The sequence below is a fragment of the Empidonax traillii genome, unplaced genomic scaffold (genome assembly GCF_003031625.1).
Source record: "Empidonax traillii isolate 1590-97213 ecotype Southwest subspecies unplaced genomic scaffold, ASM303162v1 scaffold107:size1083646, whole genome shotgun sequence".
In the NCBI taxonomy this organism is placed as follows: Eukaryota; Metazoa; Chordata; class Aves; order Passeriformes; family Tyrannidae; genus Empidonax; species Empidonax traillii.
This window is the reverse complement of record NW_020955300.1, coordinates 462707-534795: the sequence shown is the minus strand read 5'-3', so window position 1 is coordinate 534795 and position 72089 is coordinate 462707. Positions and strand designations below refer to the sequence as shown.

The 72089-nt window shown below is 38.0% G+C and overlaps 1 protein-coding gene across 3 annotated transcripts; it reads right to left on the bottom strand.

The window, feature by feature from the left end:
* Window positions 1-15603: 15603 nt before the first annotated feature.
* VRK1 (VRK serine/threonine kinase 1) lies at window positions 15604-51073 on the bottom strand. Of its 3 annotated transcripts, XR_003571102.1 has the most exons (14): window positions 50972-51073; window positions 43631-43792; window positions 42072-42127; window positions 37710-37779; window positions 37237-37324; window positions 35705-35813; window positions 35473-35565; window positions 34374-34506; window positions 32997-33117; window positions 32044-32102; window positions 31046-31224; window positions 26721-26814; window positions 25473-25589; window positions 16990-17089 (listed from the first exon to the last, which is right to left on the bottom strand). XR_003571102.1 is itself a non-coding variant. In XM_027882591.1 (13 exons), exons 2-13 carry the CDS (start codon window positions 43785-43787, stop codon window positions 17007-17009), a joined length of 1242 nt encoding a protein of 413 aa, XP_027738392.1. In that variant the 5' UTR covers window positions 43788-43792; window positions 50972-51073; the 3' UTR covers window positions 15604-17006. The 3 variants fall into 3 exon arrangements, 2 of the variants coding, with proteins under 2 accessions (XP_027738392.1, XP_027738393.1); XM_027882591.1 differs by lacking the exon at window positions 25473-25589 and having other exon boundaries at window positions 15604-17089; XM_027882592.1 differs by lacking the exon at window positions 25473-25589 and having other exon boundaries at window positions 15604-17089; window positions 50968-51072.
* Window positions 51074-72089: the final 21016 nt, after the last annotated feature.

Sequence of the window (72089 nt, the reverse complement as noted above, 5' to 3'; positions counted from 1 at the left end):
CTTGCATCATGGTAAAATAAAGGCATTTAAGGCTGCCATGGGGGAATGTAGAGAAGAAATCAGCTATCAATGGTAGAACAAAACAATGCAGCATTGGAGTGCACTGTAAGCTCTCAAAGAAGTACGGATGCTTCATCAGCTGAAAATAAACATTTTTGTCAGCCAATTTATGTGTCACGTTGTAAAGCAGCAAACCACAAGACTAAATTCACAGGAATAACTTTCTGGTTACTGTTCCTCCTGAGACCTCACCACAGGAAAACCTTCTTTTGGGAGTTCAGAGACTGTGCTTTACTCTCACTACAAAATTAACTGTTTGTCTCTTTTCTATATGATCTCATAATTATAATCAAGAGTTCAAAAGGGTTTTTTGGGAAACACTCTAACACTTTAATATAGCAATGGTAACTTCTTAACTCACAGTAGTAGATTTAGCTGACATTCTTTAAAATCTGAGCCACTATCTGTTTAACATAGGGCAAAGGATTGAACACAGTAATTTCTAAAGAGAATGTATTTTTCTTACTATGAAAATGTAGCAGAGTACAGCATGATTACAAATACCCTCGCAATGACTGCTGACTCCTTCATCTGCAAATGCTTTGCAGAGACAACCAAGGATGAGGTCTTCTCTTTTCACAACTCTGAAATACCTAACATATCAGCAGTGCTATAAAATAATAAATAGCAAATGGGTTTATTTTTTGTGGTTATTCAGAATTTACACTGGTCATTTACATATGCGGACTTCAAAGTTCCACTGAATTGCAGAACAGTGAAGCAAAACCTTATCAGTGGTGGGACATTTTCATGTCAAGTGATGTCCTTGTTCCTAGAAGCAAGAGCTTCAATCCTCAGTTACCTCTAACCTAATATTTTTGAGCTAGCGTGTCCTGACACTAGGAAATTTGTGGGAAGAAATGAGTATGGCAGAATAGCACAAAGGCAAATTATCAACAAGTGTTGGGAATTTATCTCTATCCCTTCCTGGTGCCTGTATCCCTCTGTAGATATGAAAAACCAATATAAATCCCTTTCCTCCTAGCAAAGGATGTTGGGTTGCTCACCACATACAAAATTTTGTCACAACATTGTCTTGTTAATCAAAATTTTGACATATGCCAAGCCCAGTGACCAAAGCATTGCAAAATTATGGACAGGTTTCTGTTCAAAATAAAAGAAGATAAAAAATTGATCCAGCCCAAATATATTTTTTTGTTGTCTGTGACAGTAATAAAAACCTTGTATTTTGTTCGAATTGAAAAGAATTATTGGGATAGCTTCTGGTTTGGTTGTTTTCTTTAAAAAAAAACCAACCAACCAACCAAACAAACAAAAAACACACTAAAACAAAACAAAACAACAAAAAAAAGAAAATTAAAATCTAAATCCTTACAAAATTGCTGATGCTAACTTTCCTTTTCACCTCTGACTTTTATTCACAAATTGCAATGCTTAGGTAGATCACTTGGAACAGAACAGCCCTATTTTTAGTCTCTCACGATAGCACCCCAGCCCTGAAGCAATAAAGCTATTTGAGGTATGAATATCTCCTATTGACCCTGTTCCACTCTAGGAAATAAGCATTTCTTAGATCAAAGACAGAATCTTGAATGGATATCTTAAACACAAAACTGTGCAATTACTTTATATAAAATATATCAATCTTGAAAGCTCCAATGTCATCTCAGTTTCAAAATGCACTCTGGCTGGAGAGAGTACTCTTTGGACATACAGGAAGGGCTTGTTTTAAATCCCTGTTATCAGTTCCTCTGTTAGGGACTATAGGATAGTGCTTCCATGGAGAACAGCTCCAAGGAGGTAATTTTTTAGAAAATAATAAATGAACATGCATCTGCGTATATGCTGCAGCTTCAGTGCAGTCAAGAACTGGGAAGGGAGGAACTGAGAGAGAAAATGTCTGTCCTCTACGAGCACCTTGTACACTCAGCATGAGGTAGACCAGCCAGCGCCTAAACACTCAAATCTCCAATCCCCTGCCTGAACTATGTGGGACTGGCACCTGCCAGCATTCTTCAGAAATTGTTTTGTTCATTGGTACAGGGTGTTTATACTGCATTTCCTCTACTGGATGTTCCTTTCATTCACCAGCAAGACTGTCTGCTTTGAGATAAAACTCACAATGATGCTTGGACCTGCAGGGGGAAAGGAAGCATTTTAAAGCCCTTTACCGAAGACCTCGGTAGGTTTCAGAGACTCAGTCTGCATCTCCTCCAAAGGAGTCAGGCTGGGGGATGTGTTTGAAAGTTCCAATAAGGTAGCGATCCTGTTTTCTTAATGATCTGTCCTTTCTCATCTACAGAGGAAAAGCAAGTCAAGTGTGTCCTTAAACACTACTTTAGTAAAATGGATGTGCAGTACACACTTCATTACAACCACCATGGGAATTAAAAGTAACTTGAGCAAACGGCCCCAGCTCCATGTAATTATCTTTCGAAGACACTCGAAGACAAAAGGGAAAAAAACCACCAAACTAGCTCAAGAACAGCAGAGTTTGCAGAGGTACAGGTGAGCAGCTAAGACTGACCACAGGCCCAGCGGTTCCCCCGCGAGCCTCCCTCCCTGCAGTGTCCCAGGCCGATGAGTGGGACAGTGGGCCCCATGAGACAGGGAGTCTGCAGGTGTCCTCAGAGGAGTAAAAGCCCTTCCGTGGGTGTGTGCAGGACAAGGCTGGAAGGTGTAGGGCTGTGTGTCTGGGCAATACTGCCCTCCCATGGCACATTGCTCAGCCCACTCACTTCTGAATCAACACCCCTCAAATACTTAAGAGACTCCTTCCTAACCCTGCCGAAAGGCCAAAAGCAGGGGTGCAATGAGCCAGCGGTTACTCCTTCAGGCTCGACACCTCTGAAACTGTGTTCCCAGATGGTTGATCCAGTTGGCAGCGCCCATACTCAGCCCAGCCCTCATCACGGGCCACAGTCCTTCCCAGCTTTCACGTCCCTTTTCGTCATCAGTCTCCTGGCTCCGTAGCTCATTCCCCTGTAACTATTTCAGAGGTAATGCAGTGAAGAACTAAGAAGCTAAGAAGTGTGAGAGTGCAAATATTCTTTTTAAAACAAACTTCCAAAAATGACAAGTGAGCTGTGAGAGGCTCCTGGTGACATCCAGGGGGACTGCCAGGCCTTGGGCCAACCTTTCTGATGGAACAGTGAGAGCTCCCTTACTTAAAGGTTGGCTTTGTTTTGAAAACAGTTTTTAGCTCCTTTCTTACCCACTTAGTAGCAAAGTTCCTCTTCTTTGTTGTAAAAAAGTGGCTGAAAATGGCTGTAGTTGTAAGAGGCTGTAAACCCTGGCTGTAGGGCCTGAATATGTGTGAAGATTTTTTAAATAAACACACCACTTGTCTGAAATGGGGCACAGAAGGCTTAAAGGCCGGCAAGTAGTTCAGCAACAACAGAGGCACCCACGGCTGAGATGTCTATATGTGGGCAAAACCCCACAGCTACATTTCTGTGAATGCTCTTTGTGGAGAAGGAGGCTTGAACTGGGTACAGCTCGTAGGTTTACAAGCAGCTGCAGAACATGAAGGTATAAGGAAAAAGAAATTATAAATTGAAGAAATTTAGCATGTCAGGAGAAAACGGCAATCTATTGACTATGCTCAGATTCAGTTGCGCCCTGGCTGAAAACTGCATGTTTTCTGCACTTAGTGTAGTTGGCTCCATAAGGCAATCAGAGACACAGAGACACTTTTAGCTAAAGGGGAATACTGCTTCTCATTCAAATCCCTGAAATCCCTGTGAAATCACTTCTCCAGCACAGAAATAGGTCTGCCTTAAGCCACGCCAGCCAGCTTTCCAAATCCACTGTGGTCAAATCTCTGCAGTTCTGAGACAAACCAGTAGCTTTTATGTTATATAAAAGTTACCGACTTTGTGTTTACCACATGTCCTCCCAGATGCTTCTTGAATCTGGATTGTTTCCAGTGTACGTATATAGTTTATATAACGTTTATAACTTTATAAAGTTTTAAAAGCTTTGGCAGTCTCTCAGCCAGAGCTGTGGTGTAGGTCTAATGGGTGTTTATGGGGCCTAAGCTGGGAAGTTTAAAGTGCCTTTGTAGACTTGTAGGTGGAGCTAAGTGGAAGTTGTATCACACATGAAGAGGATTTCTTCTATGTATTAAAAAAAATTTCCCTTGAACAACAAATTCCTGACTATTTTGCTGTAATCATTCAGATCGCTCCTCCTGGGACCTGCAGAGCCTCACAGCTGTCTGAATGAGCACACAGTCTGTCATCTCCCAGTGCCACCCCAGGCCTCACAACCTCCTGACCTTCCTGCAGCCCACACTGCTTTGCACATGATGTGCCCTGGCAGCCAGGAGGGACAACCATGTCCTGGCACAGCATCGCCCAGCTGGTCGAGGGAGGTGATTGTCCCTCTGCTCTACCCTGATGTGGCCTCACCTTGAACACTGTGTGTAGTTTGGGAAAGGAAAGTTATTAAGCTATTAGAGAGTGTCCACAGGAGGGCACCAGGGATGGTGAAGGGCCATGTGAGGGGTGGCTGAGGGCACTTGGTCTCTTCATCCTGGAGAAGAGGAGATTGAGGGGAGACATCGCAGTCTGCAACTTCCTTGTGAGGGGAAGAGGAGTGGAAGGCACTGATCTCTTCTCTGTGGTGACCAGTGACAGGACTCCAGGGAATGGACTGAAATTGTGTCAGGGTAGGGTTAGGTTGGATATTACAAACAGGTTCCTCCCCCAGGGGGTGGTTGGGCACCAGAACAGGTTCCCCATGGAGGTGGTCACTGCACCAAGCCTGACAGAGTTCAAGAAGCCTTTGGATGATACTCTCAGGCACATGGTGTGATAACTGAGGATTCTCCTGTGTATGGCCAGGAGTGAAATGTGTGAAATTCTGGCCTCCATAATATCTACATGATACTAGCATTATAATTAAGTTGATGACATAACCTATTCAGTCAACCATCTCGTGCCCACACAGGTAATTATACTTTAACTGTTAAAGGGTTTGGGAAATTGGCAGCCATGTGAATGCTTGTTGGTGAAGCACATACATTTTCCATCTTAAGGTGATTAGTGTAATTCCCAGCCCAGGAGAGGCCAGAAGATAAGTTCAGTGCAACCTCTCATATTTAAAAGCAACTGGCCAAAAGAACCCAGAATATACTCTCACTGCTCTTCATTTGTGTAATATAAGAGAGTTTAGAGAAGAACCTGTATAGTTTCTGCTGCAGATAGATAGCTCCTTAGATTTGACTGAAAGGACTGAGGCTGCTTTACTTCATGAGGCCTAAACATTGTACCTAAATAACTTAGCAGAGAAATTAATCAAGAATAAACACTTTTCAGGATTTGTATGAAGGATCAGGAGATGAAATGATATGAGCTGGCTGGGGATTTTATATGCAGCTTAGTACCTGACTTAGCATATCGTCCTGGGCTAGCTGAACAGTGTTTCTGGTCACCTGTTTCTCTTTCTTTAAAGGGAAAAGGGTACCTAGTTCCTAAATATGAGCTTCTCCTACTGATGCGCAATGCCTGTAGAATAGATTCGGATCTTCAGAAGAAAGATGTAAAAAAACATTATTGATCCCAAATGTTTTGTATACTCTGTTGCTGCACTGAATGAAACAATCAAATATAGAACATGTTTCTGCAAAGCCAGTACATAGAAAATTCTCTATTGCCTCTTTCTACTTTATCAAGCAGCCCATGGAATTCTTTAGAGGCCCTAGTCAATACTGTTTAAAACATCAAGACTTATTTTACACTCCACATTCTTTGTAATTTCTCTTTCTCTCAAACAGGTAACATACTACTGGGAAGAATACCTTCCTTTCATAATTACAACACACAAAGCTTTCGACAAGCACATTTCAGGTCAGTGCCTAAAATTTTGAAGGCTCTCATTATCCTTCCAACACAAAGAGACTTGCCTAGGGACCACTGCTTTTACACGGAAGGATGTGTATTTTGTTTCTGTTTAATGTTACAGTGAAAGATAATGTCATAACCACCTCATAGACCTACTGGTAACCCATTTCATGAAAAATCAAATCCATCTGTTGTTTATGCGTAGCTTTATGACAGTACAATGACCCATACAGGGTGGCCTAGGAGCAAACTGGTTCCAGCTTGTCCCTGCCAATCATTCAACTTCCAGTGCGTATCTCCTGGAGTCACAGGGCTAGCATGTGCATCTTGATAGCCCTGAAAATTGTTCTAAATCAGTTCATCATATTCCAACCCAACACTTCTTCTGATTATGAAGTTAATAGCTTGAAATGGACATTCTAGAGTTAACCCTGTTGCCTGCTAAATTGGTGACAAGAAGAGCAGCAGAATGTGGCACAGAACCCAGGCTGAGAGACAGCACCTTGTAATGCCTGAGGCTCTACTACCAGAAGCAATGTTGGAGACAATTGTAGTTTTTTTATTTCTTCTTTTGGCCTGCAAAAGTTTGTTTTCCATACCTGACTTTCATATTCCACTTAATATGTGTATTTCTAAATTGGAAAACATCAGTGGTAAATCACAGTGATGCAGCTTGATCAGGTACTTGGCTAATTCTCCACTTTAAAGGCAGAAGGGAATTTCTGAGAAAGGTGGGTGGAACTCTTGGAACAGGACAGGTATTCAGATCTACCCAACAGCTACTTTTGGCCAGTATCTGAATCATTTACATCCAGCCCAGTAACAGATTATATTAAAGTATTAAATTATAGAGTTACTTCTTAGTTAAAAAAGGGCTTTAAAATTTACTTCAGGAAACAAGTGCTGTTTTAACAAAGGGTTGTACACTCAGCAGGTTTAACTAGCTCACTGCAGGCTGGCACAGCAAAGGGGGCAGGAACACATAACCAGGGAGCAGCAAAAGAAAATGGAACTGTGCTACTGACCTCATGTGCCCATTGGATTGGCTTAGTTGTAATGGGAATCTACTCTCTGACTGATATCTTGCCTGTCTGTAGAAACATGTGAGACAGGAATCAACAGAATGAGTCTCATTCTCCAAGTGTAGGCCTTGACAGATCTGAATGTGGGTTTTAAATGTCTGAGCAAGGAAGGAAAGAGATTCTGGTGATGAAAACTTTCTGCAGAACAAAAATATTCCAACCTGAATCCACATATTGTAAAGCATTAAGGACGTCTTTTTATCTTTGGAAATTATTTTACAGTTAACTGACTAACAACTCTGAAAATATAGCCTTTTTTAATTCTCTCTCCTTGGATTTGCAATGGGAAGGATTTAAAGAACTATATTTGATCCATTAGGCTGAGGTACTCACAGTACTGCACATTGTTTTAGTGTACTAAATTTAGTTGACTTCTGTCTCTTTCAATTACCCTTCTAAAAAGGATAGGTGAAAAATAATGTCTCTCTTTATATAATTTGGTTTGCTGTTGATTAATTCCCTTCTAGTGCTTGCTAATGCTTTGTAGGGTAGGGAGGACAAACAGCTTAAGGGAGGGAAGAAGCTCTTTTTCTGAGTTTGAGCTTGTAGAGTCTTTCATATCTATATGTCATCAATATAATGTCAGGATTGTTGATAAGGACAAAAAAAGTCAGAGAAAGGGCTGAGTCTTAAGTTTGGTAAAATAGGCCAACTGGAAGAAATCCCGAAGGTAAAAATAAATGTCTACACATGCTGTCCTCATCATTAATAAGAAGCAAAACTCAATACAAGTTTTACATAATTAATCCACTGACTTGTCCTTTTTTACCACAGCAAAGAACTGTAGAGGAATAGCATGCCCTAATTCTTAAAAGAACTGTGCTCTGCACCAGAGGTGCAACTATGGACACCACTCAGCCTCTCAAAATGAGGTAGAAACTAGGCATGGATTCTGGGGCAGGTCTTGAACTCAGCTACTGCTTTGCAAAGGATGCAGCAGTGAGAGGCAAAGGGTTTCTCACTGTGATGTCCTCCAACCATCAAATGGTAATCAAATACTTTGATGAGGAGGAAGCAAAAAAAGATTAATGTATTTTAGTGATCCGTTTAAATTTCCAAAATAGTAATTGCTGAACTTGACTGCTCTCAAAAACCTTGTTCTGAAAACAGAACTAAGCAGCAGTGACTTACCCTGAATTTCTGCAGAGTCTGAATGATCAAAGATCTGTTGAAGTTTTATTCACCCACTTTGTTTCAGTGTTTAGACTGGGTTGATACTCCACAAAGACAAAAAAAACCCCAGGCCTACAGAAAGGAAGCAATTCCTTCATTGAGAGAGACACTAATTCTTCCCAACCTTCTTTTCTAACCTTTCCAACCTTCTTGTTGGAAAGGTTATAAAAGTTCGCTATTTTTGACAGTGCTTCATTAATTATCAGAATTAATCTACCACTAAAATTTAATGCAGAAAATCAGAATTCATCATGTAATTTCATTGATTCTTTCTGAGAAACATGAAGAAAGAAATTCAGATCCTGTAGTAAGACTAGGAAGAACTCAGGATAGGATTGAAAAACTTTCTAGTGCATCCTGTGACAGTGCTGGTGACAGTGAATTGGGTAATACACTAGTATCAAAGGCAGAGGTGATGATTAGCAAGTGTAAATGGAACTGGGACTTTCTGGAGACAAGTGTTTGGGGAGCAGATATTCTAAAATCCCTCTTTCCCATCCACCCACCAAAAAATGTCTCCTTTAGACATTGGGATGTCACCAGGAACAGAGGAGAGATCACACCTGCACCATAGCTGGTACAAACATAGTTAACTGGAACTTGCCAGCAGATCATATACTAGGAATGTGTCACTGCTTGTGATACAACAGCGGGTGTGTTCCATTACTGGAATGCACCTACTAGGGCAGAGTATGAAATTTACCCATTCGGACAAAGATATCCTCTTCAGGTTGTAACAAGGGAGGCAAAAGAATGGAAATGTCTTAGTAGATGTTCATTGTCTTTATTTATGAACAATCTATTTAATGAATGTTGTTCCACAGTGAAAGCTTTGCTTTTTGAACAGGCAGCCATTCCTAAAACAGAAAATGGCATTATTCTCTTTGCCACCAGAGGTTCAGATCCATATTTGACTGGTGTTCTACCAAAATGATCAGCTGTTGGGCACGTACTATCACCTGACACTTCTCTAAAGAAGTCTTGGAGGTAGAAATAAAACATGCAATTTTAAGCTAGACACGCCAGTGCTTGCTGCTGACCTATATTGGCTATCCATGCATTCAGGCAGGTTTTCTTGGAAAAAAAAAGCTCCCAGTGGAATGTGATATGATATACAAAATGCTTTGTCCATCTTTCAGTCTAGATACTTAAGAATTCAAGAGATAATTAGGGGCATATAATCTACGCTGTGTCTCCCTTGGGGACTATTAATACATTAAGAAACTCGAGCACTCCTGAGAAACCATACCAAGATTATACATATACAGAGAAAACTATCATGCCTATGAAGTAAAGGAATACTCTGGTGGCTAAACATCATAGAACTGGATAAAACTGTTTTCCAGAAGAAATCGTTTCCTTGGTACATTTCATTCCCAGTTTGATGGTCTTTCAGAAAAACTAATGGGATTGTTGAAGGCAACATGATAATGTGGAAACACAGTGAACTGTAGGCTTCTCTGATGAGTTGTCAGATGTTTCTGTAGAAGTAGAGGGAAAATTATTAGGAGAACAATGTCTGTAGAAGCTATAAATATCTGAGGAGATGTTATAGTGGAAAAAAAAGAATCAAAGGTGAGAGTTTAGGGGAGAGTGGAAAGGAAATCCTTGTCTACTATTTGTGTCCCCTTGAAAGTTCCGTGTAATATAACAGCCCCTGCCAAGCTGTGAAACTCAGCTGACCTACAATGATTTAGTGGGTCCCTCAGTACCTGTGCAGGGCTCATACTTCTGGTTCCAGGCCTTTGAACGTTGCAAGTGTGACTCCTATTAGAAGAGTGTAGCAAATAGCAGTCTGTGCTGGAAGGGGGAAGACATCAGAAGAACAGGACTGAAAGAGACAGATGAAGGAAAGACCCAAGGCAGATGGTTCTGTTTTGCTTTTGCCAAGCAGATATGGTGAAGAGGAGGTAGCAAGGCAATGACTGTTGTAGGAAAGGACCACACTTTGAATCATCAGCCTTGGGCAAGAGGTAGAGAGCCTGTCCAGAACAGCAATCCCTTTTCCTCAGCTATAAGCACAGTGGTCTGCTGTGCTCTGGCCTACCTCAGTGCCTGCCAATGCCCCAGGTCTGCTATGGCTCCCCTCATTTTCAGTGTTCTTTAGGGCAGCAGGAATTTCAAGGCTAATAATTAGTCTAATGAGGCTAAATACTGTCAAATAATAAAAAAATTCCTCTGAAGTATAGAAAGAAGATGCATTTTGCCGTGAAGTAAGCAAAATAACTAATACAAGGAAATTAATTTTGCCACAGGTACTCAACTTCCAACGTTCTAGTACACCAGGTATTACACAGACGGGTAAGAAGACAACCACCTCTTGAAAGAGCTTATAACAAAGACAATATTCAAAAAACTGTGAAGCACACATCAAAAACACAGATGTATTTCCACATACTTATTTCTCACTCCTGCAGTCCCCCATTCCCTTGGTCACCATACCCTTGGTTAATCAAGGAACGTCAAGCTCAAGCCCAAGTTCTGTGGTTTAGCTTAACAGTTACTGTGTTGTAGCATGCAATTAATTCCAATTATGAATTACTCATTCCTTGTTAGGGCCTCTCTTGCAATTTTACTTCTAACTCAAATCTTTAAGGATAATTCAACAGTGTGCTTAACAGCCAAAAATATCATTATCCTGCTTGCAGGCAAAGGGTACATTTTTAGAAAATATAAATTTCATTTTCAGAGATACTGGTCACCTGCAGTTCTTACTGGCTTCCAACAATATTTTGGGAACTACTACCTCTGAAAGGTCAGGCTTTCCATATAAACAACTGGAATCCATCTCCAAAACAGAATAGTTTCTATGCAGAGAAACAAAGTACTCTGGAAAGATTTAGATAAATCCTCGGGCTGTACTTTTACTAGAAATGGATGACAAATTTCAAAATTTTTTTTAGGAGAGCTTTCACATGAGGAAATAAAACAAGCATTTTGTGAGACAACTCACTGCCACACATGAACCAGCTCATGTATAAAAATAATAAAGGCAAAAATTGTTGCCAGTCTCCAAAGAGGTATATCAGGTGATACCTGGTCTGGATAAGAGATGAATTTCAAATTCTGCCTCCTTCCACATTTGCTCACACTGATTAAAAAAACTGCAGACTAGAAATTACTGATGATCCGCTGTCAGTGATAGAAGGAACCAGTTGTTAGACCACATCCAGATATTTTCAGCATCGCCTTGTCTTCTAAATATGGTGCTGTTTACTATATACCTTCTGCTATGGCTATTGCCAAGCATTATTAGAGGTGAGTTAGGGACTGCACATTTGCACATTCCAAAGGAAACAGCTCCACAATGAGAGATTAGAGAGAATGTAAGAATAAAGGCATTACTTTTTTATAGATATATCTGTTTTCAGATAGGAATTCCTTTTCAAAGGAATTCAGTTTATTACTTATACTATTTTTGTTCAGGTTTAGCAGCAGATAGACAAAATTAGCTCGAGGGTTACTTACATTCAAGCAGATCCAGTGTTCCAGTCCTCTCCTGGTAAAAGGAGAAAGGAAAGTACCTTCAGGTTTTCAAGACACAGATCATGTATTTCTTGTGGTATGAAGTAATTTCTTTTAACATTAAGCTGTGCTATTCACCAATTCCCAGAACTACATGTTAGAGTTTGCATTCTGAACAAAGCTAAATACCTTCCCTTCCAGGGCTCTTTTGTCTTTTAAATGCATCCTCCTTGGTTGTATTTCATGTTATTGTGTTCTCACTGCTTCTGTATAAATGAACATATTAATCCTTAATTTTCTGTGTTTCTTGCTTCATTTGCCAAGGAAGTATTTTTCTTCTCTCAGAAGCTTCAGATGCAGATTACCACTGTGCCAGCTTCTTCCTGTCTAGAGTGGTCTGGCAAAAGGAATTAGTTCAGGAAAGTTCATAAAAATGTATGTTTTCTTTTCACTTCTACTGTACTTTACAGCTGTCTCATTGTGTTCTCATCACTTCTCTTTTGAGTATACTTATGAAAGCCCATCACAGCAGCTAAGGTCTGCAGGGTTGGAAAGCTGACCTTCCAAGACAAGGGGTAAAAATACAGGAGGCAATCGTTCTCCCATCAAATGACAGTTCCTCCACAACTCTTTTACCCTTTGGGGTACCCCTGAGAAAATGCAAAACCTCAATTTTGACTTGTTGCAGTATTCACAATGGTAAAGAAAAAGCTGTCAGGATTCACTTGTCAACAGCTTAGGCAGCTGTGGAATTTGAGTTCCATTTGACAACACTTCAGGTGTTTGTAAGCAGTAGAACTAATGCAAGGGCATTAAAACCTGGCATGGAGGACTACATGAGCAGGGTATATGCTCCAGTCTGGAAGAAGACAGGTTTTGGTTGGATTAAGATGAAACACAGACAACTAGAAAGAAGTACAAGTGAAATACTGCTTGTGACTTCATATTTAAAAACATGGGACATCCACACAGAGAAAACTGGTCCATTTGTAGCATCCAGTTAAGAGCTGTCACATTTTTCTAAACCCCAGAATGGTGCTATAGAGTTATCATCCACGGAGATAAAGGCCTAAAATGAAGGAAAGAATTCATGGAATCACCCTTCTAAATCTTCAGCTGCTGAATCTTGAAAATGCCACTGAAGAAAACCAAAATGCATGTGAGTTAGCATGCAGTTGCATGAAGCTGTCCATGAGATTCCCAAATAGGACTCTAGGACTTTCCAAACAAATTGATAACACCACATACGCTTTCTCTCAGCCTATGAGATAGGACGTCATGAAAATCAGTCCTGAGGCAGATAGAACAGATTCCTTCTCCCTCTGAGCACCACAATGCAAAGAGCCCAGCACCCCCAAAACATCATGGGAGGAGAAGGAACTGGCACTTACTGCCACAGAGATTTTACAGTTTGATGTTACAGCGCAGCTATCAGCAACTCATGTTCGATGAGCATCAGCTCTATGTCTTGGTTTACAATGGAATTGATACACTCTGTAAACTCTAATTCAGATGTCCCACTATATATGCTACTGACAGAATATATATACTGGTTACTCAGACACATTCTGGGGTTTGCCTCACACCTCCAACAATGACGCTACTGATACTCACCTATCATCACCTATACAGGGCACTGCAAACCATCCTTGAAACACCTCATCAGCAACTGGTAGACTGTCTATTAAAGCTGTAGCAGTATTAATATCTGATGTCTTCACAACAGTAAAGATTTTTTTTAAAGCAGGAAAGTCAGAAAAAGCCATTATTAGTCACACTATGAACCAAAGGCTGTTAATCTCCTGTCTACACCTTAAGAAAGAAAAGAGGCAAAAAATCTAATTTAAACAAATGCTACTAGTGATAAAAAATTCAGACTGATGCTACATTAAATTACTCGGGAGGCTGAGGTATCCAGCCATGGTCTTCAGGAAAAAAAGAAAATTATAGGGTCTATCAATTAGAGAAGCAGTGCTGTGAGCCTATGTGCTGGCATGCTTACAGTTTTTTTTAATGTCTGGCAGGATGTTTTACAAACTAAACTCAGCAAGATGACAATTCCACCAGAAGGTGCTTCAGATGGTTTTGCTAATAATTTTGATCAGCTGAAATGGAGAAAAACATCACTTTGTTTATTTGGCTTTTCCAGAACCTGTCAAATCTGAGCAGAACCATTAATTGCCCCCTTCTGCATCTCCCCCTGCCATCTCTCCCACCTTCTTCCAGAAAAGACACACTTCAATTTATTAATTTTTTCCACAAGAATTCTGCATAATCAGCCTTTGTTCCCAAAACAACCCTTGGTCATTCTTTGTGACTTCCTTTGGTAGAAGGAAGTGCCATTTCTTGAGAATATTCATTGGAGGCTGGTACTGCTACTGCTGCGAAGACGTAAGTGCTAACCACCATATATTGGCTTTTGTTTTAATAGGCTTTTAACCAACTTTGTTAATGGACTGAATGCAATTTAGATATGGAACTTGGCTAAAATGTAGCTTCAATTGGCTATTAAAATTTAAGAGCCAACTAAGATAGCTAATTACAAAAAAGCTCCAGTGATAATGCTAAGCAGAATTAGTAATAGCAAATGACAGTCTGTCTAGTCTTATTCCCAAAGGGAAAGAAACTCTTAACTGAGAAGTCAACCAGACAACGTGCAGAAAACCTAATTGCATTACTGGTATTATGGCATCCCAAATCTGGCAGCTCACTGGGACAAAACAGTGAGAAAAGTCTGTCAAACTATTCAGGAAAGAAACTGACCCCTTTCTGAATGCTAACTGCAACAAACACTCGGAATTATGCTATTATTTTATATTAACTTCTTGGAAAATAATCCTATAAAAATTATCAAATCAGCACCACCTAGAAAATATCTTATCCTGAATTTGATTCTCTCACCAGATATTTTAAATTAGGGGAAAAATATAAACAATCTGTCTGCAAAATGTTCAGGCACTAAAAGAAGCATTCTGAGCTTCATTATCAATATCCTCATTACACCATCAGCTGAAGTGCCGACTAGTTCTCCTGTGAAGATTTATCATGTATGGTGGCCACTTTGAAACATAGGTAGCGGAGTCTTTAACATTCCCTACTCAAGTGTCTCCCTGCTGTGCCTGTAAATGTCAGTCCAGTTTTTTCACGGCTGCGCGCACAGATTAGAAACAGCAGGAGAGCTTGGGAGTATGACTACAATACTAGTAAGGACACTTGTCTTCATGGCACTGCTCAAGTGATTCTTGGAATGCAGGACCCTGCTGTTTTCTAATATTTACACACAACTGGAGTCATCAAGAGCAGTAAATGCAGTCTAAAGGCAGCTTTGCTTCTTTTGTGTTAGGGGCTTTACTTTCAAACAGGGATGTCAACAAAATCCTACTACACCCTCCACCTCTCATAAAGTAGTGTATTTCCCCATCAGTGCTCTGCAAAGCAGCAAAAACACGTGTGTGCAAGCACACACTGTATGTGATCCATACGGCAGCCCTGTGGGTGTTATCACAGCCTTCCCCTGGCTCCTCCTGACCGTCCCAAGCATTAAACACCAGTGCAGTTACAGCAGTAACCTGCTTGTGAACACTGTAGTTTTGCAGTGTCTTGTGAGCAGAGACAAGCCCTAAAACATTCACCTAGAATGGAAAGGGCCTTTTTCCTTCACAGAACACTTGCCGGGACATCTTTTTCCAGGACATTTTTGGGGTGGGAGGAAGTAGGGGTGGCTTATGAAATTTGCACCTCAAAACATCCTTTTCAGATATCCTGAAATGTCTGTGTTTGTTGCGCTTGGCTTTGGTAGTGTCAAAATAAAACATGCTCCTTGAAAACTTGGAAAGTAAAGAAAGGAAGTTTACTGGTAAATAAGTTACTAAAAAAATAAAATGTCAAACAACTGAAGTACAAAAGAAGACATTAACTTTGAGTATGCGACAAGCAAGAGAATATAATATGCCTTCCTGACAATAGCTATTCCGAATAGTGTAACATACTTTCTGAACAAAATGATTAAACGAAGTCATTAAAATGATAGTTTGATTCAAGGAGTTTTAAATATGCGAGAGGCTTTAGCAGCCCTACTTTTACATCTGAAACAAAGAGAATGCTTAAAAGTTGTCAGCTACACTTTGCTAATACCCCAGGAAAATGAGTTTGTGTAAGTCAACAGAAATGAGAAAGGACCTTTTAAATATCGTATTCCAGTTTTATTTTAAAAAAATTGATTCCCTTGTTACAAAGCATATTCATTTAACATTTCATACTATAACATATTTCTTCTAGTGAGCAGCTACCCAGACATTATACAATCAAGCAAGCTGGACATCCACACGAATACACTGTTCATTGGCTCATATGGACTCCTTTTGGTTTGCCAAACTTCCATAAAGATATATCTCCCTGATAAGAATGATGGTCACGCCTTAATTATGTGTATTTTGCAGTATCTAAATGAAAAGTAGCTGTATTTCATACTGAAATTCAACACTATTTTTTGACTTACAACTCTGAAGAGAAGACTCAAAGCTAAGCAAGGGAGTATTTCACAAAAGATATGGAAGATTACATGCTCCTCAACTATTAAAAAAGGTAAACCATTATGTTGTTATGAGATGCAGATGTGAGTCAATATTTCATTTGAACTAGACACTGTATAAAGTTCTTCACAGTTACAACTTTTCTAGCCTGTTCACTAATATAAAAAGAAAACCTGAGGAAGCTGTTGAGAATAGGTACTGGTTTTTGGTTGGTTCTTTTCTTTGCCCTGGGCCCTGTGTCTGGTCTCTTTCTTTTCAGAGGGACTCTGAATAACTGAAAAAGTGATACGAACACAAATAGTATGCAAAAAATAGCTAAAATCCACTACCTGTCTTCCAAAGAATTGTTTAAATGCTTTTTATACAAACTAGAATGGAAGGATGTTATTTCTGCTTTATGTTGTTTTTTGTTCAAACACTTGAGAAACATTTAAAAGATATTTCTGCCATTTCAAACTTCATCTCAGTGCACATCTAAGTGACCTCCAATAAGACTTTACTCAAAACTAGGAGAAGTAAGATGCAACACTGCTGTTCCCTAGATAGTACCCGTAATGAAACTATTAAATAAGGCTTTATCTCTACATTATAAAGCAGAAAAAAAGCACTTTCTTTTAGTTTGCCTTTAAGACAAGAATTCATGTATATAAAGAATAATAATGCATCCCCACTTCAAGAGTTGGCAAAATTTTGCATTAGTATTTAAGTATACATAAATTATGCAAATATTTTAATAAAACATTTATTCTTCAAAAACAGGTACAAACAGTAGTCCATGTTTTTACAGGATTCATCATTTAAAAAGGAAAGAAAAAGATTCCAGTGCTACAAAAAAAAAAAACAGAAATGAGCCTCAGAGCAACTTAATTTGTTGCTCCATCTATTATTTACTTCTGGACTCTCCTTCTGGTTGCTGTGCTTTTCTTGGATTTTGGTGAGGTCATCTTCCGGGTTCTGGTAGCTACTGCATCTGCAATTCAAACAAAACAAAAATACAGATCTTTTGTTAAATAAAACAGCAAAAACAGATCACAAGAAAATACGTTTAGTCTTTTAAGTGGACAGATCAATTCATATCATTCATTGAACTCTGAGTGGGGGGATGGGGAACACGACATGGACATAGAAGAATCTATAACTATTATCCTCTAAAAAACATGTTGCACACTTCAACTTCTCTAAGAGTAGCATTACATGGAGTTGATCCATTTTTTTAGCCCACCTTCACCAAAAGAATCAGACCCTTCTCAAAACCTAAACCCCTCCTTCCTTGCCACATGCCAAGTTTCAGTTCTATAATGCCCTCCAGTACTAAGCCATTTTTGGTGCTCTTTGGACCTTTCGCTAAGCTAATCTAGCTGACAACCTGGCATCATGGTTTAACCCCAGACAGCAACTACTTACTATGCAGAGTTCATTCACTCACTCCCCCTCCTCTCCCTCCCAGTGGGATGGGGAGGAGAATCGGAAAAAAGGAAAAAAACCCCATGGATTGAAATAGGAAGAGTTTAATAATTCAAATAAAGTAAAATATAATTATAATGAATGTAAAAAGAGGGGCATTACAACACACACAGAAAAAACCCAACCTACGAATCATACATAACACAGTTGTTCATCACCCACTGACCGATGCCCAGCTCATCCCCCCAGCGGCTATCGGACCTGACAGCCAACTCCCCCAGTTTATACAAGGCATGACGTTCTGTGGTGTGGAATATCTATCCCTTCCCTTGGACCAGTTTGGATCAGTCCTGGCCATACTCCCTCCCAGTTTCTTGTGCAGCTCCTCACTGGCAGAGCATCAGAAACTGAAAAGTCCTTGACTTAGGGTAAGCACTTCTCAGCAACAACTAAAACATCCCTGTTATCAACATTATTCTCATACTGAACCCAAAACACAGCTCTGTAACAGCTACTAGGAAAAAATTAACTTTATCTCAGTTGTAACCAGGGCACATAGCAAATAATTTTTTTTTGGTCTGGTATTTTCATAGTTAGTGAGGTGTGGCATCTTCAAGCATTCTGAATGGAGGTGGAAGGCACACAGGTGAAAAAAGGGAAGATTTTTTTTTGGCAATGTCAAGCTGTTAAATCAGCTCAGCTATTGGTACAACTTTACCTACAGATTCAAGCTATTACTTGACAATATTTTATTAACAAAGGTAATGAATAATGACATCTAAGTAAGATTCCTAGTAAACCTGGCAGGCAGGTTGTTCAAAGAGACCATATCTAAAAGCAATAATAAAAACCTGCCTGCTCTTTGATTCTTTCCTGCCCACTAGCAGGGAGAAGGAAGAAAACAAAACACCACAGCTCATTTTTGTAAATCACATTCAACAGCAGTCACTTTGACAAAAAATATTACACATAATAAAAATTCCTACCTTTTTACAAATACAGTAACAATGAAATGTTTTTCATCTCCTAGTCATGTTTTTGGGGGGTTTTTTAACACTTTTTTTTAATCCTAAATTCTTTCTTGAAGACAGCATGCCTAACTACTTCAGTTCTTGCTTGTAAAACTATATGTAATTCCACAGTTTCTGTCAACTGTACAGGCAAAAGAAAAAGGTAGAATTGAACTTCATGGAAGTCTTTAAAAAAGAAGCTGTTTGCTTAAGACAACAGCCTTTGAGCAGTATGAGTCACTGATCATTCAAGCTCTATGAGTAAACTTGGTGAAAGCAAGGAGGCAGAGAACAGTGCAAACCAAACCAATTTCTATGAAAGAAACCCAGCAGTACTGTGTATAGTTTTGGGCTCTACTCTTCAGGAAAGCTCCGAGAAAACGGGAAAACAAAATGGTTTCCAGCTTTTTAACAAAAACAAAAAAAGCCAGCATGTCCACGGTGTCTAGGACAACTACTAAGCTTAAGAGAAATTCATATTAGGTACTACAAACACATAAAGAAAATAATCTGCCTTATCAAATCCTTTGTAGTACTATGAAGAGTTAAGTACTACAAGTGGTATCGACCAGGGATGTTTTAGAATTTTAATCATAGCGGTTTTAAGATAAAAATCTTGACATAACACCAATATAAATTGATTAGACTGGTGTATAGATGTCCCATCTCATCCTGTCTTCCAATTCTATATACACTGTTTTAGAAACACACATAAGTCTTACGACAAAGAGAAATAAAACTGTGCTCAAGTGGAAAAAAATGAAAGTTTCTATAAAATGACAGATGTTCCTCAGGTAAAACCAGAGTCCTACGTTTCCCACTTAACTGCCTTCTTTAATAAAAAGGAGGACAGTGAGAGATTCTGAACATGAAAACGCAGCTACCAAGCAGATGAAATTGGTATGATTTAGGTGTTAAAGAACAGAGCTAACATCTCAGGCCCTGAAAAAAGCACAAGTGGTTGAGTACCTTGTTCAGACACTACAAGGCTTCCTTTCTCAAAAAAACCCCCAAACCTAATGTCTGTGCACACATGTGCATAACCTTACACACACATTTTGCTATATGTTTAACCCTTTAAGAAAAAAAGCTCTGTAAATGTGGAGTGGTGGGAGATGTGGTGGAGAGTTCTCAAGTGGTTTCTGGAAGAGATGTTCTCAGACTAGTACCTACACACCTAAAGTTTAATTATCATTTCTGTATCAACACCCAGTGTGCCACAGTGGGACAGTGTTATGACAGCACTGATATTTCTTTAATACTGGTAACTTCATGATGAATTGCCACAGTTAACCTAAAAAGAGATGAAGTAGGAATGAGGGGGCCACTGACCTAACACAACTCTCCCTAGTCCACTAGATGTGCTCTTGCATATGTCACTATATCAGATCTCAGTGCAATAAATCAATCCCAAGAATAAATTTTTTACTAATTTAAGTATGTAAATATGGACTTGTGATTTCCAAAGCAGATAAATTTAGGATTGCCAGTTATTCAGAATTCTTCCACTGACCACACTACCCCTTTTCTCTTGCAAAATGTGCTTCAGTTATGTATTTCAGCTGCCTTTGTTTGTACCAAATAACCAAGTCATTTTGCTAGATGGCTCTCTAGATCTTTTCCTTCAACTGCCCCTTAAAAGGCTTCTACAATCATGAAACTGAAAAGGGAAACAAGAGAATGGAATTGCTATTTACATACGGAAGGACTAAGAAAAAAAATATTTCCAGTATTGGAAGCTGAAAGACTACACTCAGCAAGCAGCTGCAAACATCAAATGGGAACTTAAGCCAGGCTGCAGCTTTTAAGGAAACCACCATTCTCAAGTCAGTTTGGGCAGTTTGAATGTGGTGCCAATGAAGAGCTACTTTTCCTTTAAGAAGACGGAATAAGGAAGGAAGTGCAGCCTTCTGACAAGCTTTTTCCCAACTCAGCCAGGGAACTCCTGCATAACTGAGAAAACTTCTAACACTTCTCAAACAAGAATTTTTCAGGACTCTGAACTGGTGTGTTCTTTTTTCTCAGCAGTTCTTTTTCTAAAAAAAATTCAGAAATATGACTCAGAAGAAAAGAACAAAGGGACTGGACGAAAGCAAATATGGACATAAATTCCAAGGAATATATGATTGTAGGGTGGGAATGAGAGAAAAAAAAGTCTGTAAATTTATGGGATCGGGCCTGGCTTTAGGTACTCTGTTCTTTCCTGCAACAAATACATTTCATATTCTCACACGGAAAAACATCAGAACACAAGAGTGTATTATTTGATGACTTTATGCCTGTATAGATAACATCAAATCTATGAGTGTTCTTTTAAAAATTTGAATATAAAATTGTTCTAGATGAAATTAAAACTGGTTTTCTTCTGTTTGAAAAAATTGCTTTACTGAAGACATTCCAAAACACAATTGCACACACACAATATAAATCAGTAGTTCCATGTAGAATGTGTCTATAACTAGTCCTCCTCGTTTGCAGGAGAAAAAAAGTTTATTTCAAATATATTACTTGCAATCTTGAAAAAGGTTAGTTCTCTGTAAAATTCTGAGTCACTGTAGTACAATTTTTCTTTCCTGTAGGAAAATTTCACTTGCAAATTATATATCTGAGTTTGAATTGCAATACTTGTTCAGCATACTGCAATACATCTTCAGGTCACAGGAAAACAACACAAAAAGCAGACATAACTTTTTTTCTTAAATGACTTAGTTCTACATATAAAGTCACTATACAAAACTTTGCTCATGGCAAGTGTTTTGCTTTTTTTTAAATTAATACTTTTTATTAGCAGCAAACACAACAAAGTCTCATGAAGTCTAACAAGGAACTTCAATTATTTACATTTTAAATGTGTTTATGTGCTCTAAATGGTCTGAAGATATTGAACAGAAATAAGTTTAAAATATAAAGGTAGACTAAGTACAAAACTGTGTACCAAGCAGACACAGAAAAACACAAGAACACTCCCATATTTTACATCTCAGACGCTTATTTTGTCTCTTTATTAAGATAAGTGGAACATGTTCAAGGTGCTTCTCACTGAATTTGTCACTTGCAAATGGTCAAGAAAAACTATTATTCAGGAAGAGCCACAAAGATAAGTTAAATCTAAACCAAATATATTTCCTTTCCTAATCATAATATTTAAGAATTTTAATATTTAAAAGCACCTCCTACCATTTTCTAATTTAAATAGCTTTTAAAGATTCTCAAACAATCTTGGGGGGGGGGCATAAAAAGAAAGATCACATATCATGTTTGAATATACTTCATGAAAAATACAGAAGTGAGTTTGTCAGTATTTCAGGCAACCAAGAGCAGTATTTCTCTGATTTAAAACCCAAACGTTCCTGTTAATTTCTAGGTACAACATTACAGCATGTGCTATGAACTTCTAAACCAGATCATGTAACTCCTATACTAGAACATTTAACTTTCAACATTCCTGACACGGGTAAGGGAAGGCTAAGAATGGGACAGAAAGGGACAGATCTTTCAGTGACTAGACACAGAGATGGATACCCAGTTTTAAGACTAATACCTACTTATTCCTGGAGTCTGTTACAGATACCAGTTAATACCAAATCCTTCACAAGAAGGAAAAGATAAATAACACAATTAGAACTATTGTGTAGTACAGATTTTGCAGAAAAAAAGGTTTTGTAGGGTGTAAGATTACAAGGTAAAAAGTCTACCTAGAATGTGGGCACTGGTATGGAGTAGAAAGACAAGTATCAACTGGCATTGTAAACAAGCTCAAAAAGCAGTGATTTGCTTTGTCCTAAAGCTTGACAACAAGGCCAATAATTGTCTAAATATAAAAATGTGCCAAAGTGGAGATTTAATCCAACATTAGGTGATAAATCTTGCTTGAATAAAGAAAAAAAGATTTAAGACAATAACTCAGATACTGATTTATGCAAAGCCATGCAATATAAATAAACATAAAGCTAAGTACCTATTAATTGAGAAATACTATTAAACCTTCATTGGGAATGCCTTCTAAGCAATCCATCAATATGACTGTTTTCATATTGGAACTGTTCACTTAGCTCTTTATTTATACTGCAGGAGTAACCAAAGACCCCAGTTAAGGTCTTAACATGGTAGATACTACCCAGCAATATTGACATGCAGAAGTCCTACCCCTACTAGTATTGACTATTCAAAAGTACATTAAAACACAGTACTTTTATTGCCATTACTTCAGCATTTCTCTTTTTACTGTCCTAATTAATAAACCCCAAAACTGTCCTAAAATTCACAATAGAAAATGAAAAAGGCTATTCTAAAAAAATTTATCTGTATTGCTATAATCCAATCTACACTTACCCCAAGATAAAAAAAAAAAAAAAACTGCCAGGGGTAGATGTTTTATTTCTGTTGTAGCTTTGAAACTAGGATTATTCAAAAATTCTCATAAAACTCTTGTTTTTCCAGCATTTATGTGATTTTTCTCACTGAACATGCATATACTATCTGCCTATTCCAACAAACTAATCAAAAATAAGCATATTAGTCCTATTAATATTATGCACTACACCCCTGCTTGAGTGTTGGTGGATACACAGTGTATGCCAAAATCTGGTGTTCTGCTTTAAAAGTACCATCACTTATAAGCCTGTGTATTTTCTGTGTATTTTACTATCGTACATGAAGGCAGCTAATACTGAAAATGGAGCTGTGTAACAGAGTGGTAAAAAACCTTCTTGTTTAAGTAGAAATCATCTTTTCTGACCGAATTTTTCTTAGTGAAGACTCATTGGCTAATATAATACTTCGACATCATTTACATTACTTTCTAAAGGATAACCTGTAAAACTCCACTTTCAGGAAAGTCCATGGATTCCAGTTATCACAGGAAGAAAAAAAAAATAGAAAAAACTGATAACTTTTTAATATAAATAAAAAACAATTTATGAATTCCACCAAATTTTGTGCAACTTATTTTGGAAGTACAGCACAACTTGTTTCTCAAGGGTTTTCTGAAATTGTGTTTCTCTTAAAAAGAAGAGTCACTTGACAGCTCTAGAAACACTGGTGGCTGACACGAACAGAAGAGAAGGCCTTTAACGATCTCATCTGCTGTGGCCACTTTTTAATGCTGAGAACAACCAGGGGGAGCTGATGGCAGAAGCAAGAATCTGCTTTCTCAGTCCTGTTCTTTCTTCCTCCTCCACCAAGCTTGGTGGCTCCCCAGCCCCAGCAGTAGCAGATTTAATCACTGGCAGAGTTCCTGTAGCCACTGAGCACCCTGGAGTACTCCAAGTGCTGCACAGCTGATCAGGATCTTTTGGGGACAACTATTATTTGGACTGGATTAGACAAACCGCAGAGTCAGATACAGTTAATGCTGATGAGATGAACAGGAAGAGGCTGCACGGCTACTCTTGCCACTCCTTAGTTGTTTGAATATCTGAAGAGTAATCCCTATCCCACCGTATTTATCCCCTTTTAGAAACCAATAAAATAGAATTTCAAGAACATTTTAAATGTTCCTGTATGACTAAACTTTTAAATTCTACAACTAAGAAGTACCAAGAAAATACCCATTTTACTGAACTTCAGGATTTTTTTTTAGTCACAGGACTAATGACATAACAGAGAGACAAGTCCGTGGTAACATAAAACTAGTCAGTTGAAAGTATTTCTATAATGATCAGCTACTTTCAAATTATCAAAAGCATCAGAATCAGAAGATTATGAAACAGTTGCCCTTTCCTTTACCACAAGTTTATGAATCATGCAATAGGTGGTAAAGTTTTTAATTCCAAATTTGGAGAGAACCAAATGAATAAATATATGTATCAAATTTCACCTGAAATCATTTTATATATTCCCCCCACTTGGTATTCATTAAATTGGGTAGTATAAAAAGGTGAAATTAGAACTATTTCACCTCTAGCTCTATTGACTTGCCAAGATAAAGGCTTTTTTAATTTAAGCTTATGTTGAAAATATATACAGCCTCCCCAGTAGCTTTCCTTAGTCTGGAAAAAACTCAGCATTTACAAAAAGCTGATGCTACCACTTGGATTACAATTCCTCGAGTTCTTTTTCATCTCTTTCTATGAGAATTTCAATCTACAATCTCAGGAAAAAAGAATACAATATATTATCTAGAGTGAAAGTATGTTCTGCACATGTGTATTAAATCACAAACACGAAATAGTCAGCTGCATTAAATATTTTGTTAAAAAGTCTTAAATAACATCTAAAATGCTAAAACTATGTCAGCATCACATAATTATATTGCCTTGAAAGAAAATATAATCCAATTAACACTTTTTCAGCCACTGACATACTAAAGAATTCATAAGAAATTAAAATCAACAATTCAAAAAGCATTCAAGTAAGAGAAATAGTCACTGGTTTTAATGATCAGAATTCTATAATATGAACAGCTGAAAACAAACAAAGCAGTGTCACATCCTGAAATAACTTGAGCTTCATTCCTTATACTTTGCACCATACATGTAGAGTAAAATATACTGTGGTAAATCAACACCAAACCAATATTACTATTATGTTTGGAAGGTTACAGTTTCCCATCCTGCCATACTCCTTCACCAAACCCTTTTTAAATAAGCAGATTTGTTTTAGGGTAGATTTCAGCTACTGCTTTATTATTTTTAGACTACCTGACCACAGACAACACCTGCTATTTTAATTGAAAGTACGAATCAAAAATTCTTTAGGAAAAATATCTTTGCAATTACTTGAAACCAGTTCAGATCTACATGAAGGCATTAGAAAGTTAGATTCAGAAACCAGTTTGACTGGACACTCACTACCAGCTTACCCTACACAGATCTACTGAAGATTTCTGATCTTGGATTTTCAATAATCCTGCTTTATCTGTCCATGACTTTTTCCAGACAACACAGACACTATGCCAAATTATGTGGAAATAATAGCTTCAGCATTTTCTATCCTTACAGCTGATCCTTTCCTCGACTTCAAACATGCTTGCTTTTGGAAGCTGCTGCTGCTAGCCCTTGGCTTTAACACGCTGTGAAGAGGAATCCTGAAGAGTCAGCATTTTCTAACAGTGAACTGGACAAGACTGAAGGACAGAAATGAGAACAGAGAAGAGAATAACCAATGGCAAAAGAACATAGTTCAGTCACCAATTCTTATTACCTAGCAATTCTACCAGCTTTAGGCAGCACATAACTGGAGCGTAACCCTTTCTCACACAGACAGTTTAAGTATTTTAACATTATGAGAGTTAATCTAGAAAGAAATTAAAAAAGATCAAAAGCACTTGAACTGCTACAGGTAAATGGTTCTACAGGGTATTTTGTGGCCATGTGGCTGGGTTTTGGTAAGCTGAGGTTGGCTACAGAGGTAGTCTCTGTGGGAAGACGCCAGCTGCTGTCCTGTGTTCAACATAGCCCTTTCCAGCTGGCTCCAAAACAAACACACTGTAGGCCAAAGCTGAGCCAAATTTGTTTGTGGTACCTCTGTGAAAACATTTAAGAAAAGGGAAAAAACCCACTTGACAGGGCAGACAGGGAGTAGCTGTGCAGGCAGGACAGTGAGAAACAGCAGAGGGACCACGCAAGTCAGAGGAGGAGGTGGTACTCCACGGCACCAGAGCAGATATTGCCTGTAGCTCACAAAGGACTCAGGATGGAGCCCCTGCAACCATTGGGAGAGCCCACACTGGAGAAAATGGATACTTCCTGAAGAAACGGGGCCACTTTCCTTTTTTTTCCCCAGAAGAACTGCAGCCCAAAAGAGAGAGCTCACACTGAAGCAGGGGGATAATGTAAGGAGAAAGGAGCAGTAGAGAGAAAATGCTACACAGTGACCACAGCACACTTCCCCTCCATGTCCCCTGCACTGAACAGGGAGAGTGGTAGATGAGTTTAGAGTAAAGTAGTCAAGTTAAGCTTGCAGGAAGGAAAGGTGTTTTCTTAATGTTTGGCTTTGTCAGTACCCAAATTTATTTTAATTTGCGATATATTAAGTTTATTTTCCCCAAGTTGAGTCTGTTTTGCGCACAACAATAAACAGTAACAAATTTTCCCATCTTTGTTCCAATTCATGAGTTTTCTCATTCTATTTTCTCCTTCTGTCCCACTGAGGAGGGGAGTGAGTGGCTATGTGGGAGTCTGGCCCTTAGCCAAGGTATCCTGCCACACCAGTACATGGGACTGTCAGAACGATCTTTTGACTTACTAGAAGAAGTAGCTTTCTTTTTTTCTGGACTTCCTGTATCTTCCATTTCTGCCTCAGTGCTCTCACTGGTTGCAGCTGCTGCCTTTCTTCTTTTCTGAAAAAAAAAAGCAGTTGAACTCAAGAGCAGGAAAGACTATGCCAAGTAGAAAATATCTTATCTTCACAAGATATTCCCAAATTTTAAGCATTGTTTCTTCATATATTATAAAATGTCTCCAGTCATAGAGAAAATTTATTCATATATTAACACAAGAATACTAGCACTAAGTAATACACAATCTAAAAGGACAGTTCCCCTATCTGCAGATCACTTTAGGAGTTGAAATTTTAATGTATGAAAACATGAGTCTTAATGATCAAAACCTGGTTTTTTTTTAATTTATACTGAATCACTGTTACATAGAAGCAAATAAAAAAATTTTAAGGAACACATGAAAACATTTTACATTAGTTCGTATTACCTGCTTCTTTAAAAATCAATTATACCTCATTAAATTCAAGTTTATCTGGATTTGGTTTTTTCAAGACTTTCGTTGCATACCTTAAAAGTAGCTCATACCCACTGAAAGTACATTGGTTTTTTTTTCCTAATAGCAACTGTGCAGTCTGTTCCAAAGAGAGGTACTTGGGAAATCTGAACTCTATTCTAGATACATTATCTTAAAACCTCTAAATGGATAGAACTCTTATTATCTGTGTATTACAATTAATCTTACTGTTGCAAAGTATTTTTAAAGTGGTTATTGAAAATTGTTTTAAAGCCATGATTTTTGCAAAGGATGAGTTGACCTGTATCAGACGCAGATGAAAATGATGAACACAGAAGAGTTTATCTTTTCCCTTTTTTTAATTTTTTTTTTAATTGTGTGAGACTAGAGCTTTACTAATACAGCTTTAAAAGTGGCTACAACTTCACACAGTACACGAGAAAAGGGGAGAGTGCATTACATCTTTCCTTTCCAAAGTGTTGCTTCATGATTACCATCTAAACCCTGCTGGGCTGAACAGATTGGTTCGATAATTACATACAATAACTGCAGTGGGCAGGTAACCCTCAGCTGGCACAGGGCAGCTCCCCTGTGAGAACTTCCATATGCAAACTGCACTGATGGAGTGCATTAGGTACATCTTTCCTGCCGGTGCACAGGCCTGATTACCGCCAGCCAAGACTCCAAGGTTAGCATGTCAGCAGATTTGTGATGCATTAGGCAGGAATAAACACAGACACTTTTGTTCATTCTGACCAAAATTAAGGAGGACTATTTCAGCACTGCACTGCTTTTATATGAGAGATAATGCATTCCTCCCAATTGTACTAGGAAACATTTTAAACGCTCATCAGAAAAACAGATATTCAATACATGCTACACAAAAGCAAAATACATTTATCTTGTTTCCAAGCTTATTTAATAAAAAGTGGTTTCTTAATCTTGATGCAGGTGAATTACATAGCAGTAGAAATCAGGCAGCATTCATCTGACAAAAGCAGCACCTGCACATCTGAACCATTACAAGGAACCAAAAATCACTAAGACCTATATTTTTCCAGGTTACTTTACTCTCAATATTTCCCAGCAACTCTTCAGCGCTGAACAACGGTAAGATGTGGTCCTTGCACTAAATAATTTAGTCAAGAGCTCAAATACTTCCTTCAACTCACAGTACTGCTAGCTTCTTGTTTTGCTAGAACTATTATAGAATACTACACACAAACCAACATGTGTTTACTATACAGGAAAAAAAAAAAAAAAAGAAAAAACCTCGAGTAGAACAGTGGACTGTGTTTCATTTACTTTCCCATCTGGGACAACTTGAGTTAGGATATAGAAAATAAAATGCTGACTTTTAATAAAGCAGACATATGTGGATTTTACCCAGATACAGAGATTCCAGAACAACAATCGTTATATGCAACATATAATGCCCACCATGGCTCAATTATCTATACAAGCTGAAAGCACAGGAGAATCCTACATTCTAAGAATGTATTTACACAGAAGCTAGAAATATTGTCTCCTAGCTATGAAACAGCACAACTTCAGAATACCAAATATAACTAATTTAAGAAAATACGGTAGATTGCACTAAAAGAAGTGAAGAGTGGGTGTGTTAAGACCTGTTGTGACTGAAAGGTCAGTAGAGCCAAAATGTCACAGATATTCGGTGTTAGAGGTCACAATCTTCTCAAAGATAGATGCCAGACTGCATTTTTATTTTCCAAAATAGACATTAAGCATACCTAAAGAAATTCAGCATGTGCTAGAAGATACTGGCTCTCAGAAGCAAGATACTACTGATTAGTGGCAAATTATCTTTACGGAAAGCAGATTTTAACAAAAGGTTGGAATCTGGAGCTTATTTGAAAACCCCAAGTCATCAGGTTGAGCTCCTCATCACAGTTGAAAATATATATAATTTTAATTAACATTTTACGTTCTTCCCTTCTTCATCAGAGTTTTTAAGTGTCCAGTTGTTCTCAGCTTGCACAAACTGTCTTCCTGTTCTATTAGACTCTCATTAACATCTGATATCCTCTGGAAGAAAACTGAGTAGCACGAGTTCCCAAAGATACATTCTGAAAGGGGAGACATCTTGCTGAAGACCCTCTTTTCATTCATTCTTGAAAAAAAGTTTAAAATTCGGCCTAGAAAGGACTGACACAGTCTATTCTCCCACCCTACCCTGCTGTTACAAGGCCTACAAAATCCTACATAGAAGGAAGAGTCATCTGTTTCAGTGTTTGGTCAAAAGCAAGAAGGTATGTCAACCTGATGACCATCAATCTTATTCTGTCTGGTCACTCCAGCAGTAGCTGGCATGAAGTAGCATGAAGTCCACTGAAACAGGAAGCAGACCACTGAAAACACTTTCTCAAATGGGCCAGTAACACTCACTGTTTTAAGCAAGTGCTTGAACTTTTTTGTGACAACTGAGCAAGCTGACCGTGCATATGGTTCCTCAGAGTAAGAAAAAAACCCAACAACAAAAAAAAAAAACCACAATGTAAAAACGAGCTCCTCTTTGATGCCAGTAGGTAAGAACCTATGGAAAAGTATTATCCCACCCTTTGGGAATGGTCTTGACTAATATTGGCTAAAGAAATAAGATTTTTGAAATTTTATTTCATTGGAAATGTGCACCAGACATCTCTGCTGGACAAGGACATTAAGGGTCACAGATGTTGGCTCTGCAGCAGGCCAACTTATTCAGCAAAGAAACCACCCAACCATTAAAAACAGATTATTTTTTTTCCCCAAATACAGGTCTCAAGCCATGTCGAGCCACGGGGGGAACAGAAGAACTTATGCTAATGAACTAATGAACCCTCCTTTGGGACAGACCTTCACACACAGTTCAGTAGAAAGTACTTGTATAGAGACCACAGCTGTACAATTTTACCACAATACTGTTTATGGGCAAAAAGTAAGAAAAGCTGGACATATATCCTCAGACTTTAGAATCCTACAGATTTTTTTCTTTTCTGCGCTTTCCCTATCTTTAACACACTGCTGATTGTGTCAGTTAGCAGGCAACATTCTTGTACTATTACCCTGTATTTTCAATTCCCTGGTTCATGCTAAAGGAACCAGTAAACTACCCACCTGCTATTAACAAACGTAAATACAGAACTAATAAATGCAGTTTGCAGTATGAAATAATATTTACTGTCCCATTATCTGACCAGATTATTGTTAGAAGCCATTTTAACATACAGTTTCCCTAAAGCTTAAAAAGTTCCTAATGCCATATTCAAATGGGAATTCAAATCCACAGTTAAAGGCTTCTTAAATACAAAGAATAAAATACCCCTAGCCTACAAACATAGTTAAGACTCAAAAATAACATATTAGATCATGGCAAATTCAATATGTGAATTCCAAAATCAAATACTTGGCATAAAAAATGTATACTTAAAACTAAGGGTCGAACTAATCATGGAAAGGAAACTAATATGAAACAAAAACTAGAATAATTTTACCTTACATGTACTTTGATCCATCTGGAGTTTTACCAGTTTAAAGAAATAAGTAAATTAGCCAAATGTTCATCTATTCAAATGTCATTATATTTAGATATACAAATGTTGTTGTCCAAGGTACTATCTATTATGAAAGTACACCTACAAACTTCATTCTGCATTAAGTTTTAATATCGATTAGTGAAGCTGAGTTAGAGAAATAACGTGTGCGACTAGAACTTAAACATTTCATTATTTAATTATTTCCTACTCGATGAAGTCATGGCACCTACTTCCAACACCACTCTAACTTTTGCTTAGCTTAACGAAATGCAATAAAAGTTGATAAGAATTTTTGGAGTAAAACCTTTTGTACGGGATTTGCTTGAAAGTCTCCATTCTCTGACAAGCCGAAGTCAAGAACTCCATCATCTTTTTGCCCAATGGCTTTGAGACCTTGCAGAAGTATTTCTCGGAAATGCTGATAAACAGGTTTCTCTTCATAGCTCAGTAGCTTCACCTTTTCCATATATTTGGCTATTTCATCTAAAGAAATGGCACCTCCAATTAATCTATTTGAAAACATTTTAATCATTCACTTTTACCACAAAACAGACAGAAATTATGCATGCACTACTTATGCTATTTTTGAAATGTTTATTTATAAACTCCTAATAATTGTGTCTTTACTACAACATGTTTTAGAAAAAAATTATGCCAAGGTTCATTACCCAGTGATGACAGCATCACTGTTTTTCACCTGTTCATTGCAATGAAGAGTCAGTCACAAAAAATTGTAATAGGCCAATTTTCACCAATGAATGCTTGTTTACATTGCATTTCTTATGTCTATATATAAAAAAGTGGAAAAGCAAATTCAATGTTATCTCAGAACTTAATCAATTCAAGGTTGAAACATATATTAAATAATACATGAAACATCAGACCACTCTGAAAACAGGCAAGTCACCCTTGACAGAGAAAACTCTTCTGATTACCAGGAATAGCTGGAAATAACTAAGTATTAGGATATCAAGAAAGTGTAGAGTTGGGGTTTGGGGTTTTATTATGTACTCAGCAAATCACCAATGCCAAATAGGAACAATCTATACTTCAAGTTTGCACTACTTTTTAATTTTCACTCTAAAATTCAGTTGTGAAAAATCAGTTTACACATTCCATGTTTCCAATTAATACTGTCCTTAGCCAGAAGCAATGCAGTTCATATAATTACACCCAAAAGAGCAACCCTAAACTTCTCTTAAGCAACATTCTAATTCATGCCACTGTTGTTCCTGATTAAAAGGAAGAAAAAAAATAGGTACAAAGTTCAGTAAACAGGTATTTAAAAATAGCTCCTCTTACCTGGTTTGTTTTTCTCAGGAAAGCATTTGTCCATTAATACGGAAATATTATCTCTACATCTGAAAAACAAAATTATTCAAAACTACTGTTTGTTTTGAATTTTTAATCTTGCTTTGTTCTAATAAACTTTCTAAGTACCCAGCTTGGGCCACTGTAAGACACAGGAAACACTACTACATAAATCTTTGGTATGACTTAATGTAGACATTTTTAGGTGTGCAGTACATTTGAGAACCTGACAAGTGACATATGGGTTACCCGAAATACACTAAGTTTTTGTTCAACAGTTTTTGATTCTTATAAAAGTAAGCAAGTGGAAGACTGAAGAAAAAGAACTGGTCAATTTTAAACCCTCACACACCAATGCTAAGGAAGTCAGATGACAAATACTTGCTAATGAGACTGAAACTGCTGTGCTGGGACAGCTCCCTTCATATTAAATACCTGACAAGAGAAGGTTGGCTGGGGCTGAGGGGAAGATGAAGGAACATTAACAGTGAGGCTGGGGGGACAAAACGAAAAATAATTTAAAAATCCCACAGAAGTAGTGCTCTAGCTGGAGTGATGCTCAAAGACATTTAGGATTCCTGTTTAGCTTCCATCTCTGCCACTGACTTCAGTGTGTGGTGCTATAAAGGCTACTCATACTCCACACTTGTAAAGCAGGACTAATGGTTACTTGCATTCTGGTAAGAGTGATTTCTGATGGCAGCGTTCTAAAGTGACAATACTGTAGTAGAAAAATAAGCATCTCACACGTGCAAAAGAAGACAGTAGAACAGTACCAGTGAAGTGCAATTACAAGCCAAGGATGCATGAGACATGATGAAGGGAAACTGGAGGGTATATAAAATAGCCTATTCACCAAAAGGGAACATAGTTAAAGTACAAAGCATTTCTACAGTAAGACATTTTCGTTGTCAAAAGTGAAAGAAAACAAGTAGTTTTCTCACCTGATTTTTGAGTCTCTGACAAAATTTGGATCTTTCAAATTATCTTCCCATGGTAGATGGCCACTAAGCCAATGAATCATGCAGTAACCCAAGATCTCCAGATCACCACGTCTCGATGGTGCTAAATACATACCCACACATAAAAGAAAACAACCATTACATCAGACAATAACGCACACACAGTTTAACAACAAATTAAAAATTTGTAAATATGCTAAGACAATAGAAAGTCAATGCTAACAATGTAACACTACTGTATATGTTACTTATTTCTTTAGTTTAGCATAAAAGCTAGGAAGGCAAAAATATTTTTCCTACATCTGGAAGGATAACTTCATTTTCAAGTCCTTTATCAATCTCTTTCTTCTATTCAAAAACATGACATGCTGCACTTATTCCAGTTTGGGAAGCTTTTTAAGTAGTCAAATTATGGAAAAAAATAGAACAAGTTAGTGAAGTGATTGACTTTCTGTTCAAAACAGTTTTTACTTCCCTTCTTCTATAAAAAGGTAATAGTGCTGAAACCCCATCTCCTGAAAAAAATATTCTACAATGCTGAATTATTTTATTCAGACTGAAAACTGAACAGAGGACAGTAAGAGATTAGATCTCTAGGCCTTCATAGTAAAAAATAGACCCAAAAATAAACCAGCAAGAAAACCCCAAAACAACCCACATGTACATTGACCACAGACTACACTAGAAGTATAACTAGGCAAATCAAGTCATCTTTGTTCATGTTCAGCTTTAAGCATAGATTCAACAGTTCATCCTAAAGTAAATAATCATTTTCAACAACTCATTTTTGCAGAACACACTTTTATGCTAATAAAGCAAAATTTAGGGATTAAGCAAATGAAATTAGTGTTCACTACAAATCCTCAACATCTAATCAGACATAGGCCTGTACTTTCCATGTTCAACTTTTTCTCACTTCTTGCCTATTGATGTTCAGTGACTATAAGTATAATTAATTAATTAATGAAGTTTTGTTAAAAAAATTCTAAATATTGACTTAGAAGCAAGAATATTTCCCCTTTAATAACAGAAACTATTTTTCTCCTGAAAACAGGCCCTATTTTTTATCAAGGTCTCACAAGCACTATTCCATTTCTACTTAGTTAGTAAAAAGCAATACGCTAAACATCTTTATAAATTAAGGAACTCTAGTTAAGGAAGTTACGTTAAAAATACAGTAAGTAAAAGTTAGTGGATTGAAAATAAAAAGGCCAGCATAATCCATAGGGAACAACGAAAAATAAGAAAAACATTTTTATAGGTTCAGAAACCTAGTTTATTTGCTGCACTGAGTTTTTAAAGTATTGATAAAAAAGGATGTACAAATGTCTACTGCTGAGAAGAGTTTGACATGCTTACCCACACCCTTGTGTGCATCAATACTGGTATATTCAATAGTTCCATCATGACATCTTTTTGGATCTTCTTTATATACTTTGTGAACTCCTTCAGGGCAGTATCGGTAGGCAAGTCCATAATCCACCAAGTACACCTAGTAATTTCCACAAAGAATTTTGAGGTTAAAGAACCATAAATATAACAAATATGCAACTAATAAATGCAACTGCCAATCATTCTCATAATTTCTTGCAAAGTATTAAAAAGGGTGATTTTTCACCTTCTCAGTGCTTTATTAATCTTACTATGATTTGAAAACAATATGCCGGATAGGTTTTATTATTTTTCAGTCTGATCTAGAAGTCATTTCTTGCTGATGCAGAAGACAAGTACAGTAAAATAGTCAGTTATTATCAGTAAAATTAAATTAAAAAAAAAAAAAAAGGTAAAAAAGGAAACAATGTCCATAAAGTTATAAATGCACTTACTGTGCTACCTTCTATAAAGTCAGCTGTCTCATTTGAACAATACTACATACTAGTACTACTCACACTACAATTACTTTAAGAGAACTGAAATTATTTTACATCTTTCACAAGCTAAAACATTTGGGCAAGAACACATACATAATTCTGAAACTCTAATATGCATTGTTTGAATAGTAAAGACAGTTAAAAATGCAGAAAAATGAAAGACTTCCATAAATCAAGTGGAACAATAAACACTTTAAAGACCAATTTTTCCAAGTAACAGAACACTTATCTGATGGATTTCTTGAACAAAGGAATGAGGTAACAATGCAGACAGGCAAACATAATTTACCACTGTGCTATATAATTTTAGGCTTCCACCTGCAAATACCTATTTGTGAGTCAATTTTTTTTTAATCTCGAGAATTTCTCTAGAATATTATTTAGGCCAAATAGTCAATTGATAACTGCTCAGTAAAATGCATTTAAAAATCATAGAATATTAACTAGATATAAATGTCAAGCAGAAATAATGCTACCATATACATTCTTAAAAATGAGCTTCTGCTAGATTTCACAGGTTCAAAGCACTTTCATGTGTTGTCAAATAGAAGGTTTAAAACATGAGGAATAAAATGCATCAGAAATACCTGATTAGGGTTCTTGTAACTCAGAAGGAGGTTTGCGGCCTTGATGTCTCCATGCACATATTCATGCTCGTGGACATATTCCAGAATATCAAGCTAACAAAACAAAAGTCGTGTAAATGCAGTACCCGGGTCCGCCCAGCAGAGGACCTGGACTCAGCACAGAAGTGGGACTGAACTGAGACTTGCACAGGGAAGACAGACTGCGAAAATATAACGTATTTTTTAAACTTACTATTCTCAGGCCTAACTGTAGTACAGTTTTACGGGAAAATCGCTTTGCATTCTCTTCATACATCTTCTGAAGATCTCTGCCAAATCGGTCCATTATCATAAATCGATAACTAAATTCAAGGGCAGGAAAAGAAACCAAACAGCAAAGTTACTGAATTGCACTTAGCAAAGTATTTTATCTGTGTGTTAACTGTACAAATTACTGATTCTCTCAAAAGAAACTGTGGGAAATACTTGACTATTTTTTAATGCTGTACATCAATTGTTACCTTTTTTTACATCAGCTAGTCAAAAGCTCGTCCATCAAGAGAACTGCTCTTTATTCCAGTTATGCAACACAAGAACAAGTACTCACAGAGGAAAACATCCTATTGTAACTCACTGTAGGCAAAACCAAGCATCAACTGCTTCCAAAAATACATTCCTTACTTTAGAAATTACTTAAGTGACTCAACAAGGTTATTTAAAATGTTCGTTTACTGAAATCTGTTGCAAACTTTTTAACCTACTATTAACAACAGAAACTTCTCACTGCCAAAGGTGTTCTGATATTCACTGCCATAGCCAAACCGGTGTAAGAACTGAAAAAAATTATAGTGGCTATATTAAAGAAATTCATGCATTAAACACTGAATGCAAAGACACGTTTACTTGTGGGATAAAACCAAAAAATTGCTATATTTACTTCTGCCTCTCAACATTAATGTTGTTTTTATATGAAGTTAGTTTTACAGTTGAGTATCTACTGATATTTCTGACATACTAAGGCATACATACTGACTGCCCTATGCAGTGTTCCACACAGAGAAGCCTGACCTACTCGAAGCTGCCAGAGAAGTACTAAAACTCCTTTGCAGCACAGATTTGTAGAGAAAGCCCACTAGAAAACAAGTGCTATCACATAAACAGGCATTAACATTAAAGACCTAGTAACAAAAACCCTTCATGACAGGGAACAATACTAAAAACTATCCCTAGAGTTAAAACAAATTTAACATGAGACTAACAATTATTCTAGCTCACAGATTAAGGGGGGGGGGGGGGGGGGAAAAACCACAACCCAAACCAAAATCTATCCCTAGGGAAAATAAAATAAGATTTGAGAGAGCACTAAGTCCTTAATATTTGTGAGTGAAAATACTTTAAGTGCACAGGAGAAAAACTTTAAAGGTAGTCATATTATTCAAGGACTTGGACCTTAGAAGATGACTTTGTTTTCATTAAAATATAAAAAGCTTCTAAACCACATATACATATAAAGCATCACTGTATTACAGCAGTGCTCATAACAAATGAAATCTAAATTAGAAATAATATAATAGACACAAATATGAGTAACACATAGAATACAGATAAAATGTATTTATTCATATAATCCCTAAACATACACTGCCACAAACAGGAAACTTTGTAGCAAAAGCGAACAACACAAAGGTAAGTGGGAAATACACCTGATAAAGTAAATTAGCTTAAAAGGGATAGTGATTGTGGATTAAATAAATTCCCATATATGTCAACAAAAGATATATTCACCTGTTTCCATTTTTTTCATGCAAGCCAGAACCCCAGTATCTTGGTACACCTAAATATTTCAGTTTATGGGACTTAGTCCACTTCTGAACTGAAAATACAAATAAAGTTCATTAATTTGCATCAGTAGATCTACATAAAAAGGGAGTAGTCACATCGCTTACAGTTTCTGCATACCTGTGAGCTGCTTATTTCAGGCAAACATGTATGCAATGTATACTAGAAAGTTAACAACATATTCATTGTAGGAACAGAGATGTAACTCAAGCCTCAATTTAGACAACACCACCAACAGAACTATATAGAACTTCTTAACAAAAATCTAATTTACTATATGTCTGAATTAGATATCAATAATTTAAAAATAATTTTGAAAATTACCTAAAGCAATTCCCTTAAAGTTTGACCTTACTCCTATGGGCTCTATTTTCCTAAATGTTGGTAGTTCATTAAAAACATTTTAATAGACTGCTTACTTTCATCTGGCTTAGCAGCTCGCATGTAGAACTTTAACTCAGTAAAAAGAGGTCCATTCTGGCTGGGTTCCTTTAAGACAATTTAAAATTGGTTAAAAACTGCTGGGTTAGTGCCTAATAATTCTTAAAAGCTCACAAAGTGTAACATTCACCCTATAAAAGCATATTCTCCCTCAAATGCTCTACCCGGTGCTGATAAACTCAATAGAATATCTTCTTTTTATAAAAAAGTTTAGTTCTAAAAAGTTATTTTTATTATAGATTGCTTAACAGGGTATCAAAGAATACTGTCCCATAACAAAAGACTAAAGAATAACAAATTGACTGAAACGTATAGAAATATTACCAATAATTGGTAAAGTTTAGAAGAGAACATTAAAAAACACTCATTATCTCTGATTTTCCAGATTAAAGCTGGATTGCATCAATCGCAGTAGCCATTAGTGATCTTAAAATAACACCTGAAACGACTTGATAAAAAAAATCTTAATGAAAGTTAAATTTTTGCTGAAGGTTAAGCATTTTGTTCCCTTCATAAGTTAGCTGACAGAGATAAAAATTACAGACGATTTCAAAATTTCTCTTAAACTAAATTATAAGAATTATACCTGTTTTGACTTCAGAGCCTACCTTGTATTTAACAGAACATAAGGTATTTCAGCTCCATTTTCAAGGGACAAATCTATGGGAACCATGTAACAAGTAAAGTTCAAGAGAAAAATTCGTATGAAAACGCCAAAGCTTTGAAATACCGCAAGAATAGCAAACGGGTAAGTACCTTGACACTACATTTCCATAACTTGGTACAGGAAAAAAAAAAGTGATTTCAATTCTTGTAATTTTTGATTGATTGATTTTGAGATGAGCTTAAGCAATATATTTTAGTCTAGTTATTCAAATATGTCCACATTCATATTATTTCAGTGAAAATACCTGTTTTTGAACATCCTACACTGGCAAAGAAACCCAGAAACAATACAATCACACAAACAATACAATCACACGATATTAAGAGAAGTCCCAAGATACACATCAATTTTAAATGGTTTTAATTTTAACTTTTAAATGCAGATGCAGCGATATACAAAATTGCTAAGGGCCAGACTATACCACTCAGCTAACAGAGGTTTACTGCTGTCTGACATTAAGGTAGCAATCTAAAGAGATCAAACACTATCAAACACCAGGGGCTGCAGCACACATTAATGTCTGGGCACAGGGGCAGAGTCAGAACACAAGTCAGAGTGAGAGCAGAGATCAGCCTGGGCACCACTCCCAGGCCTGGACCCTCAATTACAAACCTACCACCTATCTCCACCTCACTTTCTCCAGCAGCACTGCCGTGATAAACAGTGGAGCCAAGACAACAATTTTCTGGCCACTCTTTGTGGGACCAACAGTCAGACTTCAGCCAGGCACCAGAAAAAAAATAACAAAACCAAAACCAGCTTGACTAACTGATCAACACACACACAGATTTTTATTTATACACAATGGACAACAAATTAGCAACACAGAGATTATATAAGCAGACCAGAAGCGATAAATAGCTACATTCCTACTCTGCAGTTATCTCAAAAAGACATCATTTGACCCATTCACTTGTTTCTGTGTAGCATAATCCATTAATACTCTATTTTAATTAGAATATAAATTATCTCATATATAATTTTCATTCAGTTTACACAGGTTTGCATGTTATTTTCTCACTAAAATACAGCAAAAAACTGTAGGTGTTAAAAATTCTTACAGTATTTATCTATAAATAAATCATGCCACAAAAAATTATGTCTCAGTGCTGAAAAAGATATATCTTTCTCTAGTCAGAGCAAATGCTGAAAATCTGCTACCTTTTCATACTTGGGGGAATGGATAAATGATTTAACCACAAAATAGTTCTTCATGTTGACTATGAAGGTGTTTTCCCACAATACCATTAATTTTATATACAGATAAATAAATGCATAAGCTATGTTAAAAAATCTCACACAATTACATCCATTATTTGCAATACTAGTTCCCAAACTTCTACAGATTTATGCCCAGGATCATTCTAAACACATGACTTACATAACTGAAATTAATGCCTTATTCAAAAAGATATCATAATGAAAGCGATTATGGAGTACATGTCGACACCCAACAAATTTCAAGTAGTACTTTAAGAATTCTGATCTTTTTCAGTCAGCAATTTAATGACGTGTAATTAAACCCTGCATCCACTCCTGAACAATGACATCTGAAAGGTCCACACGTTAAAAAGCATTGCTTTTTTTTAATAAAAACTGTGATTCATTTCATACTGTTCAGACATCAATACTATGAGGATATGTCAAAGACTAAGCCAATTTCCATCCTGCTTTAATAGCTTAATTTGAAGAACATTACTACAGAAGCACATATTTTGTTAAACACTAATAATTGTTCAAAGCTGTTAACCACTTTGCTTCAGCTGATGGACCAACTAGCAACCACCCAGGCATCAGAAAATGGGCTCTTATCTGTAGTTGTGTTATACTAGACTGCAGAGGCATAATATGTTATGGGTCATTTGTGAGGCTAGCACAAAGACTGGGGCTACTCTTTATTGCTATAAAGACAAAATTATAAAAGATAAATTAGAAGCGAGTAGCCATCTGGGATATTAGCAATGGAAGTATTTACAAAATGCTGCAGCAAAGTGAATCTAGCATAAAGGCAACCCAAAAGTTGGGGCAACTCCTATATTCACAGCTTAAAGTGGAGAAGAGAAGCAGATGGGCAGGTTTCAAACTCAGGGAAAGAGGGGGATAGCAATTACACACAGCATACACTAATGCATATCTGATGATTTTCCAAGCAAGTCAAACTAGATTCTTCCATCAAGGTTAAATGGTGCTCTGCTTTCTGATCAGTCCAAACTCATCAAGACCCAGCAATTAGAAGCCACTGCCTCTCACAGGCAAGCCACTGCTGATCGTCTCACTGTCTGTAATCTGCCTGTGAAATAGGCCACAATTCCTGCATGATGGACACCCCCGCCCTCAACAGCACAGGCTGAACCTACTGAAGCACCAAGCTGCAGGCTGGGGTTCCTGGTCTGTGCAGAATTCCTGCCCACAACATGTAAGCCAGCAGCAGCAGCAGCAGCAGGCTGATGTTGAAAGTGTAGCAGTCTGACATTTGCATAGTAAGCATAGTGCTTTCTGCAGCAAGGGACAACATTTCCGAAACAGGTCATCACAAACTGCACCTTGGGGCTTCTGAACAGTATCAAAACCAGTACTCTAGAATTTCCCTTTAGTCAGCAAATGTAAATATCAAGATCAAAGGCACATATTAACTAAAATGTATTTTATTCTAATTTAACCTGATCTTTCAGTTTCAGGAACAAATGTTAAAAGTATTAACATATTTACAATGTGGTCAGCTATTGCAGCAAAGCATTTCAGTATCATCATATAGTTTAATAAATAAAATGTTAGAACACTGCAGTTCTGAATCGTGCTGAAAAACTAATCTTTTACACTGTGAAGTTCTTGTACAGGTTTCTGGTATTTGTTTTAGTCACAGGCACAGAAGTGCCACCAAGATAACCAAGGGTCCGAATCTACTATGGTTATTCCCATATTCCCTGGTTTTTTTACTAAGACTTTACCAGGGAATCATATACGACAGTAGGATCTATACCAAATACTCTGGAAAAATTTAAGAAAAATTCTTTTGACCTTAGGAAAAGAAATAGCCAAACCAAACGAAATAACTCTTTTTTTAAGACTAAAAAACGTAAGAAAATTTCAAGTTATAAAAATAATTTGCTGATTTGCTACACAGGGCTAAAAATGAGGTATCAACAATTCTTTTTCTTCTCTCTAATCATTAGGTTAAAAAAATTATGTGTCAATGCTGTGTTAATTCAATAGAAATTAGAACAGGTATGTGGTTTGCAATAAAACATTTAAAGGACTTTGTATCTTTGGAGACCTTGGGAATCAAGGTTTTGTTTTTTCTATTCCCAAGCCATCTGTCAGTTTACCAACATCCAGTTGTGAGCAACAGTTCACACAGACTCACAGCTGAATCACAGAAATTCTCCAAAAGCTAGCCAGATTTCATTCCTTTGGTGATATCTGGGCTCTTTATAGGATGCAAATGAAACAGAATATGATCCATTTCATGAATCTTTCTCAACTCCACTGAATGTTCCACTATGATGTTCCTCACACACAGGAGTCCCAATTCTCACCTGCATCCCTCTGTATCACCACACTTTTATTTCAAACAGCACTGTTCAATTGCATTATTTTCAGAAGATGGTTTATATTACACATGCTATTTTAGAACAAATATTTTCAAGTTGGGAAGATTCAAATGCTCTCTTACCACTTTCGCAACATAAGGGGCATCACTGCCAACCGACTTTGAAGAATTAACATCAGCTGTTAAAAAAGAAGCTTTTATTAGTAGGAGGAGAGCAAACTGTCATAAAGCACACAATTATTTGCTACGCAGCATGGACAAACACATGACAAAGTAATAAGTACCAACATGAACACAGACCAGTATCTTAGCATTGGTAAGAGAACTACTCTATATGGCAAAGGCTACTGTATATGAGTATAGTCTTGCATTCTCCCTTCTGTTTGAGGAGAACAGGCAGTTTACTAAATAAAAGAATTATTTTTTACTATCCAGTAGCTTTTTCCTAGTCACTAGTATTTTTTTTTGGTTTCTAGGACTCTGATAAACATACGCCTTTGTGGACATAAAGATGAAAAATAAATTCTCTCTACTGTGTTGCCATGTCACATATCCAAAAGTGACTTTCTGTTGGCAATAAGCTGTTGATATTTGTGACACAAGATGCAGGTATGAAGGACATCAAGTTACACAAGCACTAAGTACAGGAACAGTCAGGGTCACAGTTTTGGGCAAATGATGGGGAAGCAGAGAGCACGCTTTGGCTTCAACAAAGCAGGAATTTTAACATGAAGAACTACACTATTTGAGTGAGTTAGAACTCCAGTAAATTTAGTAGCTCATTGAGCAAGGCTGAGTAAGTAAGTGAAAGCTTCTCTGGCAAGAAGCCACACACTGGTCCTGCTTTTCTTCTTAACCCACTTATGCTGCAGTCTGTTCATTTTAAAAGCAGGACAGACTTTTTGTTGTTGTTTTCCAACTCAGTATGAATTCAGTGCAACTTTTTCACCAAGATGAGGAAGACCATATTATAGTGATCACATTAACTCTCATCCGCTCAAAAATGTTTGAAAAATGACTGGGGCAATCAAGTAGATGGTCTCAAGACCTCTCTTATATGTTCATCTGTTCAAGAGATACTAAGTAAGGAACACTATTCACTTTAGGAAATTTCCCTTGTATTCAGTAACAGCAGCGCAATACAAGAACTGTACTGATGGTTTCAAATGTGAAGTCCAAATTTGATTTGTTTTGAACATTAGTTATATTAAAAACAATATACAACATGTCAGAAGTTCACAAGGCAATGAAAAAAATCAAAGCAACCCCAAAATCAAAAGCAGCCCAAATACTGGTTGTTCAGTAGCCTCCACAGAATATAATCAGACAGCTTCAGTTCAGAATTTGTCATTATAAAGACACTCATGCAAAAATCCAGTATTTCAGCCAGACCAAAAATCACATTTAAATAAATACTAAACTACCTTTTCCATGGCTAAAAAGTAATAAAGATTTTTCGTTTAAAAGAACTACCACTGGAAAATCATACAACTAGTGTTTAAAATTACTATTTGTTTACTCCTGTCATCTTCTTCCAACACCCTGATCCGAGCTAAGGTTCTAGTAAAGATCAAGTGAAGACACTTTGTATTTCTAATTTAGGGTCAACATTTCATTGTTTTGAATAAGGATAAACATCTCACTCCTTGTTTTAAACCATTATCGAAGATAACTGCACTTACCAAGGTATAGGCGTCCAAAGCCACCCTGCCCTATAGGGACACCTAATTTCCATTCTTTTCTTGATGTATCTGCTAGAACCTCCCCCAGAGCAAACACTTCAGCAAGTTTCCTTTTTGCAGGGGCTCTTTTTCCAGCAGTCTTCTTATTATATGGCATTTTCCCTGGAAAGTGAGAGGAGGGAATGGAAAATTAAAAAAAGCATAAGTTACATGCTGATCTGATTTGTTTCATGTAGAAATCTGTTAGAAGCATGAAAAAGTATGGATTGTTTAAGTTATAATTTGTTACTTTAAAGATACCTTAAAAGAAATGCAGTATGCTGTTTCATTGGCATGAATTCTAAGTGCAAAACAATGAATTTTTCAGGGCATCACAAAAAAATTTGACAGCAAAAATCTTAACAAGAGAAACTTATTAGAAGAGCTTGTGTAATACATGCTAAAAAAATCAGAATCCAGCATATTCAATCAATCACAACCAATCACAGGTGGCAAAAACTTGGAAAAAAGTATGAAATAAATCTCAGTTTTCCTGGAGTTAAACTTGCATATTGAAAAATTCTAAGTCTTCATTAATAATATGAGGGATTCCTCTTACTTCTAAAAAACACACAAAAAGAATTAAAAAAAGCTATCCAAACAGTTAATCATTTTTTCTCCTATATAGCTGCAAGCAACAAGAATCAAAGTCAGCTTATTGTCTACATGGTAGCATTGAGTGGGTCATCAAAAAACTAATACATAACTACCTATTTTGAGATCTTAAGTATAAAAGTATAACTGTTGCCTTCTCGCAACCTCAGGTCTCAGATAAGGAGTATTTCCAGAATTAACCTAACAGCCTACTGGAACATGCATCTTTCTGCAGAACAGAATCATAGAATCTTGTAACAGTTTGAATTGGAGGGAAACTTTTAAATGTCGTCTAGTCCTTCTGCAATGAGCAGGGACATCTTCAAACAGATCAAGTTGTTCAGAGCCCTATCCAATCTGAACTTAAATGTTTTCATGCATCTACCACCCCTCTGGGCAACCTGCTCCACTGTTTCACCAGCCTCGTTGTAAAAATTTCTCTCTCCTATCAAATCTAAAACTACCCTTTTTCAGCTGAAAACCATTACCCCTTGTCCTGTCACAACAGGCCCTTTTAAAAAGTTTGTTCCCATCTTCTTATAGGCCCCCCTCAAGTACTGAAGGTTGTAACAAGGTCTTCCCAGAGCCTTCTCTTCCCCAGGCTGAATAATCCCAATGCTCTCAGCCTATCCTAATAGAAGTGCTCAATCCCTCTATAATCATCTTTGTGGGCATCCCCTGGACTCACTCCAACAGGTGCATGTCCTTTCTGTGCTGGAGACCCTGTGGATGCAGCACTCCAGGTGGGGTCTCACCAAAACAGAGTAGAGAGGCAGAATTCCCTCCCTGGACCTGCTGGCCACACTGCTTTTGATGCAGCCTAGGATACACCAGACTTTCTGAGTGGCCTGATGGCTCATGTCCAGCTTTTCATCCACCATCACCCTAAAGTCCTTCTCAGCAGAAGGCCTTATTTTGAGCAAATAAATGTTGTGAGCTTTAACAGAGTCAGATTTTGCTGCAGTAAAAGAACTTAATGAATATGTAGCCATGACATGGCATGCTCTTCACATGAATTGTTTTATAAAGAAGTGATCTTTCCCTCTACCTTATGCAGATAAAAGTCATGTAGAGTCACAGTTATTTTCTAAAAGATACCATTCTGACTGGTGGGATTTTATGATTTTGCTGGAAGCAGAAAGGAATATTAATACACAATTCAGGACTTTTCTGGATAGCAAAATACCTGTTTCGTAGTAGTCTAGCTTCTCAATACAATAACCTTAACATCAGTTTTCCTCTTTCAGTTCCAACGTTCCTTTAGGACTTACTTTAATTTCCCAAAAAGAAAACTGCAGAACTATAACAGTTGTTCCAAAAGCACTCACCCTCCTACAAGACTGTTCTGACTGGGTAGTATCTTCAGGAAATTTTCTTCCTCAAATAACGTCAGTCACCCAACTAATATTTGAAGAGGGCAGCCCACAAATGTTTCTCTACCTACTAAATGCAAGAATAACTGTCAAGTTTCCTGAAAATGTTATTTCATCCCTAATACTCAAGTCTGCAACTGTGATTGACCAAACCCCTAGAGGTGAAGTGTGACAGAATAAAACCCAACAATGGGTGAAATACTACATGGAGATGAAAAATGGTGATATGTCCAAGGAGTTCTGGCAATAATGCAAGGGAGTTCACTTGAGCTCAACACAAAGGGGGCTGATGGGTGGCCTTTGTTTTAGGAAAACAATTGAGTGGAGCTCAGAATTGTTAAGTGGATCAAATGGAAGTGTAAATGTCTCCCAGAGTTAGCCTGGCCAGTGTGGGGGGAGTGAATAGGAGGCTCAATCCAATATAAGCATGCAAAAACTAAATAACTAGCAGAAGAACTTCGAAGAGAACAATGGGCTTGAGCTGGTTGCAATCCAGGTATTCCTTCCCCGTGGCCGGGGACACCAGCATGGTGAGAGTGAACATATTATAGAGACCAGTATTGAGAATCACACCGGTATTGTGACTGAACTCAAAACTGTATTGTTTTCAGTATATTTTGCATTAGTCTCCTAAACCAGAAATCTCGTATTGCACTATCTTCAAATAAGTAAATTCATTATTAAATATTGCATCATTCATACATAGAAGATCTAAAAGAATCTGGTCAGATAGTAGTGGACTCTGGCAGAAAGCAGTCTGCAGACACCAGTCATTCAATATAGAAACAAATTCAGAAGAGAAGGTGCATCATTCTATGCTGAAGTTCTATTTTTTTCAGAGTCCTTATTAATCTGGGAAGTATCTTTGTGACAAAGAACCACATCTGAATACCTACTGTGTTTAATGAGTAACTTTCACAAAACAAAATTAAATACTCACATCACAGGAAGAGACTGGTATTTATCAATACCTACATTGCACAAGCTTCCTCATTATCACAAAACAGGATATTTAAATTCTGCATTACTTTTCCATATTTCGACTTCAGCACAGTAACATTCTTCCCTACCATCAAGACACATTTTACATCTACATTTTAAGACTAACACAGCTTTATCCACAGTCTTCAAAAAACTCCTCTCTATCTACATCCCTTCATCTTTTTTTTTATCTTCAAGGTGATACATACTTTACTGTCTTAGAGGAAGATCCTTTCTCCAGATTTTCTACAGAGAAAAATGAGACTTTCAAGCACAAAACGCAATTCCAACCAGCTCAGATAAGGCCAGACCAATGAGAAAGCAATGGTGTCAAAGTGCCATAAGGAAGAGAGTGGCAGAAATGGCTACACATTGATATCACTTATAAGAGCAGGCCAAAAAGATCACTGCAGACCTTTAAGCAGCTTCTCAGAACACCCACATTAGGAAATGGATTAAAACAAAGGACAAACTGAAATCATTAGAAGTGGTAATGGAATAATAAACCAGAAGTCTGGAGCCCCTAGGCTGACTCAGATAGATAAGGAGAAAAAGTGCAAAAATCAGTAGTGTTGCCTAAGGACTCAGATGTGGGACAAGATCACACTCACTGTCATCTAAAAGATACCAAAATGTATTCAAAATGAGCATACTGTCCTCAAGCTAAGAAACAATTTATTGCCAATATCTTGTCAATATAAGAGACATGAAGAGGGCTTGAAGGACTGCACCCCTTGACCTCTGAGTTACTACAAATAATGCTGTCAAGACTTGGACAGGTGCACTTAGGTGCTTGAATGCTGGACAGATTGCTGCCCATAAAAGAAAACTTCACGGCCTCTTTGACAATAAGGCTGGCAGGCCCCTGAAACAAACCTGCCGATATGCTTCACATCTCTGACAGTCACAGCGAGACTCTTGATAGCAGCCTCACTTAAAGGGGAATTAAGTTTACTTAAAATAATTCCTCAAGGGTATCAAAGGAAGAGCTGGTACTTCCCGCTTTCAAACATACCCCTTATTTTGTTTAACATGGTCAATAATTGTACGCCTGAAGGTATTTATTTTTTTAAAAAATCCAATAATGACAACTTCCCTTTATCCATAAATGCAAAAATTCAAAATGGACATAAGTTTGAGCGTCCCCAGCTGGGAACCCTGCCCTTAACAAATACACTAGATACACAGACATGGTTTCTTGGCTGTCTATATTCACACCCATCTGTTAGGATGGCACTGTGCCTACTTACAAGTTGGTCAAGCTATCAGTAGGCCATAGGTGCCAAACAGTGATCGCTTGCAATGGGCAGCATGCACAATACTGAGCACTCTTTTGCAAAAAAGCTGTTATCCAAGGAAACATTTTAGCAATGGCTGCACACGCTTTCACATTTATTTGGATAAATGTATTCATCCCTCTACTGCTTGAAACCGAAGACACCTGGAAACTGCAAAAATTTTCTATGTGAAAATACAGAGCTAGGAAAAAAATAGAAAAATCATGAAAAAAGACAATGACATTTTAGTGCAAATTCTGTCATTCTATGTGCTTTTCAATTCACAATACAGCAAACACCGGGGGTTTGTCAGGAAACCTATGAACCAACGAACATGACATGGAGCTGCCTACCATACATTGCACAACTGGAATAAAGTCACCTACTTCTCCTTAAAATCACCTTTAAAAATTCACCACTGCCACTTCCCCAAGAAAAGAAAAAAAATCTTAAACTTTTCCTCATCTCAATTACCTCTTTCCATCAATAAACAGAAATATCCTCCATCCCACACGTATTGTGAAGCTTGATTCATTAGTGCCTGCAACCATGGTAAAGTCCTTGGAAACAGTGCCATGGATGTCAAGTACTGTGCTATCATTCAAGTATCAGACCTGCCCCTACTTAGCTAAGGTGCCTGACAAGAACAATTTTCAAGGTACATGACTGTAAACAGCAGCATTTTATGTGGCTACAATGTGCTCAAAACAAAGATTTTGCTACTTAGAAGTATGAATAACAGAAGTCTATTTGTCTAAACTCTCTCCAAAAGCCTCTTACTACTACAAAGGTTCTCATTCTCCTCCCTAATAAAACATCTTAGAAAAAACAGAATACACTGTACTTGAGATAGCACTATTGATACAAAATTGTCTGCATATCAGTGGTGTTATCTTTACAAACGCTGGCTGCAACGGCTGCTACTTGAGCGATACTTGAACTCTTTGAATAAATATGAATAGCCACTTCTCAATTCTTGCTGGCATCCATTATCAATAAAACTCTGAAATGAATATAAAACTAATTTATTTTGAAAGAATTATTTCTGCTGTGTGTCAAGCCAGACTGGTTTCTTCCTGATCTTCCTCTTTTATTCTCTGGAAATTGTCGTTTTTACAGTTGTTTGTCTTAGTAGGACCTAATTTCATTCTCAGCCCAGAGGAGGCATCCTGGGGACCTGTGCTTCTCTTCAAGAGTAGGTAGCCCCACAGTAAGACCTGGAATCTACCCATCATTAACACTGTTCATCAGTCACAGCAAGAAATCTAAGTCTGCCTGAAAAAAAAATAAATTAACACAAGGAAAAACAAAACCAAACTTTTGCTCAAGGAGTGGGAAAGAAAGAACTCAAAAGTTTAAGCCTTCTGAATACTGTAGAATTGTTTCACAGGAGGGACCACACAAAACAGTAACTGAAATGTTAGTGGCTTGTCACACCTAGTGAGGTAGACAGTAAAAAAAGACCTTCTTGCATAAATCAGGCATTCTGTGACTGGTCCATCACTGCGTTTCTCCTGTGAAAACCTCCATAATCTAATTTCCTTATGATGAAGACACCTGACAATTAATGGCACTTACGGAAGAAGAGGCGCTAGGGTTCTATCCCCAAGAAATAATTTTAAAAAAAGTATTATTAGACAAAATTAATAAATGCCTCTGGTGGACCACTATTACTAAGAAGCATTTCATCACAACAGCACCACACTGGACCAAATAAACACCTTTTTTCCTTTCTTTTTCTAAACAAACCAAGATGGCTTAGAATTTCAAAATGCAGCTTGTTCAGAGGTAGGAAACAGTCACTTACAAGAGAAATTACTGTGATCCTAATTTTAAATTGCCTTTTCAAGAATACTCTCTCTTCTTCTGAACACTGTTTAAGGTTGTTCTCAAAATCCTGAACGACACTCAGTTATTGCAGTAAAAATCACTGAGCCCTGTAAGGAAGGTATCAAATCATCTGTCACTCCATATCACCTCACCACCAAACCAACTGCAAATACCTAATACATGTGAGTGAGACACTTAAAGGCTTTTTGACCATTTGGCCCACTGGATAAAAATCAATAGCTCTGAAATTTATTAGGAATCTTACCCCACTGGGGGATTATCCCCAAGAATTAAGTGGATAGCTTATTCCTAGAGAGGAAGGCACATGCCTTTTGACACAGTAATAGTTACAGGAAGCTTCATAACAGCTTTGGTATTTTTGTCAGTGATAAAAAGGGCCCATGGATTCCCTATGAATTAATAAAAGCTTTTATTTTTATTTTATTAGTGCTTGAGCACCAATCGAGAACCAAAGAGAATAATGGGGTTCACTCTGCCAATGACTGCTCCAGTCTTAAACAAGGCAGGCAAATGGAGAGAAACCAAGAAGTGAAGAGAAACCACGACCACTGACAGACAGAAACCAGCTCAGCCCAACTCTTACACAACAGGCCTGTCCTGATCCTAAAATCGCAGATTTTTGTTATTTGTAGGCCTGTATTCAAAAAACGAAATAAACAAATTATGTTCGAAGTACAGCTCAGCAACGCCTCCCAGCCAAGGTGATGCCTCACCAGGATGACTCTGAAGGTGACGAACCTTTAAGTGTCACTGAGTACAGCTCAGCCTTCCCCACCTCGCCTTAGGGCTACAAAACAAACAAACAGGAAAGAAAGCAACTTAGACCGGTGCGACCACAGGCAGGTTTAGAGGCCGCAGCCCGGGCAGGCGGAGCAGAGGGGGCAGGAGACCCAAAGGGTGAAACCAAGGCAGCTCTGCCTCACCTGCCCCCCTGCCCTCCCTCCTTGACGGCCCACGGAGATCCTCCGGCGCCACGGGCTGGGACGGGAGAGGGAAAGGAAGGCGCCTTCCCTACCCCTGGAGGCAGACGAGGAGGAGGAACAGGGCGAGGCCCCGGCGGCACCACCGGCCTCCTCAGCCAGGGACGAGGGATAGACCCGCCAGCAGGACGGGCGACGCTCGGCAGGGCAAAGGGGAAGCAAAACAGCGCCCCAAAACTCGCCTCCTAAAAAAAAAAAAAAAAAAAAAAACAAAAAAAAAAACAACCAAAACAAAAAACAACCTGCACCGCAGAAGCAGCCGCGGTCCCAAGTGCCTCTCCCGCTCCGGGCCCGGCGCCGCTCCCGCCTCCCGGTCCGAAATTCCCGCACTGCGCGAGGCCCCGCCGGCCCGCCCGCCCCGCTGCCACCTCCCAGCATCGACCGCCGCCATTGGTCCGCCCCGCGCGGCCTCCCGCCCTCGCCCCGCCCTGAGCGCGGTGCCTGCTGGGAAGTGTAGTCCGTGACCGCCTCCTCCACGGCCTCCCGCAGAGGACGTGGACTACAGTTTCCGGCAGGAACCGCGCGCGCGATGGGCCAAGGGCTGAGGTCTTTTAAAATCAGAATTATTTAGGTTGGAAAAGACCTTTAGGATCATCTAGTCCAGCCGTCAGCTCAGAAGCACCATCACGTACACCAGTGAACCCTGTCCCCAAGTGCCACATCCACACATTCGCTGAACACTCCCAGAGATGATGGCTCCGTCACTGCCCTGCCCAGCCTGTTCCAGTGCTTCACAACCATCTCATGGAAAATTTTTTGAAAGTTACAAGGAAACTCGGTGCTTTAATCCGCAATAAGTTTGGGAAGGACTTTGTCAGGCTGATACCACGGAATCACAGAATCAACTGGCTTGGAAAAGACCTTGGATCATCAAGTCCAAACTTTGTCTGAACACCACCACATCAACTAGACCTTAGCACTAAGTGTCACATCCAGTCTTTCCTAAAACGTCTTCAGCAATGGTGACTCCACCGCCTTGGAGTGGACTCACCACTCCAAGGCGCTGGAGTCACTTACTGTGTGGCAACAACCTGTGTCCAGGAAACAGGTCAAAACACAGGGCACTCCATTTCTATGGACCAAGGTCATGCAGTGATTCTCCATCCCATGTGACTGACGCCCTTGCCAAACCCAACCACTCCAGCCACCCCAGTCCCAGCCACCCCAGTCCCAGTGTTGCTTTCTGCAGCAGGTCTGACCCATTTGTCACCTGGTATCACAGAATCATATGATCATTCAGGTTGGAAAAGACCTTTAAAATCATCTGGTCCAGATGTTAAAAGCTGCCAAGTTCACCACTAAACCATGACTCTAAGTGCTCTATCTACACTTCCTTCTTTTGTTGTCAGGTACAAATTTCTTCACCTCCATACTTCCTTCTGCCAAGCTGTGAAGTGGGAGACAGGTGTAGAAGATTAAAGGCATGCCAAAACAGGGAATTTAGGGAATGAGGCAGAAAAATAAAAGGACAGTGGTTTTATTTAATTAATTTGCTGGGTATTTTAAACCTTTAAAATGGTATTATGTTTTCATAGCCATCATCTTCACATGCTGCAATTTTAGAAGTACTAAATAGCTTAAAACAAAGAACTATAATTATGTAGTATGTTCATCATGATAGTACTTATATTGATTTTGTTAAAAAACTTGGGTTAAATTAAGAATAATAGAAATGTATTCCAGAAATACCAGGTAGTCCTGCAGATTTTCAAGAATCTGAACTGTTCTGAATGTTCTAGGGTATTATTGCTCATAGGAAAGACCAAAAGTGTGTTTGAAAGAAGTGAGCACTACCACGTGGTAGCGTTTCACTTGAAGTACTATCCTCTATAGTGTCGAATTATTGGGATCATGAAACCATTCTAAGATTCGACTAGAGAAAATAAAATGAGAAATTTACTACATATTTCATTTCTATACATTGATCACATTTAAATTTAATAGAATGTAGCCTTCAAGTTCCAAACCAAAATTATGAGAACATCATTGAAAACTTAATCTTGACAATGTCATTCTTCAAACAGTCTTAATAATGAGGCCAGGGAGATCTAAGTAAACTGTGTAAAGTGTGACCACTTAAAAGTTTGGTCAAAAAAGGAATATCTTTCTTGCAGAAAGAATGGAAATATCTGCCTCTGATTTTTCTTTGTTGCGCCAGAATAATCAGTTCAGATTTAACCAAAGGAACAGTTTCAATATATCAGTCCTACTTCTTGCTAAAAAAAAATCACAAAATTCTGCCAATAAACTATCAGAGCAGAGACTTTCATGTGTTCCATTTCCATACACTAAAGAGATGGGGCTTTTTTAGCCAATCTGGATGCATTTATGTTTATAGAGGTACAGGTGGAAATTCTTCAGGTATTAACCAAACCTGGAGTGAACACAACTTTTCTCACATGTTCCCTATATACTGTCAGTGGTTTGTCTAGATCATAGAAAAGCAAGTATTGACCAAACAATCATAGAATCATAAAATCTTTTAGGTTGGAAAAGACCTTTAAGATCATTGACTCCAACTCAGCCTAACACGGTTAACCTAACACTGCCAGGTCCACCACTAAACCATGTCCCTAAGTGCCACATCTACAGGTTTTTTAAATATCTCCAAAGACAGTGACTTCGTGTTTCCCTGGGCAGCCCGTTCCAATGCTTGACAACCCTTTCAATGAAAAAAAATTCCTAATATCCAATCTAAACCTCCCCTGGTACAACTTAAGGCTGCTTCACTTGGTTGAAGAGACCCCCTCCATACCTGTCTACAGCTCCTGCAGTTGTAGAGAGCAATGGGGTCCCCCCTGAACCTCCTCTTCTCCAGGACAAACAAGCCCAGCTCCCTCAGCAGCCTCTCATTAGACTTGTGCTCCAGGCCCTTCACCAGTTCTGTTCTTTCTCTGGACACACTTGAGCACCTCAATGTCTGTCTTACAGTGACAGACCCAAACCTGCACGTGGGATTAGAGGTGCAGCCTCACCAGTGCTGGGTACAGGGGGATGATCAAAAGTGTAGAATGGGTTTCTCAGCATCGTCCTTCACTGTAATAGGTAGTAAGAGTATTCCTGAAATGTGCTGACTGCAACTCTCAAATATGCTTTAGGAATTATTTTAAATTTGATAATCATGTTTGGTTCTTTACCAAAGAGAGGCCTTTGTATCTTTTACTTAAAAGATCTGTAATCTTAAATGAAATGGGCAATCAAATCTATGTATGCACTACAGTTACAGCTGTTAAGAAGAATTCAAATGCTACTTTTAAGTAGTAGTAAATATGCAGTACATTGTGTACTATAGTATATAAGAAGCTGAAAACATAATTTAGCAATGGGTTAAAAGGTATCACATCTTGAAAGTGGCTTGACAAGAACATCTGAAGAAATAGTGATCAAACTACAGTGTAAATTCTTCGAAACCAGCATCTCATAAAATTACCTAGAATGACCTTAAAAATTTTCAGAAGGTTTTCAGTTTTGTAAAACTCAAGAATAAATGGAGAATAGCCATTTTGTGAATGGTTATTCTTTCAGGATAGCTATATGTACTCATCAGTTCCACAAGATATGCAATTTACATCCTCACTACTAGAAGAATATTAAGAATGTTCCTCAAAAGACTCAAAATAGTACAAATAATATTTGAATCCTCCTACCTCACAGTAAAAAAAGGAGAAAGAAAAGTTAAGAAGTTCCAAATTATTTATCATCACAATTTTATTCTACAGTAATAAGTCTGAGACATGAATTGATTAAAATTGTTTCTCAAAGTCTTCAGGGACTGTTAGACAAAGTCAGAAAGGTAGGTCAAATCTCTTGAGTTGTTTCAGTGCTTACTCACAAGGTTTGGTAGAATGCAACACAGGAATGCATGAATGTGAGAGTTCCAGTAAAAACATCAAATAAAAAAGTACCAAATATCTGCAGGTAGTGGGACAGTGTTTTATACTTCAATTAGGCTCATTTCTGCTTCAGCATAGTGTTTTTCAGGCTGTGATTCATGGGCTGAAGTTCTGCAAGACATCAGAAGGGCATATTGGAGCAGAAGATGTGCACATGCTTTTCACATACAGCTGCAAATAAACAAGGAACAATCAAGAAATGTAAAAGTACTACATTTTGTTCTTGAAAATTAGAGCCATGAAACATTATAAGATGGTTGTTTATTTTTTATTAAAAGATATTGAAATACCTTTGGATTTCAAAAGATATTAAATGATGCAGTAGTATTTTTACTTGATGTTCTTAACATTTCTGCTGTTCCAAAGATTATAGAATTAAATGTCTCAGAACTACAGCATGTGTTCCCTTTCTGCAGTTTGTTTTTTTTTTGATTTGCAAAATGAGAAAAGCACTTATAAATTTCACAAACAACTTGTCATACTACACACAAGGCTTTTAAAAAAAAAACAAAAAGTGAAAAAAAAAAAAATCAGTAGACAATTCCAAAATGAATGGGAAGACTGTGCCACCACGTAGGCTTGAGAAAAGGGTGCATATGCACTACACTCAGCTGTCCTAACTGAGGTTTGAGGACCACAGATGGGAGAAGAAATTAAGGTTAGTGTTCCTAAAAATCACCATGGTATTTTCTTCAAATTACAGTCTTCATGAAGTGCTAGACCAAGAAAGTTTTGCTAAAAACCTTGTGGTCAGAGTTCATAAACAGTTTGAGAAGGAACAGTGGTATGATCGTGGTCCAAGAAGCAGTTCTTGACTCAGTAGCTTTGTGTTAGCATCTGCCCACAGTGCACCCACTGTGGTGTACAAGGTATTTATGCTTCCCATCATATCTACATATTATACTGCAGTGGGAATATATTGATAGTAGGGAAAAAAAAAATTTCCCTCCCATTCACATTTCACACTATTTTCCTCAGTAGAAAGAGGTATATAAATTAGATGAAGTCTGTGGGGGGGTTTCTCTAATGTGTTTTTATTAAACTTTAAAAGAATAATCACTGTTATCTGGGAATAGCAGTATGGCACTCCAGAGTTGTCTTGTTTATCCGTTAATATACATTCCAAGAGAATTTAAAGTGATTTGCCCATTAACTTCAGATCTTGTCCATAGTTTAGGAGACCAGTGCAACATCCTGTTGTGGCTGAGTGCTGTTAAAAGATGTCGAGGAACAAAACTGGTTTTACCAGTCTTTCCAGATGTCTTTAGTGAGTTAGACTAATTTTTATATTTTTTAGGTATGAATTTAAATTTTTGCTTATTAATTCCTTGAAAATATAGGGAGTAAGAAGCTGTTATTTCAAACACTCAATCCATTTGATGAGACAATTTATTTGCTCAGTACAGTTACTGATCCATCTAAAAAATTACACATGAGATAAGGCTGTCACCTAAGTTTTCTTCACCAAGAGAAGGTAAAATTTTGTGTTATGATACGATCAACCTCTTAAAGAAGTTAATAAAGAATCACTTTAGCAAATAAATATTTACCCCTTATTAAAAACGACGAATCGGAGACAGAGATGCTGAGTAAAATTTGTTTAGCTTGAAGTGACAAAGGAAATTTTAAAAAATGTCAAAGTAAGACCTGGATTTCTTGACTCCTAACTTTATATTATGACTTTTAAAAATTATTAATTGTGCAATTCAAAACATTTAAAATTCAAAACTAAAACACTGAGGCAGGAGAGGCCTTTGTGAATCTTGCAGCTCTTTGAAAATATCCTCTATCCTCTGTATTCATTCCCCAAATTAAGTAGTTATATCATTAAAGGGAGGAATGGAATACAGGGTAGAAGAGATCCAATCTCTACAGAGTACCTAATAATTTAATTGGGAAGGGGGATGAAGCATTAGAAGAATTAATGAAAATGCTATGGAAGAAAAGCTACAGAGTAAGACCCATAGAAAGTTTCACTTTTTTCTGGCAGTTTTGTGATGCTAACAGACGTGTGATTTGAAGCTGTTAAAGGGAATAATTTTAAATAACTTGAAGCTTCTAAGGCTAGCGTCTGTTTGAAGTACATTAAATTAATCCAAATTAAAGGACTTTCATGAGTTTCTAAAGCATTTGTATGTTTTCTTTGGTCAGGGTCCAAACTCATATGCATGGGCAGTTTTTTTCTACTTAAATGACTGAATTGTCTTGACTGTGAAGTGTCTTCACCCATCTTAGTCAGAGCTATATTTATAGGTGGGCATGCATTTTATCTGGGGGGCCGGGTTTATCCTACACTGTAGATACACTCACATGCGCACAGACAACAGCTCATGGAATCTGACTAGAACGATGCAAAGAACTTCTGTTTATCATCAAACATTTCATATATCCCATTACATGTGAAAGAATTATTATCTGTCCTGTTGCAGCGCAATGCTTTTCCCTATAATGGAATTTTACTCTGCAAATTTATTTTGGTATTAAAAGGTTCCACTTTATAATGTCTGTGGTTCAATCAGTGATCTAAAAGGCACTTAAATACTTTGAACAAGATACATAAAATGCTTTTATTGCAAAGCTTTGCTGTATCTACCAATTTTACCATTGATCTCTTTCCATGTAAGGCAGTTCTGGAAGCTGCCCATGCTGTATAAAATCACATGGTGGCTTTTGATCTCCAGCTGGTGATTAAAGCACATTATAGAGGTTTGAAATTTTCTTGTCATTAGCATACCTCCAAACTCTACTCTGTTAAATATTAGTATTGTCACTACACACAATTTAAAAAGGAGACCAGAATTCTATAAACTTATTATTTGCTATCCTTTGTAGCTCAGAGGATATATATCTCTTGCATGAAGTGAGTTTATACTTAGCTGTACACTTACTGATCAAATAGTGATTTCTTTAGCTGACTAGGCTCTAGCAAAATGCAAGAAAGAATGAGGTTATATTTTTTAAAACCCTCTTTTGATGCAAACAGGCAGAGCTCTGTGCCTTGTACTCCCTATCTACAGTTCCATATTTCCTGCTGCTTAAAGACATCACTATCACTTCCAAGGTCACCAAGTTGTTGCAGGTTTTCTACAGTGGATTTTTAAACAATGCAATATTAACTCTTTTGCTTGAAAATAGAAAAAAAATAACATCTTTCTGCCCACTTTTTGAAAATGTATTTGTGTGATGGGAAGAATAAAGAATCACCATGCACTTGTTATTTTCTCTAGCAATCTTTTCATTTCCCTTCACAGAAAATAAATGAAAATGTGCATTGGGTCTGTCTGAGATGAAGTTCATTTCCCCATAACAACCCTCATGGTTCTGTGTCTCCACCTTCCTCTGCAATCAAGGAGCTGGGAGTGGACAAGATCCTGGGAGGGGACACAACTAGCCTAGCTGACCCAAATTAACTGAAGGGATATTTTATACCATATGATCCAGCTCAGATAGGAAAGCTAAGGGAAGTAGTAGGAAGTGGAGGTATTTGTTATTTGCAATGTTTACCTTCTGGAGCAGCCACTATGAGTGGTAAAGCTCTGCTTCCAGAAAGTGAATGAACATTGCTTGCTGCTGAGAAACAGAGAATAAAACTAATTTTTTTTTCTCTTCGCTTGTGCATGCACAAACTTTCGCTTTTGCTTTAGTAAACTGCCTTATCCCAACTTCTGAGTTGTTTTCCATCTTATTTTCTCTCCCTTGTCCAGCTGGGAAGGGGAGTTATGGAGCAGCTTGGTGGGCACCTGGCATCTAGCCAAGGTCAACCCACCACAGAATGTCAGCTTTATATATTTATCTTTCACTTTATTATATTACATTGCATCTAATTTATCTATTTTTACCATCTATATCTTGCTAGGAAGCAAAGTTTACTGAATGTTACCCAGATACAGAGGAAAGCATAACATTTGTTGAAAGATTTTACAGGCAGTAGATACCAAATAAATTCCAAAGCTTTCTTAATTGCTCTACCCTGTTCCCTTACTCCCAGAAATAGAACAAATATGGGTAACCTGGTTTCTGACAAGTCAGCGGTTACAGTCATTTAAAAGGGAATAAAATCTGGGTCGAGGGAAGAGTATTGGCCTGGAATAGATGTTGCAGTCGTAAGGGAGACATTTGAAAGGACAGTAAAACTTGTGGAAGAGATGGGCAGGCAAAATGTCAAGGTTAGAAGATAGCAGCAGACCAGTGCAGGAACACAGATTTGAGTCTATTGTGTTTTGTGTGGCAAAACACCTTGAATTATTTGAATCTAGGATGTAATAGTTTTTCCTCTCTGCATGTATCCATCAGTTTCATGAGAGAGAGCACTAAAAACTTATTGCTTAGGTAACATTTTTATTTCCAAACAATATGCTAAATACTTAAAATCTTGTTTAAGGTTGTACACAGTAGTTTTTGTCCAAGGAGTTTGTTGTTCAGAGAAGAATAACCAAAATGTTAGTGAAAATAAGCACTCATTGCATTCTTTTTTAATACCAAAAATTTAATCCATGTTAATATGAATAGGAATTTGGTGGATTAATTGTCTCATACAAACTTTCTTTGAGGAAGTAGAAGGGGTAGAAGTCATTGATTGTTTCCTTGGGAGGAGACGTGAAAATTAAAAATGAACCACTGCATTTCACTATAATCTATACTTTTCTGTCTTCTGGCAAGCTTTATTATGTAGAAATAGCTGTCTGGAGAAGGAAAAATACTTACAGAACTGCTTTTCTGTACATGAGCATAGCATGGTATCCTTCCTGACATGCTGCTGTACTGCATAGTTTTGGTGTTCATGACCATGCTAATCTACATAAAATTTACATGACATGTAGCAAAACATATGATTTGCATAAGAACTGGTTTTCTACAAGCCTCAAATGGCACTGAAAAGCTCTAAAAAGAAGCTACCACTAGGTGTCTCATTGGTTTCAATGTACTCCAACCTAAGAGCAAGAAATGCTCAACAAAATTTAACAAAAATACAGTTAATTACCACTGACATTCCCTCCTTCGTTACACCAGCACACCCTGAATTTAATCACATGCATTATTGTAATCAAGCTGTCAATCAGATTTTGAAATATTTCCATTTTTGACATAATTACAGCAGAATCCCTACAGCCCGTCTAGAACATGGATGTGGCAAGATTGATATTGTGTTACAAAATATGATCTGACAAAAAAAAAAATTGGTGCTTCTATGCAAAAATTAAAGAAACACTGAACTGCTAGTGCATTTACCCTGCAAATGTGTTGCATCAGGTAGATTGTCAAGAGTTAATATGACTGCCTGCCCATTCACTGTTCTTGTGCTTTAAATGCTTAAATGTTGTCTGTGTGATTTTTGTTTAAAAATCTATGGCTTTAATTTTCTTAATTGGAACCAACTGTACAGAGAACTTTTTTACTTTTCAGCTTAGAGCAAAAGATTTAGAGAAACAATCAGAGGAGAAAGGGAATGCCAAGGAAAGAGTTGGGCTAGTGGTGAAATTCCTCTGAGACAACCCCATCTATGAAAAGCCACAGAACTAGTGTGCCATTGGATTGGCATTTGCAAACAGGTCATTGATTAAGACATCCATTGTACATATGATGTATTTTTCAAAAATTTTGTGCTCCTGCTTTTTGGTGTATGGTGGGGAAGGCACTTTTATGTTAACACTTCAAAACACAGGAGATGCATGTAGAGGTGGAAGGCTCTTTAGATGGCAATCCATCTGTCAGCAAGTACAAGGGTTCCCCTGAACACATATGTTACAAACTTCAGCCTGGCTCAGGTGAGTGTTAGTCAGATACAGTCTCTCTCACTTTCAGGACAGCAGTTTGTGTTTTAACCAAGAAAGTAATTTTTACCATCTGATGACTATTTCATGGCCTCTGTGAATGAGTTTGCAGACCTTAGCCTGATTTTATTGTAGACAGATGTCCCCCTTCACAAAAACAACTGTCACAATTGGCAATAGTTGTCACACATGCTGGCAGCAGCAAAGGCTCAGGATGAACGGATGGGCGACAGAAGAGTATCTTCCTCGCTACAGGTGAAGATGAGCGACGTTTGCAATACAACTGACAGTGCTGCATTTTCGGTGTGCAGTACCATTAATGAAGGCATCTTCTGTGTGACCAGTGCTCTTTGCTTTAAAGGCCACTTGTTTGGATATTTGTAGACAGTATTCCACGAGAATAACTTGATCCAAATGTGTATGGATATCTTAGGACAATCTCTTGTCTGATGGTAAATTAGTAAGTTCTTTCTTTCCATTGGCAGGTGAGGAAAACTGAAAACACATTTTTCACTGGAGAGATATGCAAGGCTTTTTAAGAAGTTGCAGAAACACACAAGTAGCTTCAGCACTTTTCCACCCTCGACTTCAGGAGACTGTAACTCTGCTCTTTCTCTCCATCTTCTTTCTGTCCTCAGGGTCTGATTTGTTTATTTTCCATATCACTGGCACTGGCCCTGTTACTCAGAGAACTACTGTTTTACTTGAGTATTATCTCACCTCCTAAGACCTCTGTTTTTAAGATCTGTTTTTTCAAGTTGAGTTGCCGTATTTTCATGCAGACATCTGCTGAAAGCATTGAATTAATTAATGTAGTAGTAACAACTAGGAAGATATGATTAATCAGTTTTGTCCTCTGCCATGGTGAAATTACTAGGGCAGAGAAAAATCATATAGAATCTGATGGACTTTCTATTTTATGATTTGTTCTTGGGAAATAGGTTAAATCTCTTCCTTTTTCTTCCATTCCTCCACCTCCTTCATTCCCTACTTGAACCTGACTCCATCCACACATTCAAAAGACCTTGCCTATCTCATGGTGGAGGTGAAGAGTTCTGCATTCCCTGCAGACTGTCCGCTTTTTGACAGGAAATGCCAAACTTTGTCACCCCCCCAGCTGCCAATAGCATTCAATTGAAGCATACTAGGAAGAAAGTGTTTACTATCTATTGTTGAAACAGCTAATTTCTTCAGTAAAGACATAGCTTTGAAGATATTTAAATGGTATTAAGCCTACATCAATGATATAAATAAAGAAGCAAGTTCAGCAGTTTTTATGATACCATATACTGATAGTATTCTAAACTGTCCACTAAACATTTTTCATTCTCCCTGGAATATCAACATACTGACTGCAATATTTCTATCGGTGTTCTTTTACTTGCTAATAATCAAATTGCAGACATCAACCTTTTCATTTAGAACTACTTGCTCCGAAAAGTAAGCACAGCCATTTGAAACAATTTTGTAGCTATGTCAGATGGAATGTAAGTTTTCAATTGTTGAATTGTAGGGCTGCCACCTCGTAAACATATTATAATGTATATTGGTCTATTTTGGTGAACAGCTGAATAATAATGTGCTTTAAAAACAGTTTGAAATGCATCTTCTAAGATATAAAGCAGAGAGGATGACTAATATGAGAACATGGCATTTCACAGCAAACCTAATGAAAGCTTGTGAAAAGTAGAGTATCTCATCACCACACTGGCTGCATTGGCTGCAATACAGTCAATACTATACTGACTGCTAGAAAGGCTATAAGTATAAAACATTCCATCTCTCTGATGAAAGTGACTGAGCTGGGCCAAAACTGATGGGTAAAAGAGTTCTTCTTCCTGTTTCATGAATTTTATATAACTTATTCTTGAATATTTCTTAGAATTGTGTCCCGTCTCCTTGACCAAAGTAAACTTTGCTTTTCCTTCGTTTTCAAAGAGTCTTTTGAGAATGATCCTTAAAATAAGAGCGTAATTTTAATACATAATTTATCTGCAGGGGCCCAAAATAGAGCATGTTTTGCCTGCATTTCTAGTTCAGAAAACTCGAGAGGGTACAACTTTTAAAAGGCTTAGGTTGTCTGATCAGGTGTTTTATCCTTTTTATTAAGTTATTTCTTTAAAGTTGAAAATGTTTGATAAGTGTTTGCAGTTTACTTGGCTCTGTATTATTTGTGCATGAGACAGCCTTCTGAGCAGAGGGACAGTTCTGCCTGGCTCAGGCATGAAATCATCCATCCCATTTGCTCAATCCTACATGCAAATAGAGCTGAACTAGCCCAAAGTGCACATTCTGTCTCTCTCTCCTGCTTGTATTCTGTTATTCAAGCATTTGTTGGGGGTGAAAAAAACCCACCATGTTTTATAAAACCAGCTAAAAATACACTTTCTGCCATTTCAACACTGATATCTTTGTGCTGTGGTTTAAAGTGAGCTCAAAATGTACTTGCTTACTGACCAATTTGTGTGTCTTATGAAAGAGGAAAAGGTAGTGTTTAGGAATGCTCAGAATGAGGTTCAAGAAAATTTTCTCTTATAAAAAGAATCAGGAGGGGAAATCTCATACATAGAAGTTTGTCGGTTTTGTCTGCAATTGATCAGATAAGAAAACCTTTTCCTGAAAGTGGTGTTTGTCACATCTTTGGATTTCCAGAACATCTGTTGGAAATATTAAATCTATTATATCATCCTAGAATCATAAATGTGGATGGGAGGAAGAGGTATATACATGTAGGTGTGTGCCTTCCCAGAGATATCCTGAAAAACATTTGTACCTGGTGTTTCGAACAAGCCAGAAATTGTGAACAATTAATTTACCTAACAGATATAATAGAGTGGATGGAAGTATTTGAAGTTTTATTACTTATCAGGATTCTAATTTATTATGTATAATAATCTTTAGTTACCAAACCCTCAAAAGATGGAAAGTATAAAAGACAGAAAGGACGTTTTCTTCATAGAATGACATACTTAACTCACAGCCTCAAGGTTGTTGGTTTATTTTTTCCCCAGTGGAAAGGCAAAAATAAGATAAGGGATGCAGATTATTAAAAAAACACCTAAAAAGTTCCTTATTAAACACTATTTTTAGATGAAAGGTGTTTTTTTTCAAATTAACAACATTGCATAATACAAATCAACTTGTCTGCCCTTATGTGCTCATTTTTGCCAGGGCAACATGAGCCTGGATTGAATATGAATCATTAAAGGTGTGGTCTAATAGTGTTTTATTCACCTTTGATTCATTGTGAATTTATATCTCACATCAATAATAAACTGTAAAATCTTTCATGATACTAATAAACAAAATAATCAGAACACTAAAATAGGCCTTTTTCCTGCCGTATACTAATAGAAGAAACAACACTAACAAATCAAAACCATCACAAGAAATATACACACAGAAATATTCAGAAAACCCATAGAAGAAAGAAAGAATTCTTTCTGTTCCAAGAAAGAACCAGAAGGGACATTTGCCCAGGAATAAAAGAAGCCTGAGGATTTAACAGATGAGTGACAGAGATGACAGCAGGTTGGAGTGGGCAGCTGAGGGGTTTGGTCTGGTGGCAAGGAGAAAAGAATTGCACCTGGTGTTCTGGCCACAAAAGTTGTTGGGAAATAGGTAATGCAGAAAGAGGGCAGAGAGTCCAGACAGAAAAGGGCAAGGAGAACCAAACTGGAGTTACCGGAGAGAAGACTTTGCCAACTGGAAAACCTTTTCAAATCAGCACTGATTAGAAAAGAAAAGGACAAGCAGGGGCAGGAGAAGGAGGAAAAAGAAGACATATCTGTTGCAAAGATCTCCATTACTCTAGTAGCCAGCATTTTCCAGCTGAGGAAAGAGGGAAACTGGAGCAGACAAGGCAGCAGGTAGAAGGTACTTGCCAGCTTCACGTTCCCAGCCAAGTTTGTTTAGCATGCTACACTTGGCACCTGCCCAGCTGACCATTTACAGTGGTTCCGAATTTTACTTGTTCCCTTTTCACTGCATGAAAGAATCCTGGGTCACTTGCAGCCAATATGTAGTTTAGAATGTTATATGATAAAGAGGAGTATCTGGAAAAATGAGAATTGTACAAGTAAAATTAGGGACGAATTGAGGAGCAGCTTTTTCCCGCTACCATGAAGCTCTGCCAATGCACTTCAGGCTTGACTTGCAATACCCTGCATAAAATTTCAGTACTGTCTCTCTTCAGAGCAGTGACTCAGTCATGCTGAACTATGCCACCTCTGTGGCAGAATATAGACTGTTGTATCTGTTTTATAACCTTTATGACTCAGAATCCAACACAGTTATCACATAAAACAGAGAAACTCCAGAAGCATATTTATAATGCAGACAAATTGATATATTGTCATTCAATGAGTAGTTCAAATTTCAGGCTGGTACACAGAACTATATCTTAAATAAAGGGTTGCTTTATCAACAATCTGCATCGTGTTTTTCAAGATCCATGGGGGAGGACAGGAAAGGGTGAAGTTTGGTTTCTTTTTACTGCCATCATTACTAACCAAAACACATAGGACTGGACAGCTCAGGGACCTGAAGCATGGATAGTTTTACTTTTAGTCGTAGGCTGGATTTGAACTATTGGCCTGTATCAAGACTGGTAGGAAACCAATGATTGCCATCTTACGTAAGCAATTGCAAATGGTTTGGTTGTTTCAGTACAGTTCCTACAGAAAACAGGGTACAAACAACAAAAAACAGCCCTGTCATTTTCTGAATCATTGCAGACTGAATAGCAGCAAAGGGTTAGAGTTTATCAAAGCAGGGAATTATTCTGAAGCATCTATCTACTTTCTGGTTTAATTTCACACAGAGGCACATGCTACAGCATACACCTAATTTGGTCCCAGTCTGTTTGAGCCAGGAATAAGGAGTAGCCACAACAACATGCTTTTTAAAAGATCCACAAGCAGGAAAATTTTGAGCTATCAATTTTGACCAAATTAGTGTTTACCTACTGGTTTTGATTCCTTGGTACCAAAGAGCAAACTCAGCTGCCCAAAGCCACTTCTGCTCTCCATAGAGACTAATTTGCATCCATCTTTTACAGGAGGCTTTGAAAGTGGTGTTACAGAATTGTAGGCAGAGGAAACATCACAGTTCTCAATAACATGGCTGTCATGGCTGCTCGAATCTTCATATCTTTAGCCAAATATGTTCAGATCGTCCTTGAGAAATAGTTTCTTCACGAACTGAATAGCAGAATTTAACTTATCTAACAGAGATTTCTTTTGTGACACATTGAGCCATCCAGTGGCACAGGCTGAAAAGACATATACATGTTAATGCATTTCTCCAGTGCCTTTCTTTATATGAGAGATATGTTAGTATCTACAAAAAACCAACAACAACAAAAACCAAAACAAAAAATCCCAACCAAAATAACCCCAAACAAGCAAACAAAGCAAAAATGTCTATTTAATGATAAATGCAAAGACCGAAAGGTAAGGAGCATTTCTAATCATTTCAGGTCAGACAGAAGTAGTCTCTTTGCATTGATTTAATAGAGAAGAGGGACAGGAAAAAAAGGAATAGAACAAGGAAAAATTCCCAAAATAAAAATTTCTGATTCAGTGTTTAGGCTGCACATCTGCCCCTAACTCACCTCTTTACACATCTATGTTTTTCTATGTAGAGTCATGAAACTCAGACCTCAGTCTCTGGACACCTGCAAATTTTTTTCATAACAGTTTGAGTTCATTAATTTACTCCAAATCACCTCACTTTAGTCAATGCCAGAGTCTTGTGACTGCAAAACAATACTTCAGCATCTAAAATACGAAGAGGTAACTGTCTATACACAGGAGACACCCAAACATTGAAGGCTTAAATGAGCAAACAAGTAAGTATAGCGTGAATTTTTTATTATTTTTACTTTTTTTTAAGATTGTGAGAAATTAAATGCTGAATAATGGTGCAATAGCAGTTGTGAGTAGAGCTCGGCTTAGAGTGGGCAATGAAGGATCATTAACAAATGAAATAGGGAGCACCTCAGGGGACACGCCTACAGACAGTCTGTCACCTACTGGTTTTAACATTTCATTTCAAAATTTAATTACATATCAGTTTCTGAATGCCTAAATAAAACCAGCCTCTTCTCATGGCATCAACATGTATCAGCTTTTAGTGATAAATTTAAGGCTGTAGCAACATTCTTCTTCCCAAACTTTGAGGGAAGAGAATAATAACAGAAGAATGGCCAGAAATTACATTCCTGGTTCTAGCAACCAATAAATCATCTAAAAAAAGTAAACAATATTAATACCAATATTTAACTCATCACTGATGCACTGGAAGCAATAGTAAGGCCTTACAAAAAAGTATATATGGAGCAACAATATTTCGCACTAACTTTGCAAAGTTCAGGACTGGAAGTTTCTGGTATCCCTGGTTAATAAGGAGATGCTTCATTGATCACAAAAGCAATGGAAGTCTTCTATCATTCTAGTAAAATTTATGACATGTAAGTCAGTAAGGACCATTGTAGACTTCATGGTACTCCCTACTGTCAAATAGATCATTGCAGAATCTGGGTATAGCTACTTTAGGATGTCATATAGGATGAAAAGTGTTCTGTTCTGGAAACAAACTAAGCACTAGCCGATGTTTCCCTTTCTAAAGTAACTGCAGCAGGTCACTTCAATGTCCAGATGATGGAGCAGGTGTACTCAATGTCACAATGAACAGGCTTGATGTCTGTTTTTTCTTACCAAAGCAACCAGTGTTTGGAAGAGACCCGTAGCATAGATCATGTCAGGATTTCAAGTTTTTGTCTGCCAAAAAAATAAACATAGCTACATCTTTTTGAAGTAACTGTTAGCCACTTAGAAATTTGAACCGTTGTGCAAATGTGTGAGCTGCCTTCATTGCTGCCTTCATTACTGCTCTCATTGCATTTTTCGTCAGGGGCTTATTGGACCAGCAGTTTCTATGCTTCACAAATAATTCAGCACAGTTGTAGTAGGCTTAGCTGTGTTCTGCAGCAGGTGGGCAGGATGAGACTGTAAACCATCTGTCCATTCATCTATCTTAGACACATATCTCCCTATTTCAATTATAGTCAGAAATCATTGAATTAGGTAACTGATAAAATCATCTCCATTTATACATGAGGAGTGAAAGGCCTGGGGTCCTTCTTTGATTTCTTCAGATTGAGGCTCAAGTCTGTAGTGTCCATTCCTTTTGCAACAATGCTCTACTCACTGGACAATCTTCCTTCATCCTCTACAGCATCTCTCCTTACCTGAGGCTCCCTACCTACTTCTTTGTGTGGGCTGTAGACAGAGTGAGTCAGTTTACCACGGAAAAGTAGTGTGGTTTGCTCTCTTCATATTAATTCACTTTGTTCAGGATATTCAGCACATAAGGTATTCAGAAATATCTTAATGTAAATGGACTGATCCAGTCTCCAAGTTTCATAGTTCACATTTCAGTGTAATCCCACCATTACCCATAATGTTGCGATGAACTACACTGAAGCAGCACACAGCATCCTAGGGTAATGTTCACTTTGGACTGTCTCAATCTAACATGGAACATCAGGGAGTTCATGTTCCCTCCAGCCTGGGAAAGGACAGTTTTGCACAAGGTTGTTGAGGTCATGTCAAAGAGCAGATAGCAGTGCCAGGAGTGGGAGGTGTGAGTTCATGGAAAAGATCCAAGGGCAGCAACTGCTCCCTGGGGCTGCAGAATCTGAGACTGAGGCCAAGGCACCCTCCTACTGCAAGGGCTGGTGGAGCTGTGTTGAGGCTGCTGGTGCAAACAGCCCTGAAGGCTACAACTGTGCAGACAAGTAGCCCTCCTGTGCGTCTGCAGAAGAGAGCTTCTAAGGGCTAAGAATCATATGCTTTTTGCTTCATTTTAAATTATCATCAATATTCCCTACCTGATTTGAAAGCAGTAAGTTCTGGGCAAAAGGAGAATCTTTCCAGTAATTCTTACAGTCAAGTACACATTCATAAAAAGCATTGCAAAATTTCTGTGGAACTGTACATGTTTGGACAAGGTCTTACCAGGAAGGCATCCTGTCTCCAGGCAGCTGACTGTGCAATCAGAACAGAAGCAGTCAGCTGAGAAGCTGCACCTCCTCTGATTAGTAGTGCCCAATATGACCCTCTCCCTGATCAGATCAACAGTGCGTGTTGTGTCTCTGCCTTCCCCATAGATACTGTTGATGTGCTAAGGCGAGGGACGTGGTTGTCGTATTTGCTAGAAACCTTGCAAACACAGAAACGATTAAACTGCAGAGGATAGGCTCTAGGCTCAGACTCGCAACCCTGTTAATTGCTCAATACAGTATCGTGTGTAACAGATTCTCTCTGCCATGGGAAGGGGCTATCTTTGCTTGGGCACTTAGCCCAGTAGCAAACACAAGCTGGTTCAGCTTCACAGGGCCCATGGTACAGTGCAGGGGGGCTTCAAAATCCTGAGAGAGTGTGCTTCCAAACAAAGTTTCTGGCAGAATTGTGAACCAGAGGAAAGTTTCTGACAGGAATTTCCAGTGGGTAGAAGGGGCTGCAAATTCCCAAATGGACAGAGGTCAGCAATAGCTCATTCACACTCTGCAACACCAATTGTAGTTGAAGTGTTGAATCGATCTCTAAATTGTGAGACACTCCAAAGGGTGCAAAGCCTACTGCTGGCAACACCAGGGATGAGTTTAAGGCTTCCGTTTTACTTAAACCTGAGCACCTTGCTAATGCACAGTAAAACTGCCTGGCCTCAGACTATTACCTCATTTTGCTGATGTCTTCCTTACTATTGCCCAGACCCCTCGCTATATGTGCAGAAACAGAGGCACGTTCACACAGTGTAAAATGCCTTTATTTTGGCACAAGCACAGCAGAGCTTTGTCGTTCTCAAAGCAGCAGGAACACGTCGTGTTAGTGCAGAAGTCACCCAAGTGGGCTCCTGGGCCGGCAGTGCACCCGGAGCTGCTGGCACCGCCGTTCCCTGGGAAGGCAGGGGGGGCTCCCTGCGAGGGGCAAACCACTCGAGTTCACACGCACAACAGCAAGAGCGCATAAAATAGCGGTGTGAAGAGCGGTGGGATACACCCCGGCCCTGCTGGGAGCCGTGCCGAGCTGCTGCCCTCCGAGCAGCCGGGCTGCGGGCAGCGGCGCCGAGCCGGCACAGCCTGCCCCGGGCCTGCGGGGGCCGCACGGGCTGCAACCCGCGGCGGCACCGCTGCAGACACCTCATCCTCCTGCTGGGAGCGTGCTGCTTCTGCTGCCGGGCTTGGGGCTGAAGGGAAAAGAAACTGAACTCCTCTTCCTGGCGAACGGGAAGGTGAGGCAAACTTTTGGGCTGGAAATTGGATATCTCATGCAAAGCCCTTGCTTGCGGATGTGTTACGCACAGGCACACACAGGCAAAGTCACACTCACCTGGGGGTCACGCAGCAGTAACGCCGACACACCATCTGCTTACCAAGAAAGCCAACACAGTGTTAAAAAGCAGCCAGGATGCTCAGACCAGATTGGACTTTAAACAGGAAATTATCTTTTCAAATTTTGGTTGAACGATAAGAAGCTTTTAAAACTAAAGAAATGAATGATGTATGCAAAGCTGTACTTGAAATGATTCTGGTGTTGCAAATTGCCATGCTCTTACTGTGGAGCTGATGAAAATAAATGAAGCTCTGCGTTGCTGGGCTTTTTCCTCCCCCTTCTAATAAATGAAATGAAAAAGCCCCATTATTGTGCCACCTGCTTCAAATTCCTAATTGTGGTAACTGAATTCTGAAATTATTTGTTAGCTATGTAATATCACAGGCATTAAAAATACTGAGAGGCTATTAAGTTCTTTAAAACCCAGCACTGGATAAAAAGGTGCAGCTATCTTCAGATTTTTATTTCCATGAAATAACTTCTCCAGTAGAGAAATGTGTTCAAATCCTACAAGTGCATCCTGAAAAAATCCCTGTTAATTTACCAGTTAGAGAAGCTGCAGAGTAAAGACCCAGGAGAGGTCCACTGGCATATTCAAATATTTTTAAAAGAGTGTTATATGCCATTCTGTTTATATTTTTCTAGTATAGAAATATAAACATTTCAGAAGACAATGAAATCACATGAAATACAAATGTAATACTTCAAATGAACAGGTAGGTTTGTGCACATATGTATCTCTAAAGTGTCTGTAACCATGCAATCGTGCTGTATGCCTGAACTATTGCTGAATGTGTGTATAAAGCATCTCATTTGATTCCTAAATTTTGGGTTCTTATTTTAATAATGTTCCAACTTAGATATCTATATAGATATATTTTACAAATAAAAAAATAATTATCAGGACAAGCTAGAAAGAGTTATCCTTGAAATATTTTTTCAATACAAATAATTTTTCTAGATATCCAAATCCCATTGTTTTGTTCTTTTTAATGTGAAAGGACTGGAATCTGTTAAACAGATCTTCTGCAGGAAGTTGTTCCACATGTGTCCTACATAGTCTTTTTTTTTTTTTCTTTTTTTTTCCACAAATACATGTATAGATCATACATACATACACACATACACACACACATATATATATATACACACGCACAAGTTTCTAGACAAGAGGCAACCATTTCCCTTAGATTAACTTCTGATATGTAAAATCCAAGTACAGAAATGAGTAAAGGGTTAAAATAACAATCTCAGAATTCAAGTCAGCTGTGACAATATTCAGCACATTGAGCTGCTGAAATCTACACGGAATTAGACATCCCTTTGCCCACCGAACCAAATTAACTGGTTTGTTATTACCTTGCATAAGCAGCATTTTAGAGGACCAGGGACAGGAAGAAAAGGGGGTATATCACCTCATGCTTATTACCAGGCAGCTCTCGCTAAAGCTAACCCACTCGCTGCCTTCCCCACTTCCCAGCTCTGGAGGCAGAAGTTACCAAGCAGCCTCAGAACAAATCCCAGTAACAACAATTCTTTCTCAGCTTTACACTGGCACACAAAGGTGTTCTGTTGGCAGCAAAACCTGGCTTGATCAAACAAGAGGCTATTTCAAACACAAGTGCAAACACTTGTAATGTGAATATTTTAGAAAGAAGCAACAGAAAAAAGGAGAAGGGAACAAGCAAAGAGCATTGTTGATAAAAGTGAGTCTAACAAAAAAGTTAACTCTAAATTGATTAAAACGGAGTAATTGCAAGTGGAATTCAGCAGATGCTATTTAAATAACTTTGTTAAAAGGCTGCAAACAAGGAACAAATACAGACCTTGCAGGGATTAAGAAGAAATGAAAAGTTACACATTCTCAGTTAATTTATTTGATTATTTTACCTCCTTTGTCATATACAGATTGACAAACTCAAAGTTGTGTTTTGATTGAAATTAAAAATGATATCATGATTAATTTGTACGTACATATTTTAGCTCTTGACTTGCTTGCAAACTAGTTATTACAATTGCTGATTTGATTATGTGCTGGTTGTATTTCACAAAGAGCCTGAACCAAGGTATTGGCAAATCATGCCTGGCTTGGAAGCCGTGCTTGGCCTGTGTGCTTGGTCACCTAGGCCATATGCTGTTATTCCTACCCCTCAGTTGGATAATGTCCTCCACCACAAAGAACTCCCAAAATGGCCACACAAAGATCTATGCACTTTGACTTGCTGGAGCTGAAGATTTCCATGCCTGCACATCTTGAGATATCACACTATATTAATTTTCGAGCAATATTTTTAAACAAAAT

Coding starts and splice junctions, on each gene's coding strand:
- VRK1 (XM_027882591.1), bottom strand. CDS start 43,787: ATGCCATATAATAAGAAGACTGCTGGAAAAAGAGCCCCTGCAAAAAGG. Junction 37,325..37,709: donor AGCTGCTAAGCCAGATGAAA/GTAAGCAGTCTA, acceptor TTGTATTTTCAG/TTCAGAAGTGGACTAAGTCC. Junction 17,090..26,720: donor AAAGAAAGCTACTTCTTCTA/GTAAGTCAAAAG, acceptor TTTGAATTGCAG/ATGCAGTAGCTACCAGAACC.